The sequence below is a fragment of the Prionailurus viverrinus genome, chromosome C1 (assembly GCF_022837055.1).
Source record: "Prionailurus viverrinus isolate Anna chromosome C1, UM_Priviv_1.0, whole genome shotgun sequence".
Lineage (NCBI taxonomy): Eukaryota > Metazoa > Chordata > Mammalia > Carnivora > Felidae > Prionailurus > Prionailurus viverrinus.
The window spans coordinates 38093901-38165989 of record NC_062568.1 but is presented as its reverse complement, the minus strand read 5'-3'; the positions used below and the strand labels follow the sequence as shown (position 1 = coordinate 38165989).

At 41.9% G+C, this 72089-nt stretch overlaps 1 protein-coding gene and 1 long non-coding RNA gene across 2 annotated transcripts; one reads left to right on the top strand and one right to left on the bottom strand.

Moving 5' to 3' along the window:
* Positions 1–21889: 21889 nt before the first annotated feature.
* CAVIN2 (caveolae associated protein 2) lies at positions 21890–35409 on the bottom strand. The gene is made up of 2 exons (XM_047873369.1): positions 34582–35409; positions 21890–24316 (listed from the first exon to the last, which is right to left on the bottom strand). The coding sequence occupies exons 1-2, from the start codon at positions 35062–35064 to the stop codon at positions 23522–23524; spliced, it is 1278 nt and encodes a 425-aa protein (XP_047729325.1). The 5' UTR covers positions 35065–35409; the 3' UTR covers positions 21890–23521.
* Positions 35410–39779: 4370 nt separating this feature from the next.
* LOC125173548 (uncharacterized) lies at positions 39780–43165 on the top strand. The gene is made up of 4 exons (XR_007155077.1): positions 39780–39913; positions 40021–40082; positions 42244–42305; positions 42515–43165. It is a non-coding gene; the product is annotated as an uncharacterized LOC125173548 (long non-coding RNA).
* Positions 43166–72089: the final 28924 nt, after the last annotated feature.

The following is a 72089-nucleotide window of genomic DNA, read 5'->3' as shown; positions in this document are numbered from 1 at the left end:
ATCAGCTGCAGCCAGCAGATGGTGATAGCGTACCATGAAAAAGCAAAGAAATTGGGCTTGGTGATGCTGGGAGGTTCAGGTTTGTTTTGCTTTGTTATTTAAGCTTGACCATACCCATCTATATATTCTGTGGGCACAGAGTGTTTGAGCCCGGTCTAATCTTAAACTTGTTTTATGGTGATATCATTATTTTTTACTGCTACAAATTAACTGTCGGTTTCAATCTACCCCATGTTTCAGCTGCCTTCGGGGATCATCTTGTCAGTTATGCAGCTTTCCAATTTTATGGCTGAGATCAAGAATGATTCCTTAAAGGCACATGGGAAACAATATGTCTTTAGAATGAAATGTGGAAAAGTTGATGTGAGCTTTGCTACGTGGCCAGTACTGTAGGTATGCAGGAAAAATAGGTGAGGGCAAACCACTAAGGCCCCGATTCAGTTTGAAATGCGAGTGTCTTGACATTGACTCAGGTGCTATCATTCATGCAAGTATCGACAGTGACCTGTCAATGGAGTGAAATGGAGCTAGACTGAGTTCCAATATTATCATATGGAGTTACGTTCAAACACGTGAAAACGCAAAGAGGGACTTTTGGGCAACTCAAGCTCCAGGTCCATAGGAAATTCTTTCACTAGGACGTAAGGTATCACACAAAGTCATCTTTCTTTCTCCTTTGCATCTAAGGCTTATGGAGTGCCTACCAGATGCCTGCTCTTGTTCTAGGTGCTGTAAAGTTCTTGTGAACTTTCTGGGCAAAAACGTGATTGCTGCCTCATCTTTTCTTGAAGCGTAAGGGCAAAAAGGAATGAAGATCCTCTTTATAGGGCTGGCAGAGGACCATTGATTGATGTTAAACTTGAAGGAGAAAGGGGTCATATTCCATCTTGCCCCAGTCAAAGAATTCCATCAGCAGCACACTGTCATAAATCTGTCACTGGCTTCTGCTAGCAGCTAACACACTGTCCAAGGATGTACTAAGGGACAGGGAGAAACCCTAAAAGCCAACAAAAAAAGGCCAGTCTGTTTTTCACATGTTGGGTGGACAGAGTGAGCATGGGTGTAAGATCCCTGCCAAATTATCTGAGGTCTACTGAATGTTTGTTACTGTAGCTTCCTCAGTAATGTGATACCTGCTCCTAGAATTTGTTCCCTTTTATCAGAACTGGGTAACAATGACTCTGTCATAGTATACTCAGTATGAGCCAGGCTTTGGCCCGGTGTCCTTTCAACCTTTATAACATTTATTCAAGGTAGACATTTTGATACTCTTTCTACATATAAGATAACCGAGGCTTAAAGAGGTTGATTAACGTGCCTGGTAAATAGCCAAGCCTGGAGTCTAACAAAAGTCTGTCCGTGATCTTCCCACTTTGCTCTGCACCCTCTCTATTGAAGCATTGTTTGCTCTAACACTGTTCCACTGGCTAGAACAGAGATGGAAGAGAGAGAGAGGCAGCAATCCCACGATTTGTGCTAGGAGCATCACAGATGTAAAGGAGCCAGGCAGAAGGCATAATATATTAGGCCCTGAGGGGTCCCTCCCATCACACGGTCGGCAGAGCTTTGGAATGCTGGAAAACAAAATCAGCAGGCATGGCCTGAAGGTTTAGCCCACAGAAATGGGGTGGCTTGTTCTGAGCAAAGGCTTCAGGGCAGCAGACAGACCGTGGAGTTAAAGGCAGAGAAACAAAACGCAGTTAGTACTGCCATACTGGGAAGATCTTTGCTTGAATACAGGGTGTGGAGGATGGGTAGTGATGCATTGGTCTTTTCAGCTCCTCTCTCAGGCAAGGATAACAACACAACCCGCAGAAGCATCCTGAAACTCAGACAGCCACCGGCATTTATTTATAGAGAGAAAGTGCACAAGGTGGGATAAATGCACAGAAACACTTTGAACACTAAGCGTAGTACAAATGGGTTCACTATTGATTCTTAGTGGAAATGTGTATGTCTGCCTCATGAACAAATATCACTCCTGAGACCACCTTTAACAAAATATTTAGTCTGACCTCTCCAGGCTGCATTTACAAGCTCATTTCTCTTTTCATGTTTTAGGGTTTTGCGCTGAGATGTAAGTAGGCCCTGTGCAGCCGTCCCAGAAGACGTTCACGAGAAGAGTTTCAGACAATAGAAAATAATCTTAAGTGATTGTGCTGTGGGTTTCCATTGAAAGGTGTCATATAAAGGCTGTAGAAGAATGAGAAATTACAGAAAGTTAACATAAAGGGCCATAAAGGCGTATTAGGTATAACATCAGCTCATGGGGAATGCCAGGAAGCAAAATGATGGGGGCATTTCCACCCCCGACTTGACTCCTTTTCCATATGCACATGATTGAATCTGTTGTGACCGTAGAAATAGTCAAGTGTGGAGAACTACTTAGGGAAGTTTAAGAACCCATTAGAATCATTAGATCTCTTCTGAGCTAGCCAGAATAATCAAATTTATATCCAAGTGAAATCTAGTTTAACTGCAGCTCTTCCTTACCTTTCAGAAAAATTGAAAGGAAAATCTTATGCAAGATTCGCTCACAAATGTCTTCTAATGGTTCTTTAAAAACATTCTACTCATCTCCAGTCAAAAATGGCTTCATATTTACATTACTGAAGGCCGTTGTTCAAAATGGATTGTGACTTCATTTTAATAGTCTGAACTAAGGCTGCTCGTGGGGTGGTTGGGAATTGAGCAGTGTGCGACTACAACGTGATGTAAAAAATAAAAAACAAACAAACATCAAGCTGCATATTTATTTCATTGTTCCAAGTTCTCAGTGCATTATCTGGATTGCCTGTCCATTTTTGTCTGCATTAATGTCAGAAGTCTTGAATTGCAAGTCCCTCCAGGATAGGTCTGATGTCATCTCCATCACTTTGAGAGCCCCAGGCTCCTCATCCAAGAAGCCTTTCTTGAGTGCCCATTATGAGACGGGAGGTCTCAACTGGTACATGGCCCTCTTCCATCTAGAGATGGCAGCCAAGACATTTTCCTTCCTGCATAAATAAATGTGTGTGGACAATCAAAACTATTTTTTTTTTCTTTCTGCAATCTAGTCTTTCCCCTCTCCTGATCTTGAATGTTCGATTTGGAGCTAAGGCTGACGTCCGTACAGCTAGCTCTCTGCTAAGGTGATTGCTGTTGGGTGCTGTGCGGCAGACATTGGTTGTTTCATTTTTCTTCTCCTTTCTCTCTTCCTTTTTTTTTTTTTCTTTTCCTTTAATCTCTTCATAGCCAAGAGAAAAAGAATGCGTTGTTTCTATTACCACACCTCCTACAACCACCGTCACTCTTTTATGCCTCATGGCGTCCCACCAAGAGCTTACAGGCACTTTCGGTCACTAAGGTGTCTTGATCCTGTAAACCACATGATTTCTGTGGTTGCTCTAGGAGAACGAGAGCCCAGAGATATCAGTCAATAGCTTTAGTTAGATTCCAAAGATCTACCAATCTTAGGAGACTCATACGTTCAAACCTCTGTCTCCACGGAAATGTTTTTGGTATGGCTGTACAGACATCTGAAGTATTTGCCTTGTGATAAAAATCATTTATATCTGTAGAAACAATTGTATATTTAGATCCTTTGGTCACATATTTGGGACAGTGTTGCCAAAATAGGGAAGGGGTACAGCAAAAAGCCCAGAGGGCGAGGCCCTTGGCACCTCTTAAAAACTTTCTGAGTGGAGAGAGTTACTCTTTACAAGTCTTAGTATTTCAATCAGTAAAGTGGGTATAGTAATGCCTTCCCTAGCTCTACGTTTTACAAAAGAAGCACAAGTCTTTTAAAATTCCAAAGTGCTCTACAAGTATGTGGTTAGAAAGAAAAATAACATTTCTTAAGCCTTTTGGCTGTGGGACAAGCCATGCTGAGGCAACACTATTGTATAAGGAGAGACCCTCGTTTATAACACTCCTTACTTGCAACTTTTAGACACAAACAGATCATCACAGAACAAGCAACAAAGCAGTGTCTGTTTCATGGTTAAAACACTAGGTTCTGGAGACAGGGTTCCAAATTCTAGGGCTGCCATTTTGTGACCTTGTCATTTAACCTCTCTATTTTTTCATCCATAAAACAAAGCTTATAATTTCTAACTCATGAAGTTTTGGCGGAGACTGAGTGAGATACGTTACAAGAAAGCGTCTGGCACAGTATGAATATGCAACGCATTTCCTAGTTTGGAACTTGCGTACCTTTCTACCACAGAAGGTAATTTCTATTCACTTTGGGTGAAACATTATGCCCTCACTGAGGCTATTAATTCATGATATAGTTTACTTTCATGATAATGCTTGAATTTCATGAGAGAAATCTAGTTTCAGCCAACAAATTTTCCTGCATTGACCCTTCCTCCATTGAGGAATTAGCACTGCCTTCAAATTTGTGGTATTGTCCGCTTTGTAGTGACGAATAGCTCTATACTTAGACTCACGATCTGCCATAAGTTCTTGGCCAAAAGAATCCATCATCATCTTGTGGCTGTGTTGCTCTTGCCTTGTCGGAAAGGGCTGAGTTCAAATCACACTGGGTCCTGGGGAATATGCTTGTCAGGGAGGTGTGAAGGTTTATTATATAAACACGTGGACTTTGGGGATGGATCATCTGAATTCAAATCGGAGTTTTGCTCGTTATTCGCTGCGTGACCTTGAGACAGTTACTGAACCTTTAAACTTTCACTTTTTTTTGTCTTTAGTGATTGATCGTAATAGCCAACATTCATTTAAACTCTTTCCATGTGCCAGATTCTATGCCGAATGGTTTACATGTACTAACTCCTTTAACCTTATGACAACCTGTGACATGGGGATTATTTCCAACACCCATTTTACAAGTGAAAAACAAAACATGGAGAAAAACCCAAAAATACATTTTTCTGGGGGCCCACTGCTAGTATATGTTCCAGCTGGGCTTTAATTCCACTGACTAGTTGTTGTTCTGGAAGTGATAACACTTCATACTAGCACTGAACTCTGAACATTGCCTGACACCTTTAAAAACGAAATAAATGTCAGTTCATTCTATTAGCAAAGAGGCAGTTCCTCTGGCTGTAGCACTTGTGTCCACCTAACTTGCATTTTCCCCAGTTGAATTTCTGAAGAGGTAAAATTTTCTGTTGTGAGACTGAGCTCTGGCTCATTAAAGAGGTAAATTTGTCTTAGTGCTAATTCAGAAAACTGGTCTAATCTTAGCCTCCTGTAAACTCTGCAAAATTTTAATGAGAAGTTTTTACTCCTTTACTTCTTCTTCTCCATATTCCTCTCCTTGTTACTTATTTTATGACTACATTTCACAAATGTAGTCACTGATCCCCCACGAAATAACAAATATTAAAAATAAAATCTTATTCTTGTGGTCCAATAATAAAGCCAAAGGCTGCCATTTACTCGTCAAGTCAGGATTCGAATCCCCAAACATCACATAGCAACTGGATAGGAGTAGGAGAAAACTATGCTGATCCTCAGTATTCCCCATCTAGAGAAGGTCAGAAAACACGATTGTGGCCACAAGAATGGCCACTGAGCGCTGATAAAAATAGCAGCGACTTGGTCGTGCTGACTGACCGCGTTTGTTGCTCCCAGGCTAAAAGATGTTTGAAGAAGGGTCAATGAAAGCTAATTATAATTTGAGGGTCTTGTCTTGATGGTATGAGGCCAGGGTTAGAAGCCCTTGTAAAGCTGGAATTTCATTTTACTTTTGGGAAATTATTTCTTTATGGATATGGGTGGAGCCGAGGAATGAGGGAGGGATGCCAGAGAGAGCCTTGCAATAGCTTACAGCTGTCCTTTAACCGGAAGTCAATCTGCCATTTTCCTCTTATCCTCTGATTCTCGGTTTGTGATTTTTTTTTTCACCGCAGCAAGTATTCTGCCTCCTCCCTGCCACAGAAAATGTGACTTTCCTTATCTGTAAGGTGTCTTAATTTAGTGGAAAATAGAATTGAGTCCACTGCCCACTCCTTGTTCCAGGAATGTTTTTCTCAAAATAGGAAATATATAATGTGTAGGCTGGGTGGCTAGAATTAGGTTGGATCAGTATGAAACAGGGAGATTTGTTTGCTTCAGAAAAAAATTTCCCACTGACTTGGCTGGCTGCAGAATCCAGTACAAATATCCGGACTCAGAGGTACAGAAAGCAAACCATCCTGGATGGATTATTATACTGATGACCTTCCCCGTGAATTCCCACATGCCCTTTTAACAAAGACTTCTGTGGCCAAACCGGCATTTCTAGTTAAGATTTTGAAACTATTATATGTAATACCTTCTGTTATTGATTAGGTCAATAGAGAAAGAGATAGACTTTCCTATAGAGATAGGCAAATCTTTTCTTTCTTTCTCTCTTTTTATAATGGACTCAAATATAAAGCCGTCTGTTCTCTAGACATCCAGATGAAATTAATCACTTCAAAACGGAGTGGAAAAAAGTTGGAAGGACAAAATAATACATTTGAGAGTTTTTGTGTGTGTGTGTGTATGTGTGGTTTCAAAAACCCATCTGAGGAAAGATTGCCAAATGTGTTGCTATCCGGCCTTTGGATTCTTATTTCCTATCTGCTTGTTGGATAATAAAGACTTAGATTTGTTTTGACTGTTTCAATACACCGCAGAGCAACAATGAAAATGCAAGTCACTCCATCTCCAGCACAATGTCCAGGAAGAAAGAAGGTAAAAATGACTCACAGCATGTTTGGAATTTCTAGTGCCCGTAATTGAAAAATGGGGGGGGGGGGTCACAAACCACAGCAAAAGTGTACATTTCTTACTGGGTGAAGGAAGTCCATGTTAACAGGACTCATGGAATGCAAATAAAACTTATACCTGAGGGAAGGAAACATCTTTCTATTCCTCCCAAATCTCTCAATCGAAAACTTCATCCTTCCATTAAAAAAAGAATGGTGTTTTGTGATTTATAGAGTCTTATGGCTTTTTTCTTTGAGTCGAATGTTAACATTCTGCTTTGTGCCCTCAACTTAATGGATATTCTCAAAACTTGGCAGCTTTTCTTTCATGCGGGAAGAAGGAATAATTATGAATTAAGAGCACCAAAACCGGTTAAGGATACATTATGTCAGAGGCTGTAGATTGTTAACAAGCAAAGGAAGCACAAGTCATAGGGTCTAATACAATTAAAGGGGCTGGGTAAGATTGCCAGCTGTTCCATCCCGATGACTTCACCTGTTGATACCAGAGGTGACCCTTTCCAGTCTGAGTATAATTTGCCAGAGTCCTAGGTATTTTTCTAACCTCGGAGTGGATCACAGTCAGTGAGTGTAGTAGACGCCATGGGGGCCCCACCCGTATTCCTTTACCAGGCTCTTGCACCCTTCTCACTGTTGTGAGTTTTGGCGGCTAATGATCCATAGCTGTCACCCCCACCTCCTGAGAGTTGCTGTTAGCAGCTGCATCTCCCAAAGGGTTATGATCTTCCAACCAGGAGCAGCCAATAAATGACAGAGATGGGCTGCAAATGGTTGGCCCCCTTGCATCAAAGAGAGAGTGCTGATCCACTTTGTGGTGTGATCCCATAAATCAGGTCAAGACTAGCCTGTATATGGGACCTCACCCTTGCTCAGCCCTCTCATCTTTCCTCTCCTGCTCATCATACCCTCGCCTGAAGAGTTTTTCTTGAAGAGCACCCCTTCAATAAACATGCACCGGAACTGCTGTCTTAGGCTTTGATTGTAGGGCGTCCAGACCTACAACACGGAGTTTGCCCATATGATTTAACTTATTTTGTCATGATAAATTAGCCAATCCAATATCATTATTAACCAGAATTCCTCTGAAAACAAACTATTGTCTCCAGATTGTTGAAGCCTGTTCTATTGATCCCTTAATAAGCCTTTGCAGCAGCAGAAGAAAAATTCCTTCAGTTTGGCACTGTTTGCTGCACGACCTTTATCCATTAGCTTACACGAAAGAAGCATGGTTGGCAGACCGTCAAAGCCACAGAGGTTGGAAATTTGAACTCAGTGACTTATTCCTACTCCTTTCTTCCCATTTTGGTAGGTTCATCTAATATTAACTCTGTTTATAGTGCTCCTTCTAAAAGCATGGCTTTTCATGTTGGAATCATGTGCTGCCCCAACAGGAATAGCCATTAGGGCCTTCGTGAATGGGTGTCATCTGGGTGACACAAGAAAAGATTTTCACTTGGAATCAGGTAGTCCATCCATGTCTGAAATGACAGGCATTTTCAGAGTTCTTTGTCATTAGAAATGTGATTGTGTAAATGTCTGAAAATCTGTACTGGTTTTAAAGAAGTTGGCCTAGAACCCATTCCAGTCAAGACAAAAACCTTGTAAATTTGGAAGGTCTCCTTGTCATTTCTACCAGCCAGTGGTACCAGGACGGGCGGATTCAACAGCTGGAAGAATGGTGACTCTAGCTCACAGGCGCAGTCCTCCGGGAAATGCCAGGTTGACCCTGCTGCTTAGAAAAACAGAGCGTACATAGAGGTGATGAAAAAAGACCCAGGAACTGAAATATTTTCAAGGAATTATTTCTGTTGGGTGGGGCAAAGATAGGTGACTCCACAGGGGAAGTTTCAATCCTTCACAGACCCCAAACATATGTTTGCTTTGAACCAAACATAATATCTAAAAAGGCTGACCGATGTACCCAATTGAATATTATTGATTCTCAACACAATATTTTGGTCTAAAGAAATTGGCTCTTTGTTTCCATGATGTTATTGCTTATTTATAATCAATATCTTCTCATTAAATCTAAAACAGTCTTTTAAAGCAAGCAGGTGCTTGCTGTTTTCTATGTAGACATTATTTTGGTTCAACTTCCTCATGGTCACAGGGGATTTTTGCTGGATTTGGAGGATGGAAAGTCATTAGCATTTAATCTTTGGGATGCATCCCCTTGCAGGTCAGGACCGAAAAGTCAGGTAATTGGTTTTAATACAAGACGACTTATGGTTTATTTGTGAAGATCACGGACTTTCACATTTTAAGCTATTTCCCAGGGATTCCGTTCCCCGAAATCCACTGCTTTTTAAGAAAATATAAACACATTTTGTTGTTTTTGAATTTCCAAACAAAAAAGCTTGGAACTTGCTGTTCATTACAAAGAAAGTAGATGGAATTATTGTGGCCGCTAATGTCCTTATTAAAAATTCTTTCCTCACTCACCATATGATTGTCATGCCGCTTGAAATGGATAGATAGAGCTCCAAAAGTTAGGTATTTTGTATCCTGTCTGATAGAAGGAGGGAGGCAAGACTTGGTGAGTCAAAAGAAAAAGAATTACTCCAGAAAATCTGAATTCTGCCCTACTATTTTCTCCACGGCCCTCATGCATTTTATAACCATCTCTATCTAAATGAAAAACCTGTTTAATTTTTGAAAACAAGAATGGTGGCACCGATAAAATGTCTTTAAGTTTTATACCAGACACAACTTTGGAATGTAAAAATGAACTTCAAATTTTACATTTTAAGGTGCTGAGTTCTTAGAATGGTTTATTCTTTTTATATATTTGTAAGACTCACTGAAAGGAAATTCAATGGAATTTTAAATTTTAAAATTCCATAAGAATAAAATGTTGACTTTGACTAACTAAAGCATTTCTAGTAGCATTTTTCTAAGTCAGAATACGGTGGGGTAAAACATTAGTAAGAGAAAAGACACATGCTTATGGAATGACTATGTCATCTCTTGAGTTGGTTTAGTATATCGGTTTAAAATTTAATGTTGTCCTTTGATTTTCTCTTCCTAATTTTTTCTTGCCCATTTCTAGAAATGAACCATGATTTCTTCAACTCTAACTAGAAATTCCACTATCAACCTCTTTTAGTAGTTTGGCCAAATAATTGATCAGATTAACTGTTAATCACCTGTGAATATGTAATTTTTTTATAGGTACAAATACGAGGCATGTATGGGAAAACATACCATTGATATATAGTAAGCCTTAAAATGGTTAAACCTCAATTACAAATGTTCATTAAAAAGACAAAGATAATCCAAGTGATTGATATTTCAGAAATAATCTGATATGTTATCATGCATTTATCTGATTGTTTGAGCAAATTTCCTTCCATAGTTAAAATGTTTAATTTACGTTCTCTGGGTTTCTACCAACTAATGATATAGTGAAGGCATCTAAAAGTACTCAAGGTTGGAGATCAGATAATCTAGAAATAAAGCGTTTATTTGATGCAGTTAATTTACTAAGTGAATAAGCCCAAACTGGGTAATTGAGAATTACCTTCCAACAGGAAAAATACAAAAGTATGTAGCTACAAAAAATTGCAAAAATCCCCAAGTCTTTGTAGTGCTTAATGGCAATGATATCATTGTGTATATAAAATATTTGCTAAATTACAACATGCAGAATCCCAAACCATGTGATGTGAAACCTACTATATCCGTACTGAGAAAAAGATGAAATTGTATGTTGGTAAATTACCTCCTACCTTTCCTCAGGAATTTTCCTCAAGGCCATCTTTAGGATGTAAAAGGTCCCAGGCAAATCTTTTTTGTAGGGTCTCTGTCTATATAAAAAAAAACTTGATTTAAAAAAGTGTTATAAAATTCATGGGCCTATGTAAATGACAGTAATTTTCAATAAACCTTCAGAATAATGGATGAAGTGGAGTTATTTACACACTTGTTTTTCTGTCTAATCGTTGTCTATAAATATTCTTCATTGTAGCTATGTGCTGTATCTTGTTTTTTATTGTCGAATGAATGATTCCTGGCTAATTTCATATCTTTCACCATTTGAGAAAAAGGTAGTAAAGCTGTTATTCACAATGCCATGACTCTTCAGATCCTGTCTGAATTGAAGCAATATAGATCTTCTTGCCTTTGTACTTTCTAATATCGTTTATTTAATGCTGGTTACATCATTACTCATGATTCTATATCATTCATCATGATATGAACACTGGTTTCCCCTGACTGTCTCAAAGGTTGTTATTGTGCTTTGTTGATGATGACCACAAATTCAAGTTTTATCTGGTTACATGTAGGAAAATGTGAATGATAAGTTGTTTTTTATGGTTATGTCAAATTTAGTGTTCAAGGGATGCCTGGGTGGCTCAGCTGGTTAAGCATCTGACTCTTGGTTTCAGCTCAGGTCATGACCCCATGGCTTGTGGGTCCGAGTCGCACAGGGGGCTCTGTGCTGACAGTGCAAAGCCTGCTTGCGATTCTCTGTCTCCCTCTCTCTCTGCCCCTCCCCTGCACTCTCACTATCTCTCAAAAATAAATAATAATAAGTAAACTTAAAAAATTTAGTGTTCAAAATTTTATAGCATAAATGTAGAATGAAACATCTTCCAATTATGTCTTATCTTGAACTCTTAGGAGGTGACCACAGCTTTCCTAGAGTATGATATCTTTCAGTTTTGTCTGTATTCTTGCCTTCTGTCACTTCCACCTCGTGGAGAGGAGAAGTGAGATCCATAGGGACAAGGAGAGTGGTCCCATTTGAACAGGAAATGTCCATCCTTCATTTAGCATGCCTTAAGACCAGCCTGGCAGGGAACAACACCAACACATGATATAAGGCAAGAGAGAACATGGCTCAGGGGAATCACTGAACACAGGGGAACAAAGGTCTCCAAAGGTCTTGGAGGAGACAAGTGAGACAACCCTGGGCAAACAGCCTGACACATGATGTGGAACCTGAGGAGGAAGTGGAATGATGACTCTGGGTAAAGGACACCTGCTGCCATCTTGGTTTCTTGGTGCTACAGTCTGGAGGTGGCATCTCTGTTTGAAGAACTCTTGTATCAGGTCACGCAGGTGGCTCAGGCCTAGGGATTGGCGGTATCATCCGTATTCCAGAGCCCTGAACTTGTCTGTATCCCTTAGAAACGTGAATTTCCTTAAGTTAGCGTGTCAGCACTATTCCAGAGGACGAATCTCCAGAGGTCGCTCCTGCCTTCATAAAATAAATGCTCTGCCAATTTCCTTCCTGAAGGCCTTTGGGGCATCTGGTTTACCCTTTGTATGGGATAGAGGCTTAGTACTCTGAAAGGTAAAAATGGAGACTGGGGCCTACAAAGGCCCTGATCTTATCTGAGTTTTCTTGTCTGATGACCCCAGTCCTGGCTTGTCCCAAACACCAGAGGGGAACTTGGAAAGATTTTAGAAGTTACTTTAGGGCATGGGGCTCTCTGAGGAACAGGCAGAGGACAGGGTCCCTTCTTGCCTGGGTCTAAGGGCAGTATGGAATTTATTCATAGCTTCTCTGCTGTAATTCATCTCACTAGAAATTGCCTGAGACAATCTTGGGGCTTGTTCGAAAATTGCTGCCAAGTTACTATGAAAGTGCCCTCCTCCATGTCCTGGTCGGCAACCTTTAGTGATGTGCTTATAGGACATCTCTCTCGAGTGGAGATAAGGAATTCTGATTTTAAGAGCAAATCACACATTTTCCAAGTATTAGCACAAATTCACAAGGGTTCATACTATGTTTAGAGGTCCATCTTCATTTCAGAGCAGTGGGCCACGCCCTGAAGAGAAACTTTTAGCTCATGGATTCCCTCCACAGAGAAAATGCTCATGGAAATCGGGGCCATTATTATTGCTTACTGCGTTTTCAGTGAAATTGATGAAAGCAGAGCAACTTGTCACTTCAGTAGAAAAATTGAATATGTGAGTTTTGTGGGCATTTCAGGAGTTGCAAGTTATGACTAGTAATGTAAATCTCTTTTTTTAATGTCTAGTCCCATTCAAAGAACAATGAAAGGTAGTGGAAGTCTCTTTGTCTCTTTGTACTTAGAAGAAACAGATATGAACAATTGGTATTCTAAAGCCATAGATCAAACATTGTAGTTTAAGAACTTTAGCATGACAATAATTAGAAAGAAATACATCTTTTGCAGGCGAAAGAAATACAACAGTCTTTTCTTTCTTTGGTGTTGCTGTGGAGAAAAGAGCAGGTAATGGTCAGAGGGGGGAACTCTATTCCTGTCCTGAAGCATAGACGAACTCCCAACTTCAGTTTAAAATCAACTGATTTATTCTGCTTTTCTATTCCTTCTCTTCCTCTTTCTCCTCTCTCCCTCCCCCATTCTTCCTTCCCTCTTCCCTTCCTTTCCCTCCTCATCTTTGTTCTTCTTTTTTTGGGCCTTTCCTTTACCTTTGAGAACATTCCGTTAAAATTCTTTTGTGTCTTAACAGATCATTTCCTCCAGAAGTGATTATTTAAATTTACTTTGGAGAGAAATTAGTTGACTCTCTTCCAAAACAGGGACTCCGGGAGAACCCATCTGCTCTAAGAAAAGAAAGCGTTTCAGGCACAACAATGGATCTTACGCAAACTGTCTCTACGGTTTAAAAATCCTTGGGATAATAAATAATCTGTCTTGGCCTTAGGGATGATTCACTGCTGATCCCTTTGCTTATCTTATGTAATTACTAAAGAAAGAAAAATCTCCTATGTAGCTGAAAAAGAATAATGTAGATCCCCATTTACCACTAAGAAAGTAGTGCTGAGAGAGAGTACGTGAGAACAGCTAGGTGCAATAAGATCCTGGATACTTGAATATACAGAACAAATATAGAGATGCATATATATCTCTTATATTTTTTCCTAGAAGGATATGTAGGAAAACCACAGACCGTGGTTAGCAGCGGAGTATGATGTTGGAAGAAGTGGGAAAGGGCTAGCTTCAATTTCCGTGTAATATGGACCTTTTCACATCATTTGAATTTCCTCCCCATGTTTCATTATGTGGTAGGCAAAACCCTAAGAGAGATCCAAGACTTCCCACTTTCCTGGAATACATGCGATCTGCAGATCTGTGAGTGTGATGGTTTCCACCCTGGTGGTTTTATTTATGTTATATGATGTAACTTACTTTACGAGAGATTATCCAGGTGTTCCTGATCTAATCACAGGAGCCCTTTAAAGGCAGAGAGTTTTCTTTGGCTGGAGGAAGAAGAGAGAGAGGGAGAAGGAGAGGGGGACGGAGGAGAAAGAGGGGGAGGAGGGGGAGGAGAAGGGGAAGGAGAGGGGGAGAAGAAGAACAAAAGGATGAAGTCAGAGATTCAAAGGACATGAAGGACTGAATGTGCCATTGCTGGCTTGAAGATGGGGGACTACATGGTAAGGGATGTGGCCTCTAGGAGCTGAGAGCAGTCCCTGATTGATAGCCAGCAGATTTTCCCCAGAACCTCCAGACAGGGACTCAGTCCAGCTGATACCTTGATTTTAGCCTTGGATACACTAAGCATAGAACTCAGCCATACAGTGCTGGGTTTCCGACCTGCGGGACCGTGAGCTAATGAATGGGTGCTGTTAAATGCTGCTAATTTTGTGGTCATTTATTACATGGTGACAAAAACCTGTTAGTTTTCTGTAATATTTTTAAGAAAATGAACCGTTACCTCAGAGGTTATCTGGCCCCTAGGCTTGTGGGCCATTTTTCCCCTGCCTAATTATATTTTTAATTAAATAAAGAAACTTAATAAATGCTATTAAAAACCCCAACCCTTATTGTAAGGATAACATGTGCTTCTGAAGTTGCACGTTAAGTTACTGTACCTAAGTCAAAACTTCTCATTGATTTTTACCGTATTTTTTATTTATTCATCCCTGCTTCATCCTAGAAAAGATATTATGTAACATTATACATTAGTAATGTGTTTTCAGGAGGAAAAATTCCCTAAATTAAACAAACAAAACCAAAACCAATTTGGTTTTGGCCAGACAGTGGCTAAGCAAGCAGTTTATTGCGGGGCGCGCTGGGGCAGGAGGGGGAGAGCATGTCTGTTGGGTTTGTTCCCATCTATTTAGTGAGCCCAGGGCCTCTCACAGGGGTTAGCACAGTGTGTGTTCAATATTTACTTGTTAATCAAAACAAATGAATGTGCTTGCTGTCAATGTTGCATTTTAAAGACTATAGATTTTCTTCCACTCAGTTTCTCCTCTACCATTTTGTTTTGTACTTAGAGCAGAGAAATTCCCATTCCCGTGTATTCTTTCAGTCCATACCATTCACAGTTTAGCTTCCTTCCATCTCTATCCTGGACATTTATGATACATTAGCCAGCCAAGCTACCGTATCTGCATTTGCTATCTTGAGTGACCAATTCTCAAATAACAATTTCTTTGAGGCTGAAGATTTATTTTTCTCTCCAATTATTTGTTCCCTCTTGCTTTGCTCCTGTAAGTTCAAATTCTTTATCTCAGTGCTTTCCCCTTTCTCAATAGAAAGTTTCTAAATGACAAAGATTCTTCTCTTATTCTTTTCTCGTATCCATGGACCCAGCACGTGGCCTGGCATATATAGATGCCCAATAAATGCATTATGTTAATAAAACAAGATGATTATTTTTTCTCCAAATTTTTATTTAAATTCTAATTAGCTAACATAAGGTGCAATATTGCCTTTCAGGAGTAGAATTCAGTGATTCATTACTTATATGAAACACCCAGTGCTCATCATCACAAGTGCCCTCCTTAGTACCCATCACCCATCTAGCCCATCCCCCACCCAGTTTCCTCCATCAACTCTCAGTTTGTTCTCTATCTTTAAGAGTCTCTTATGGTTTGTTTCCTTCTCTCTTTTTGTTTTCCTTCTCCCATATGTTCATCTATTTTGTTTCTTAAATTCCACACATGAGTGAAATCATACGGTATTTATCTTCCTCAGACTGACTTATTTTGCTTAGCATAATACACTCTATTATATATATATTGTATATGTGTATATACATATTGTATATGTATATGTGTATATATACCCATTATATGTGTATATATGTGTGTGTGTGTAGTGTATATATATATGTGTATATATATATATACACGCAACACACACACACACACACACACGCGCACAAACACACACACACCATATCTTCTTTATCCTTTCATTAGTCGATGGACATTTGGGCTTTTTCCATAGTTTGGCTATTGTTGATAGTTCTGCTACAAACATTAGGGTAAATGTACACCTTCAAATCTGTATGTTTGTATCCTTTGGATAAAGACCTAGTAGCTCAATTGCTGGGTTGTAGGCTGGTTCTATTTTAACTTTTTGAGGAGCCTCCATACTGGTTTCCAGAATGGCTGCAGCAGTTTGTATTCCAAGCAAGAGTACAAGAGGGTTCCCCTTTCTCCATGCTCTCACCAACACCTGTTGTTTCTTGTGTTGTTAATTTTAGTCATTCTAACAAGTGTGAGGTAGTATCTCATTGTGGTTTTGATTTGTATTTCCCTGATGATGAGTGATATTGAGCATTTTTACATATTAGCTACCTGGATGTCTTCTTTGAAAAGTATTCAGGTCTTTTGCCCATTTCTTCACTTGATATTTTTGTTTTTTGGATGTTGAGTTTGATGAGTTCTTTATCGATTTTGGGTACTAAACCTTTATCAGATACAGCATTTACAAATATCTTCTATTCCATAGGCAGCCATTTAGTTTTGTTTATTGTTTCCTTTGCTTTTATCTTGATAAAGTCCCAATAGTTCACGTTTGCTTTTTGTTTCCCTGCCTCCAGAGATGTGTCTAGTAAGAAGTTGCTATGGCTGTGGTCAGAGTTGTTGCCTATGTTCTCCTCTAGGATTTTGTTGGTTTCCTGTTGGTTTAGGTCTTTCATCCATTTTGAGTTTATTCTTGTTTATGGTGTCAGAAACTGGTCCAGTTTCATTCTTCTGCATGTCGCTTTCCAGTTTTCCCAACACCATTTGTTGAAGAGACTGTCTTTTTTCCATTGGGTATTCTTTCCTGCTTTATCGAAGATTAGTTGACCACATAGCTGTGGGTCCATTTCTCAGTTCTCTGTTCTGTTCCATTGATCTATATGTCTGTTTCTGCGCCAATACCATACTGTCTTGGTGATTACAGCTTCGTAGTATAGCTTGAAGTCTGGAATTGTGACGCTTTCCTTTCATTTTCAAGATTGCTTTGGATACTTGGGGTCTTTTGTGGTTCCATACAAATTTTAGGATTTTTTTTTCTAGTTCTGGGAAAAATGCTGGTGGTATTTTGATAGGGATTGCATTAAATATGTAGACTGCTTTGGGTAGTATAGACACTTTAACAATGTTTGTTCTTCCAATCCAGGAGAATGGATTATTTTTCCATTTTTTTGTGTGTGTCCTCTTCAATTTCCTTCATAAGTTTTCAACGTTTATTTATTTTTGGGACAGAGAGAGACAGAGCATGAACGGGGGAGGGGCAGAGAGAGAGGGAGACACAGAATCGGAAACAGGCTCCAGGCTCCGAGCCATCAGCCCAGAGCCTGATGCGGGGCTCGAACTCACGGACTGCGAGATCGCGACCTGGCTGAAGTCGGTCGCTTAACCAACTGCGCCACCCAGGCGCCCCTCCTTCATAAGTTTTCTATAGTTTTCAGAGTACAGATAATTTACCCCTTTGGTTAGGTTTATTCCTAGGTATCTTATAGTTTTTGATGCAATTGTCAATGGGATCAGTTCCTTGATTTCTTTTTCTACTGCTTCATTATTGATGTATAGAAATGCAACAGATTTCTGTACATTGATTTTATATAATTAGTTTTAAATGTTTCTTTTAGAAAAAAAAAAACAACCAACCTCCCTGTGGTTATTGGATAATTCAGATCTAATGGTTTTTATTAAATTTCTGAAAATATAGCTACCTGGTAGCTGGGAAGGATCTTTCGATGTCTGACAATAAAAAGAGTGATGGTAGGAAAAAGGAGAACTGTAGATCATAGTGAAATTACACCCAATATACAGCAGTCTCCCTTTCTCTGGTTAATTTCAGGGGCAACCCCATAAACTAAGATATTGCTCTCCTCCATCCATCCTGGAAGGGGGCTTTTTTATGTAGCAATTTGAAATTATTGATATAAAGTCCTTAGGAAATTTTATTTTTCAAATAAGGGCACACTCACCAGAATACACTGTTTTTCTCTGCATGTCACTGAGGTTTCGGAGATAATTAGCATGCAGTGGACCTCAGGGAACACAGCTAATGCCTCTGCTTTCTTAGAGCTTCAAGTGGTTACAAGCAGGTTTCTCCTTAACAAAGGACGTCTTGCCCCTTGTGCTAAATCTGTTCCAGTTTTTACCCCCAGCCCTGAGCTCTGAAGGCTGAGTTTAGAATCCAAAAAGATCGAGCCCTGTTTTTTTTTCCCTTTAGTACCTCACTACTGGCAACAAAGCGTTGAAGAATTGGGGTGTGGGCTGGCAATTTTGCCATGATGTTTGGCATTGCAGGGTGCAAACTTGCCTTTTGTCATCTCCAGAAACTTCAGGTTATTGACAGGAGTAGGTATTCTTTAAATGGAACTTAGAAATGGAATACTCATACCCTATGCATAGTTTACCAAAAATACTAAAGCCGTTAGACACCCAAGCGCTCTGCATGTAGCCCACAGGTAGCTAGCAACTCGGAGAACAAGAAGCGGTGGTTTCCCATTAGAGAACGTATAGCCATCTTTCAGTGTGATTGGCGACTGTCTCCTTGTTACATTAACTATGCAGCATCGGGGCAATCTTTCCACACTCTCACTAGGAAGCCAGAAAACACTGCTTACCTGTTCTGGCGAGGCGATTTTTGTGTTTTGTATTTCCCTAAGAAGGTTTTCTTCTCGAGGCAAATCCGATCCAGTAACTACTAGCTTTCTATTCTGTGTGTGCCTCAGGACAGGGACAGAACTCGGGCACATGGAGTGCCTCTCTATGGGGCAGGAGTCAGAAACTGATGGTTTGTGTCTACACTGCATCCAGGCAGCGGACGGTCGTGACTGGCTCGCACGAGACTTAAAATGATTTGAGCTAGTTGCCAACAGTGAAGAGCCAGCAGGTTTTCGTGATAAAAGGATAGCAGAATTTGGGCCTTTCTTGACTGCCTCTGGACATACGATGATAAGGGTGCCCCATCATGCCCACAGGTGACAAGTTTGCCTCAACTGGTGCCACCACCTCGAACCATTTTACTCATGCGTGAGCCCCATGGGCATTTGAGTTTGTGCCCACTTTCAAAGCCTTTGGAAGAAGCTGCTGCCTGCAGCATACATCTTGGTGACTGAGAGCTGGCCTGGGGGGTTTTTCCTTGAGTGCTTGCCCACAGAAATGGAGACACCAACATTTGTGTGACCTAGCTCCTGTTTTCCTCAAGAAGATGATTTTGTAGGCGTTATATTCAGAGGCTAGGTTTCTATGTCCTCAAGATTCACCCTATTTCTTGAACCTCCACACTCCCCCAACGCCCCATGCTGATCGGATATTTGCTCATTTCTTCAGCCTATGAGAGGATGTGTCCAGGCAGGGACGATGCTAGCAATTTCTCTAGCAGGGCACAGGGATATGACTGCTTTTACTTAAAGATTTTGAGGCAGACTTGTGCCGTCTTTGAATAAGCTGATTCCAGTACCTATCTTTGTTGACAGCTTGCCCTTATTAAACCATGCCCAAAGTGAGCCCTGCAGCTACTGACAATGGTCGATACCAAGGAGCTTAGGAGCCCCTCTGTGGCCTCAGCAGACCTGAATAATAGTCTCTCCACGGCTCCCCGGGAACCGGGAGCTGTTTTTTCCTTAGCCTCGGAATGACAATCACCAAAATCATTTATAAAGTGCAGCTGTACCTGATGCCGTATAAGGGACGATAAATGAAGTTAATACTATACCATCTGAGAGCTTGTAAAGTGATTCATAATTAAGCACAGTTGGGTGATATCGTTAGGCATCTGTCTTGGCAGCAGCATAGATTTCAGACTGGGGTGAAGCACCGATTCTGACATTCAGAAGTTACATAAACTTGCACAAGTCTTTTAATTTTGTGAACTTCAAAGGAAAAATAAATTCTAACACGAGTGAGAACTTAGGGCTGTTACGGACTCTGGAGATCCCCCCCTCTCTCCATCTTACTCGTTGGAGTAAATTAAATTGAAGAGTTTCAGCTGCAAAAAAAAAAAAAAAAAAAAAGGTACCGTCCTAATAGGATTTGCATGATTAAATGAGAGAGTACTTGTGCTCAGCATGTGGTCGGGGCACAGCACTGCTGACCCCACAGGCACCTAGCCTGGCATTAAAGTGAGCTGGTAGAAATGTTGGCTTCCTCTCCCTGACGCTTGTGCCTTACTGCTTTGGACACTAAGAGTTGTAGCAAATAGTTGCATTGCCCAGTACGTATTTAATGAATCAACCTTACGGTGCAAAGTCTTGACAGGGATGAATGTCAAGTTGTTTTGCTAAAAGTGTGGCTTCTTAATTGGGGCAGTTTGTGTGAAGAATTAAAAATAATTGTAGTTTCGAATACTGCAGGATGATGCGGTGGTGAAAACAAAAATAAGAAGGATGCATCTTAAGGATGTAATAATGTAATAATGTGAGTTACTGCCTGTTCTCTTTAGGAATGAGTTCCTGGCTGCACAAGTCTTTATCTGGATGCCCTGATCGGGCAGAATACAAAGGTCACAATGCCAGTGTCTCCGGAAACTTGCTCTGCAGTGTCACAGCCTTGGTTTTTAGAAAAAGATTCGTGGTTGCTATGGAACTGTTAATAATGATTGCTACCTGTACCTCGATCCCTCAGACTCCCAGTCTCCAACACAAAATCATTTAGACCTGGGCTGTAGGGCAGTAAACAAACTTTCAAACAAGAATTAACTGGGCTTGGGCATTCGTGTCTTAATGCAGGAAATGACTTTCACTGTAACCTTTACTTACACTAGGAGCTTGGCTATATCGAGGGAGCCCCTAGTCTCTTGATAGTGGACTCAAACGCACGAGCAGTGCCAAACCAGGAGCATTTTGGGTTATCACACAATGCATGTGAAAAGTTTTTATTTTGTGCACAACTGGCCTCAGTGTGGGTCTTCTCACGTATAAGATGAAATTCAGCCATATACTAGATGCCTAAGTGGAAAGAGGAAAATATTCCTGTTGGAATATATATGTCTGTATATTTTAAAAATAAAATCTTGTAGTAAAGTGACATCTTTGCTGTATCTCTGTGAGATTTGTGATCCATGTAATAGACGCTTCTTACTCCTGAATTATATTTCTGAGATATGGATCTCAGTGCTTATTAATGCATAACCAATCTTTGGGGAAAAACTAATCCAGTTCTTGAGCTCCAGGCACATAAAGTCAGGGATGGGTTATTGGGTGGGTGGAAAGAAGACATATCGAATTTGGGGACTTTTTAGCCTCACCGGTATGCAAATAATTCAACAATAATTCAGAATAAATAGCTTCCATTTCCTCAACTGCTGCTTTCTCTAATCCCTATAGTATGTGTTTTCCAACAATGATCTGGCCTCATTCACTGCTTTATTGCTTAGAATCGTAGTGCTTTGAATTTGGAACACAGAATAAACGTTTGTCAGTAAAATCTAAAAAGATTTAAGGGTAGCTTTTCACTGACATGCAGATAGTTTATAGGAACAAACGGCAGCAGCATTTTTGGAAAGGAAATGTAAACATCACATTAGCCCTGGATCCCCCAACTCTGACCGCAAGAAGTGACAGTAACTTCATAAAGGTTAAACAGGCATGCTTAGGTCCCGGAGTGAAATGAAGTCTTCTACCCAGTCCACGGTTCTGCCGAAGACAAAGGTTTATCTGTGTGAATAAACTGAATGCACAGTTCAACACAGTCATGTTTGCAGGGCTACTTAAGGTATTATAAGATCTGGTACCAAACAATAAAAATGCAGATGGAACTATCAAATTTATCAAGCTGCTGCAATAAATTCAGATGCTCTCCAGAGCTGGCAAGGTGATGTCAAGAAAGTTAAACTTGAAGAACGAGACCTGGATTTCTAAATGAGATCAGGGGGACAAGAAAGCAGAGTTAATAGGGGACATCAAGACCGAGACAATCGACATCACAGCTACGTTTGGAGGAGAGTTTACAAATCAATTCTTTCTGCTTGTTCTAAAATTGCTCTGCCGAAAAAACTGACATCGTTACACACTTTTCATGCTTTGGTTTATTTAGTCTTCTTTAACACAGCCATCGTTAGTTCAACAATCTAATGTCTGAGGTACATTACGGCAAATAGGGACACAGCTGTATAGGTTAGGCTATCAATACCTTGAGCCTGTTTTTCCTTTTAGGAAACAAAGCATTGTTTGTTAATACCGCCTTGGGTTACTTATATTTGTCAGGTTACTTATAGTGAGTGGTACACACTAAAGGTAGAGAATTTGCTCCCCGGCACAATTGCCTCTACACTATAATTTAGTTGTGTTCTCAAAACATTAGCATTCTGTAATCAAAAATAGAGAAAGCAATGTTTTAGTATAACGTTAGACCGGAGTAAAAATTATCCCGGCCGAATAAGGGTGCACATACACATAAACACTAGCATGCTTTTGGAAGAATCCTATTAATACTCTGCGAAATTAATATATAAATAAAATATGACCTAGAATGAAATTACCATCATATACAAAAGGAAAAACAATCCTTCCCTTCTCAAACCTGTTGCTTTTAACATCTTACACACCTACATTACATCATTTGGAGTATAAAGGTCATTTTAAATTTGGAAAGCATGAAAGAGTCGTCTGATCGAACTTCCTACAAAAGCCAGTACATATTCATTTCAGAGATTTACGTTCGTTCCGGTGTTAAAGACACGGCATCCTTTTAAAGCTCCTTGGTGAAAGATCTGTAATGTCTTTTATTTATTAAGCAAAATGCAGCTTTAACACAGTAAACTATATTTTTATATTATTTGAAAATATTAGGAGATAAAAATATTGTGAAGATATAACGTGTTGTTCAAGGATATACGAAACTCTTTAGAATTGTTATTTAAGGAAAAGAATACTTGAGTTAATACAGTAAATATTTTACTTCTAAGCACATGGCTTTTCTAGGCCTTCATTTTCTTTGGCATTCCTTCTTTCCCGTTTCTCTTATTTTCCAACTTCTCCCTCTTAGTTGTCTTTTTCTGATAGTCCTGACTTTCCCAGATCTTACTTGATTAGCTGAATATTACAGTCTTTCAATGTTTTCTTCATTTGAAGTTAAAACATTGGTTTCTATTAAGTGAATAAGCGACCAGACTGTCTCTTCTACCTTTTTAAAAAAGTGTGTGTTTTTTTCTTATAATATAAAGTAGGTATGTCCTTAGCTTAAATACATATGTATATTATATATCGCACACTTGACATACAATAATTAGCTTCACAGAGTTCAGTGGAAATTCAATATAGCGCTGGTGCACTATTCGGCAAGCCTATGGAATGACAAGAAATGAATCCCATCTCATGACTAGTATCTCAAGTAGCCTCTGGTTTTTCTAACTAAGCCAAATTGGTCAGCGTTTTGCAGCTGCCCCTTCTCTTCTTCCATGCAATCTTGGAGAAATTCTACAAAAACAGAACCGAAGAACACGTTGGAAGCGACGCTCCTGACAGGTCGCCTTCACAGTAGATCTTGGTCCATCTGTGCGCTGCTCCTGTGGAGTGGGTGAGGGCTGCTTGGACAACAACACGGTAGCGAGTGGGTAGTGCGGACACGTGCAGGGCTTTGTTTCCAGACTCTGGTTACCCGCCGGAACGGAAGCACAGGCTGGGCCCGGCAGGCTGCGCGTTTAGGCGGTCTGGTCCACCTGGAGCACGGCAGGCTGACCCGGGCTTGCATCCGACTGCTCTGCATCCTCAGAGGTCAGCAGGTAGCCTCCCTCGTAGCGAACCTTCTGCGCTTGTTCCAGGGCCACCGACTCCTCCTCTTCATCTTCCACAATTGTCAAGTCGATGTTGCTATCCCTGCCCGAGTTACTCCCTCTGGAGGCCTCCCTCTCTGCATCCTCCTCCTTGCTCTTGCCTTCCACCAGGGCACCGGGGAGGGACGCTTCAGAAAGACCCTCTGCAAACGAGCTCTCCTCGTGGTCATCTGGCATCTGCTCGCTGCTAGGCGTGTCTTCTGACTTGGTCTCGTTTTCTGCAGGGCCTTCTCCCTCTCGGACTTTCTTCCGACCAAAAGTAAGGGGAGAAACCTTGAAGGGGGAGCTTTTCCCTGAGGATATTTTCTGGTGATTGGAAGTGAGAGATTTCTTAATCTTCTCTCTCCTCTCTACAGACACGATCTTTGTCCCCAGCTTGTTCATTTTTTTCTCGATGTTCTGGCGAGAAAACGCTTTCTTGAGGCTATCTACTTTCCGGAGGCTGGATCTTTTTATTTTCTCTGCCCTGCTTTCTTCCATCTTTTCCTCTGCACTGTCTTCCAGGGTCTCCTCATCGTGGGGCAATTCATCATCTGATGAGAGGTCCACCGTGTGCAAGGTTTCCTCCAGGGACTTGTTTTCATCAGCAAGCTCCTCCTTCTCTTCCGCTGGGCTGGAAACTGGCTCTTTCACAAACACACTGGCAGGGATCTCATTTTCTTCCTGAAAAGATGGACAATGTAGATAGATTTCATGTTAATAACAGATGTTACAAACGGTCCTGAGCTGCTGTCATTTGCAGTGTGTATCTTTCTGGCACATGGGGATGACAGAAACCACACGTTTGTGGCTTCAGTTTTCTAGAATATGAAGAGTGAATTCTAAACTGGTCAAGTCATTCCCCCGAGGCTGGATAAGGGCAGGGGATGCTTATTGGGAATATTATGAGGGCAGATGACAAGGGCTCTATCAGTGACGGGCAGGGGAGGAAGTGGGTTGTGGCTCTGACAGACCAGGAAGTTGCCTAGATAAAGGAGCTAAAGTAAGTTACTGTGAACCCAAGAGGCCTCTGTCTCCCATCTTCCTTCAAGGTCAGGTGGCTCTGCTCCTGCCAAAATCCCACTGGAGGTGGAGTTAGAAGATAAAAGATGGGGGCAAGGGAGAGAACTGGGAAGTCCTCAAGAGTCAGACACCATGTAAAGCCTTGATCAGGTTTCCTCCCCCGCTAGGAATCAGAAGGAAAAGTGTGGTCAATTGGTATCTATTCAGAAGTGCACACTAATTTTTCTGATGACATGATTTTAGAGTAAGAGAAGGCAGGGCCAGCCTCACTGGGGGCCCACCCATGAAGCCCTGCGGTTCAGGATATCCTATGTGGGCATTAATAAGGACAGGACGCATACCATGGCCATTCTTAGAGGAGCGAGGGAGGTCTCTGAAGCAGCTTATCAAGGCTCTCTTGTTAAACAGGGCTTCCTTGGACAAGAATACTTACTTAGATCCCCCACCTAGAGCTAAGAGTGAGGACAGAAGCTCAGGAATCTGTCCCTTTCCCTGCACTATTCCCAGCATACCTCTTCCCTCAGTTTCTGGACACAGAGGCAAAGGTCTGACCTTCTCTGTGTCTCAGGGAGCAGAGCCTGAGAACTTGCCTCCAGAGTTCAAGGGCAATGGTGTTCCACTTCTTCTAAGCGGGTGGATTTGCTTTCAGGTAGCTTGGGTCACACAGCACAGGAATCCCTTTCTTTTTAATTTTAATTTTTAATTTTTTTTACTGTGTATTTATTTTTGAGAGAGAGAAAGAGAGACAGAATGTGAGCAGGGGAGGGGCAGAGACAGAGGGAGACACAGAATCCGAAGCCGGCTCCAGGCTCTGAGCTGTCAGAACAGAGCCCCACGCGGGGCTCGAACTCATGAGCTGTGAGATCGTGACCTGAGCCAAAGTTGGACATTTAACCGACTGAGCCACCCAGGGGCCCAAGGGATCCCTTTCTTTTTTAAAATTTTTCTTTGAATATTGGAAAATGAGAGCTGGCCAGCAAGGTGTCTTCACATTTTCATGGAAAGAACCAGCACAGTGGAAAGAACGTGTAACAGAAGCCTGAGTCTCAGTCTTTACTGTACTGCTGAATGCCTGTGTGGCTTTCAGCAGATTATTTGATCTCCTTGGGTCTCAGTTTCTCCCAAATATGAACAAGAGGACTTGACCTCGATTAGCAACTTTCAAACCGCACTCCCAGGGACACTCGGGGTTCTGCAGGAATGCCAAGGTGGGCCAGGCTTCAGAGCCCCACTTCCTCCTTAGCTTCAACCTTACCAGATTATATGGTGGACTGCCCAGTAAATTCCCAGTTTGAAACATAACTGGATTTTGTGCATTTAACAAGTCTATCTGGGATCTAGACTTCAGGTGAGGTTCATGTTAACAGTAAGAATTTCCCTTCTTTTAATTGATCGAAAAGTCAATGACATTGGGGTTAGGGTCAAACACATATTCTAAGAGTGTACCTGCATATTTTTTAACTTTTTGCCTACAGAAACTAAATGAGCAAAGTTTTGATACAGAGAAACCTAGAAGTCCCTCTCCTTATTAACCACTGAACGGAATAGTTACGCTATTCTGGAAAAAACACAGCCCCGTGTCTCCCTCTTTTGCACATACACTCTTACCACAGTCCATTCCATAAATTGGTTAGAAACAAAGGATAAAATCTTGGATAGAGGTTAATAGAAAATCTGGTTATATAGAACCTTTGTTAGAGTAAAGAAATCACGGATTCTGTTTCCCAAAGCCCTCTCCACAACCACCCATTTTTAATGTCATAAAGACGGTCAGGAACACAGTACGACGGACCAAGTAAAAAAAATCGGAAAGAAACGTGGCATTCCCACGAGTCATTTATGACCTCGACTTTTCCAGAGAGCAACTTTCCCGTGTTTCAAGTCTCAACTTGCCTCTATCTTGCCGGCACGTACTCCCCATGAGGGTGGCAATTTGGGTCTCTTGTTCACTGTTGTGCCCCCGTCACAATAGTTCCTGGCAGCTCAACAGCTATTTATTGAATGAACACATGGTGGATAAGGTGGCTTTCTAAGAAAGCCTTGAGAGAGTGGCCGGAATAGAAATTGCCGCCCCGCTGGGTAGGCCTGAGGACTACAAAAGAACGGGTTTCGCTCTTCTAAGGAAGTTCGGTGACTGCTGCTGCCACTGGGAAATGAGAACCGAGGCCTAAGGGACGCTGCGGTTTCCGTTTCTAAGGAAGGAGGTTATTCTCAGTGGATGAGCATGACTGACAGGGAGGCCGACTACAGCAACAGCTAAGGCCCTGATGCTTGGTCCAGAAGCAAAATTACTCCTGGGGTTTGACAAAAGGCTTGGGAGGGTTTGACAGGAGCCGCCTGCAGGAAAGGAAGAAACTAAGAACTCAGTGAAAAGTTAAGTCCTCAGTGAAGGAAGCAGAAATTCAGGGGAAACTACAAAAATAAGCCTTGGTTCCCAGAGAAGAGGTACAACTCGTACGCCTTAATCTCTCCGGGTAATCAGAGGAATACCCTGCTAACGTCCCTTTCTTCAACCTTAACAAAAAGGTAGACATATTGACCGTGCTTCCAAAAGAATTCAGCAATCCTGCGTTTTTTTTCTTAAATGTAAATTCTGTTATTACAAAAGCACAGCCACTGTTGAGCGGGAGACTCCTGTCCCTCTCTCTCGGCACATGTCCGTCAAGGACAGGTTTGAGGAGAGCGCGCTGTCAGGGGAGGCAGCGGCCTTGTGTGGTAGATACCACACGCGTGAGGGCAGCTGAGGGACGGTGGGAAACCACCGAACTCTTCTATCCAACGCCTGGGACGTTTACACGAGGGCTCTCAACGCCGGCTATGAAAATAAACCCAGTGGGAACAGACACAATCCAGACGAGCTGGCTGTGTCTTTACAAAAGTGGGAACGAGTGAGATATCTCTTTTTTTGGCTAACTGCTTTATGCTTCTGCTGTCATTTTAATTGCTCAAGCAGTTCGTTGTGTTCTGTCTACTGGACAGCGTCTATTTTGTGGCTGCTCATGGCATCCAGTCTGAGGGCAAGCCCCTTCCTGTCACACAGGAATGGTGGATGTCCAAGCACACGGAGGCCTTACCTTTCCTCTCTGTTTTTTTTTTTTAGAAGCAACAAAATACTGACACCCCTCAAAAATCTCTATTTTTGTTTCAACTGAACGTACGCGTCGTGTCGGGCTACAACGTAAGCGCTTTGCTGGCGGATATTCAACGGGCATGTCATGGCGGTACATCCTCTACACCAACACGGTCCACAGGCACCCAATCTGACCTGTGCAAGTGCCCTGCTCAGTCCTCTCACACAGGCCTCATGGAAACACTTGAGACTTCACCTGTCTACGGGGAAAGGGACACTTCCGCCCGCTTCAGCCTCCTGTCATAATGGTTCTGATCTGCTTTCTCTTACAGATTCCAATCTTGACAGCTCTTTCAACGGGGAGGATCAACTCTACGTCCTCCATTCTATCACCGCTTACCTGGGCTAGTGACTCATAGATCTGCTTAGGGCCTGTGACTCCCTAACAGGGCACCAAGAATCCCTCGTGGGCTGGCGCTGACTTCTGGGGCCCTTCTACCCGGCAGAGGCCCCCCAGAAGCAGCTGACAGTTTGCTCTACAGATTTATTTTCCAAAAGGTACTCGGCTGCCACTGACACAGATGCTCTGGGTTCTGACCTTTCACAAGAACCCTTAGGAGTTTTTCAAAGGAAGGGAGAATTAAACGGCACACTTCAAACCTATATGAATGATGTGCTTGCAGCACTAAAGAGAAAAGGAAGGAAAGAACTCTCCAGAAGTGGCATTTTTCCTTACACTTCAGCTTGTTTGCTATTTCTATTGATTCTCGTGAACTGGCTGTCCCAGTCGCGCACGTAGATACCAACACAGAGAAGCCTGCCAACACGCTGAGCACTTCTTGTGTTGGAGTTCGCGGAAGCAAATCTTTGCACATATATAGATGCATACGCTTTAAAGGAGATTCTATGACTCGCGTTAGAAAAGGAAGCCGACCGTAAAAGCTTGACTAAGGGGAGAGAAGCCAGCAGTGTGTTCTTGGGTCACAGACTTATCATCCCTGTCGTTAGACGAAAAGAGCGAAGCCTGTCATAGACCCAGAGGGATGTGGTGGCATCCTGGAGGGATATGAGGACCATAAATTTGTGTCCACGGGATGCCTTATCCAATAATCTCTAAATACTAGTTATTAAAATGGAACTATGCCCACCTGACATTCTGATTTATAGGTCTCTTTTACACATTGATGGTTTTCTCCAATTTGTGTTTCTGAGGTATAGATTGCCAAGTGGATAAAGCCATTGATTAGAACTGCACCCCTAAGGCAGCTGTCGGTAGAATCAGCAAGTCATAAGAATAAAATGCATTAGTTATAATCCCTGAGCAGTCTTTCACATTGTGGAGGATTTAAAAGTTTCATTATTTTTCAGTGTTATCAAGGGTTCAATTCTTTTTTAAGATCACACCGGTTAGGTATTCTTTGCTACCCACAAAAAAAAAAAAAAAAAAAAAAAAAAAAAAGCAAAAAAACACAAAACAAAACAAATCATTCTGAATTATTTAAAAGCTGATGCAGAAAACCCAGTAAGCATGAACTTTGCCATAGTGGGAATACAGTGTTTGTTTTTACTCATTTTACAGTTCAACTCCGTAATTTCTATTATTAATAAAATGAAACCTTGCTAGTCACTTTCTCTGGGCGTCTGTTTCTTTGATATAAAATGAAGTTAAGCTAAATGGTTATTAAGGTACTTTCCAGCTCCAAGATATTTGATTTTGTGACATTAATGTAAGCCCCACGAACAATAACTAAAAAAATTGTAGACGCGATCTCCTAAAGTACTAACACCAAACATGCTTTGTTTCGTACAAGGATTCAAACCACAGGACCTGAGCTGCACCGGACAATGCTTTTCACTCAATTCCAACAGACACAGATGTGCAACACAAGGGAAGGGGCCACATTTACCTGGAAGGACTGCATCTGACAAACAGTCCAGTTTTTTAACAAATGAGACAAAGCAATGATTCTTTTGAAGAAACGATAATCAGTTATTCACTTAACAGGCCTGAGGCTGCGCTGACATTCAATAAGTGTAAATAATAACAATGAGAGCAAGTATTTGGTCTCAGAAACTAAAAGGGCACGGGATGAGGAGCGCATCAAAACCAATATCCCACTATGGGAACATTAATCAATGGGACATAAACATGGCGAGTTGTCATATTAAGGTGTCTTTGATTTCCTATATTGCCATTTCTTCTACGTCTGTAATAATTTAACAGTTTTCAGAGCAGTGGTTTTGGATAGAGAAAGTACAGTCTTTAAAAAAAAATCAACTTGAAAATAGTCTGAAGATGTTATACTTTTAGCACTGTTCTAAAATTCTGATCTCATTGAAGGAAGCCAAATGATGAATATTTGAACACATTTTTTTTTAATTTTTTTTTCAACGTTTATTTATTTTTGGGACAGAGAGAGACAGAGCATGAACGGGGGAGGGGCAGAGAGAGAGGGAGACACAGAATCTGAAACAGGCTCCAGGCTCTGAGCCATCAGCCCAGAGCCCGACGCGGGGCTCGAACTCACGGACCGCGAGATCGTGACCTGGCTGGGACGCTTAACCGACTGCGCCACCCAGGCACCCCTATTTGAACACATTTATAGGCCTGCTTCTCTACGAATGTATCCACGGCAAATACCCAACCTCTACTCTTTTCACCCAATTTCACAATTTTATGTGGACGAAAGTGTAAGCTGTCCAGGAGGAGTCTCATTTTGTTCCCTGGATTTGAAGCCATTCCCACACCGCTTTTTCGGGATAATCATTACTAGAACCTTAAGGCATAAGTGGGCGCCACACCCTCAGGGCCAGTTAGCTGTGAAATGCTAGGCTCATGAATCAACAGAGAAAATTTCCTTTTAATGGTAAATGCACTGATATTCTGCGTAAACTCTAGGTTTAGTTAAAGATAGCCATGCTTACGGGCAAAGCATGAGTCTTGTTAGTTTTTAGCATTTGCTTTTTGATCACCAACCCCTTTCAGTCTTATTTCATTTACACTGGATCCTGTCACAGTATTTTGAGTTCAAACATTGATCTTAGGCTATCCTAAAAACTATATATAAAAGAAAAGCTGCTAAGTTTAACAAGGATTTTACAATTTGCTTCATCACTCAAAGGGAGGTGACCATTCTCGAGTTTTAGGTGCCAGTGGCTATAATTTGAAGTAACTGCTAAAGGCAGGAGGGGGCTTTAAAGCCACAACGACCTTGTAAGTTCAGCACGCATGGAAATACATAAATAACACATTTTAAATAGGACAAATTAAGGACAAAAGTTGGAATTAAAAAAAAATGCGAACGTTGAAGCGTCTAGTAGACAAACCAACCGAGCAACCAACAACCAAAAAGCACCTGCAGATTCTGGAGGACACGACAGGACCTTACAAACTGGAAACCTCATCTTCTAAACATGACAGTGCTACATCTGCCCAGGTGACAGATTTGCTTTCCTCACTTCCTCGTCTTAAAATTTCTCACATAGGGGCGCCCGGGGGGCTCAGTTGGTTCAGCGTCTGACTTCGGCTCAGGTCACGATCTCACGGTTCATGGGTTCGAGCCCCGCATTTGGGGTCTCTGCTGTCAGCAGAGAGCCTGCTTCAGATCCTCTGTCCCCCTCTCTCTCTCTGTGCCCCTTCCCTATTTGCACTCTCGCTGTCTCTAAAAAATAAATACACATTAAAAACATAAAATTTTCACACCCGTTTTTTTGTCTTGAATTAGAAAACCCATGAATTGAGAAGAGAAAAGTCTGGCCAGAGGATTCAAGGGGATTGAAAACAACAAATGACCTATGGAGTGGCAACTCGTGTGTCCTCTGCCTTCTCACTCTCTCACCCACCTGCCCTCAGCCACACAGTAAAGCCTGCCACTAGAAGGGGCTATTTTGGGCAGAGTCCTTTGCTCTCCTGGTGTATCGGGGATATAATATTGATTTCGACATGGTAGTTGCCATACGACGCATGGCAGGGAATGGAAGAGAGTGTGTGTGCGCGAGCGCGGGTATGTAGCTTTCAATGAGTCCCATCTAAAAAGCATAGGCCTGGCTGTTGTCAGATCTCGAGTAGGGTGGGGTCAGTTTTCACTCAGCAGCCATGTTTCTAAATAAGCTAAAGTATAACCTTCCCTGTGTAAATGCATGTCAGATCCACCCAGGAATAGCTTCCATTCCTTGAGTTCTTACACCACGTAACTCACTAACCGTTTTAAAGAGGTTATTGCATTTATTCCTCACCCTGTGAGAGATACAAAGGGAAAAGCATCCATGTTTAAGAGCATGGAATCAATTATACGTGAGTTCAAATCCCCGCCTCACTGCTTGACGTTACTAAATAACTTCAAACAAGATATAGATACCTTCGAATTGCAGCCTCCTCATCTGTAAGTTGAGGGCAAATGCGAGAATGCACAGAAGGATACTTAGAGCATGCAGGGCTTACTAAAAGAGCTGACAAATGTTTTGCTCCTATTCATATCCTCAGTGGACAGATGAGAAAACAGAAGCTTGGAGAAGCTGCAAAATGTGCACAAGATCACATAGTTGGCAAGCGGTGAAACTCGCATTTGAACCAGTGTCTGTGTGACAAAATAGATCTTCTCAACCCCTCGACTGGAGCACTCTCCAGCACAAGTTAGTATTCCATCCAGTGGCATGACCGCTACCCTGCGAGCCCCTACTTTAAGAGAAAGAACAACTCTCCACGAAGAGACTGCACCCACATTTGTTTTTGCAAAATAACCACCTTACGATGTCTTGAGAGTTGAGATTTCTAATATCCTTCAGGCTACGAAAGGATCTTACATGGCTTAAGAAAGCTCCAGTTCCTTGCCTTTAGGTCCTTGCTTCCTAACCTGCTCTTTAAAAAAAAAAAAAAAAAAAAAAAAAAAAGGGTCCTTGGGGGCGGCTTGTTAAGAGGCGCAGAATGGAGCCTGAATACGTTGCTTTGGATTCTCTTAGCTTCCACCTTGGTCTTGCGCACCCCTGTTTCACCTTTTGCTCACTCTATGGAGAATTCCGACCACTTCTGGCTGCAATTTCACACCTGTCAATCCAATGTGACAAAAGAGGAGACCGGGGTATGGCTCAACAGCAGCCTGAGTCTTTTAAGTTCCCCACCTGTTGTTTTTTTTTAAATGTCAGATTTACAATTCTCTTGAGTTTTTACTCACCTATCTCTTCCGTCCCTGCCTCCAACAACTACAGAACATCCGCGGCAAAATGAAACATAAACCGATCCCGACAAATTATGATCTTCCTCTACTGGATACTTCTTCCTCCCTTAACTAAGGATAGAGGACAAGAGATAATCTCCCTGATTCATACTGGAGGGAGGAAAATTTCCTTTGATGACTCAGATTTAAACATGTCTGCACATGTTTGGTTTTGTTTGGAGATCAGTATTTAATTTAGAAATGCCTTGAGAGCTGAGATTTCTAATATCTTTTAGGCTAATAAAGTAAAGGATCTTATATGGCTTAAGAAAGGCGCAGTCACCGTATCTCTTTTCAGTTCATCTGGTGCATGAAAAGCTATTCCATTTGCATTAAAGGCTAAAAAATGTCTGGGCTGCAAAAGCCTGCAAGGTATAGGAGGACATCAGCTGCCTGAAGCTTTACATCAAGTGCAATTTGGGGAGGACAAAAAAACAGCCAGATGAGTCTTTCCTTTTAAGGAGGGAAAGAGGCTTAGGTTCTAACTTGGCGGAGCAGATTCATTTAGAAAAAAGAAGGCTCCCTCAGCTTAAATTCCAATTTCTAAATCTCCCTTGGGAGATGAAGGCTCTTCTTGTGTGCCTTTCACAATCAAACAGTTGGTTATAGCCTCTCCCCTCCATGGCTTTGAAATCCTCTCCTATTCACATGGTCACAAGGAGACAGCCCTGGGGCAGGCATGGCAATTGCTTCCTGGGCTCTGTGTTGGCTGCGTTCCATTGGGCGGAAGGACGTCCAGCCTGGGGCAGGGCTACCCTTGGATTCACAAATGCCCACCACTTGGCGGAACAACAGCCCCACGCAACCTCCCTGTCCCCAGATACCCTCTTGCTACATTAACTGCATCATTGATGCATTAAAAAAAATTAAGTGGCCTTTTTATTCTAAGGCAACCATCGGAAAGAGAAAATATTCGAGACTAGCCTTTGCAACTAAAACTGATAACACTGCTTTTATTTTACAGTTGTGGCTTCTCTGAGCAATAAGAAGCATACCTCGTGTATCTGTAAAGAGTTATGCTCTGTATTTTTAGTGCATTATTTGCCAGAAAATAACAAAGATTGCTTTGGTGACAAGAATCTTAAAGGAAGAGACTAGTTCAATTCTAATGCAATCAGTCTTCAGTACTTGGTTAGCTTCTCAAACATTGGTAGCCTTTAGACAAAGAGAGAAGCAGTCGTGAATTTGACTTCTTGATTAAACAAAAAATCAGATGATTATCTCATTTCCACAAAGAGTTAATCAACAGGCACTGAATTAATATGCCCTGTCCAGCTAACAGCTGCAGTCAGAGCCCCAAGTTCATAATGCAAGGAGACGCATGAATCTGACTCGGGTGCACGCACCTGCTCACCGTCCCAACCTGTATGGAGTGCGTCCAGGTGCTCCCTAACAAATGACCCTGGCGTACTGACCTCTGGGGCAACTGCCTTGGGTTTAGGCTGCCGTGACCCGAGAAATTCCCACCCCCCCGGGTGCGGAGGTCACACTCCTGCTGAAGGCGGATGGGGACAACGCCTGGTGTGTGTGGGATCCCTGACAGGCAGGACAGATGTAGAAGTGGCTGTGAGAGCCAGGCTGACTGAGACCACGAAGGCTGAGGAATCCCAGCTGGGCGGGAGGAGGAGGAGGGGGGCACTGACCTGGAAGATGAGCACTTTGAAATGGTTGCGCCTGAGGAGCTGGGCGTGGTTGTTCTCCAGCCGCTTCACCTGCGCGCTCTGCCTGTCCATGCGCTCCTTGACCGCGCGAGTGTGGGCGCTGACCTTGCGGGACTTCTCCAGCAGCTTGCTCACCGTGTTGCTGGTGGAGGCCTGGTATTTGGAGAGCTTGGTGAGGTCGTTCTGGATGCCCTTCACGGAGCCCTCTAGGCTGATCTGCCGCTGCTCCATATTGTGCTGGTTCTCCTGCACGGCATCCAGCATGTTCACCAGCTTGTCCAGGAGCGTGAGCACCGTGACGGCGTTCACCTGCGAGTTGTCCCGGATGGCCTCCTCCGTGCTCCCCAGGTTCAGGCTGGGGCTCGGCGTGGAAGAGGGCGCGAGGCTGGGGCTGGCTGGCTTCTCCTGCCACACGGCAGACCCCGGGTGCTGAAACTTCTCAGCTTGGGCGGCGTCCTCCCCCATGGCTGGACAGGTGGGAACGTTCTTCTCCGGCAAGAAGGACGGCAGCGAGCGGGCAGAAAGAGGCCTGCTGGCTTGAGCTCAGAGCACCGCTCTCCAGGACTGGCAGAGGTTCAGACAGGCAACAACTGGCTACACTGATCAGGGGAACTGCATTCCAGCTGCTCTTAAAAGCCCTACTCCACCCAGTGGGAGGCGAAGGTTACAGAACTGAGAACCACTCAGGGTTCAGAAGCAGGCGCACACTTCCTAACCGCGTTCTCCTCGGCACGGGGCACTTTCCTGCAGGTTTAGCTTTTCTTTCCTACTCTTCTATCCCTTTATGAAAGAAGTTCAAGGCCATGTTTCAATCATGACTTCATCTAGAGGCGGAGAAAAACATGGTAATTTGGCTCAGCTCCACAGCCTCCAATTGGCTAGAGCCAGTAAACTTTTCTCTGGCTGCTTTGCTACAGATGAAACCCTGCTTCGTGTGTGTGTGTGTGTGTGTGTGTGTGTGTGCGCGCGCGCGCGCGCGTGTGTGTTCCTGCATACAAGTTATTGTAACGGAAAGTATTGTTTGCACTTGCCCTAGAAGGACTGGTGGGCTGCAGAAGGAATGGTGTCCAACGGGGAGGGGCCAAGTTTAAAAGGTACTTGCAGACAAGCTTGCACTGTTAATTTTTAATTTTCAGGTGGACGGAAGTAACCCTGATAAGGGCAAGGAAGGTAGCCCAATTCTTATGACTCTTGCGGTTGGGGGTGCAAAATAAGTTGCAAGTGCCTGAACTTAAGGAATATTAAAATATGTCATGCTGTTACGGACGGTTATCGTGTAGTAGAAGGTGAGTTTTTGAATGACTAGGTTTTTTTTAATTTTTTTAACGTTTTTATTTATTTTTGAGACAGAGAGAGACAGAGCATGAATGGGGGAGGGGCAGAGAGAGAGACACACACAGAATCGGAAGCAGGCTCCAGGCTCTGAGCCATCAGCCCAGAGCCCGACGCGGGGCTCGAACTCACAGACTGTGAGATCGTGACCTGAGCCGAAGTCGGACGCTTCACCGACTGAGCCACCCAGGCGCCCCTTGAATGACTAGTTTTTAAAACACAGAGTTTCTTTGGAGAAGTAAAATTGCAAAAGGAAAAACAAACAAACAAGCCAAAGTATGGTCTCTTTAAGAACCTACCATGCCAATTTGGTTTAGCTAATTCTGGATCTGCACTGAGAGATTTTCTCAAATACCTATCTGTGCAAGTCACTTATTGACACGTGCCCAGAAGTGCAACGTCGGGCAGCTTGAGTTGGAGTTTCTGAAGTGCTTCTAATGTTTGACATTTCCAAATTCCTGTTCAGTCAAGTGGCACACCTGTTCTGAAACATGGCCCTCCTCAGCTGAGCCCTTGGGACGTGGGGCTTATTTCCTAAAACGACTTTACATGCTTGAATTGGTTTTAAATGTATCCAGCCTTTGAAAGTGCTTTCAGCAGGAAGTTTGTAATAGGCCTTCTATGAACAGTTTTGAGAGGAACAAATGCCAGCTCATACTGGGTCAGGGATTGATAATGGAAAAGTGCTGTTCTTTGGTGGCAAAATCTACAGGTCAGCCAATCAATCGGCAGGTCATTTGTCATCACATTTATTGAATTTTTGAGTCCCCGCTATCTGCTTAGTTCTAGGTTTGATGAACTATCCAGGGGACATTAGTAAAGCATTCTCTAAGACTACATCCGCTAGTTAGGGAGATGAAGATATTTACAGAGACCCCAATTTCCTCAGATAACCGGTACCCCAAATCCACTTTTAAAATTGGGACAATAAGAGGCACCTGCGTGGCTCAGTCGGTTAAGCGTCCGACTTTGGCTCAGGTCAAGATTTCAAGGTCCATGAGTTCGAGCCTCTCATCGGGCTCTGTGATGACAGCTCGGAGCCTGGAGCCTGCTTCCGATTCTGTGTCTCCCTCTCTCTCTGCTCCTCTCCCTCTCATGCCCTGTCCCTCTCTGTCTCGGAAATAAATAAACATTAAAAAAAATTTTTTTTAAAAGTTGACTTTGAGAAGCATGATTTTCTAACAAAATTATACAGTATCATGATACAATGTCCTTTCCCATTTGACTTCTGTGGACAAATATAAAAAGGGTCATTATTGCAAAAATATTTGAGGGCTTCATCAGTTTTCCGAGAGCCTCTCTTAAATTTTGACATTCAAAACATTCCCTTTTGAAGCACTTATTGTTTCATCATCTGCATGGATTTTTTTTTCTTCTTCTTTAAATGTGAACTATTTCCAGCTGCAGATTCTCGTTTGTCAGAGGAGTTGTCCATGATTCAGGGGTTTCTTTAACATTACCCTCATCAACTTCGTGATTTCTTACGTATTTTGAAAGATTTTCAGTTTCACATTATAATCACTTTGCCCTGATTTTGCATTGATTTGCATTGATTTTGCACTGCATTGTTAGACATGGTGTCATCAGTTAGATGAGTGGAGACACTAGGCACATGAAGTTGAGGTGGGGAGAGGAGAGAGGCTCCTTGTTAGATAAGAAGAAAGGTTTGCATGTGGGCTTATTTTTTTAAAAGTAATTTTGCATAACACAAGTAACATAACAGTTGTCTATTGCTATGTAACAAACCAGCCTGAAATTCAGTGGCTGAAAACGACAATTGACTTTTATGTCCTCGTGATTCTGTGATTGATGTGGCAGGGCACAGTTAGAATGGGTCATCTGGTTAGACATGCTCGTTCACCTGTAATGGATCCCAGGATGGTCTCAGTCACATGTCTGACTCCTTAGCTGGGTTGACTAGAATGCTGGGATTTCTCTCTCCTCCATCTTTCAGCCTCCAGGGACTCGCCTCTAGTCTCTCTAGTAGGGAAGCCAAACTTGTTTAGGATTCCCAGGGAGTGGAAGCAAAATCTTCAGGACCTCTTAAGGCTAGGTTGTGGAACTCTTCCCTTGTCATTTCTACCACATTCTATTGGTCCAAGTAGGTAGGTCACAGACCAAGCTCAGATTCAAGGAGATAGGAAATAGACTCCCCCTCTCTATGAGAGGAGCAGCAGAGGCCCAGGATAAAGGGTAAGCCTCATGGGACAGATTGTTGTAGCCATCTTTGGAAGCAATCCACCTCAACAAGAATACATTCTTCTTTCAAAATTCTATTATGAGTAAAGCTGAGGGCCCTTTCCATCACCATTTTCATCCCATTAGCTTTCACCTCTTATCAGAAGTAATCATCTTTATGGATTTGGAGTGTATCTTTTGGAAATTATATTTATATGTGATCACAAGTGAATAGTTTTATGTTGTGATGTAATTTGCTTTCTCGTACAATTTTATAAGCAATGGGGACTATGAGGAGCTGTGTAATGGGGACCTGTCCTGTGCAAAATGGCATGGAAGTATATAATGACTTTGACACAAATTCTCTCTTTTTTTTTTTTTTAATTTTTTTTTTCAACGTTTATTTATTTTTGGGACAGAGGGAGACAGAGCATGAACGGGGGAGGGGCAGAGAGAGAGGGAGACACAGAATCAGAAACAGGCTCCAGGCTCTGAGCCATCAGCCCAGAGCCCGACGCGGGGCTCGAACTCCCGGACCGCGAGATCGTGACCTGGCTGAAGTCGGACGCTTAACCGACTGCGCCACCCAGGCGCCCCAGACTTTGACACAAATTCTAAGGGCATCAAAAGTTTGTACAAGGGAAAAGCAAAGGCATTAAAAGAAAGCACTGGTGATAGGTTAGAATTTGAGGTAATCCTGAGTAGCCACACTCACCATTTAGTTGACCTAAATTAAGTCCTATTTCTGTCTGGGAGAAAATAGTGACATTTAGCAATCAACTCTTGGAAGACATTTTTGAAAAATTAAGTCTACTCATTACATACTAATGTGTTCCTTAGAAATTAGGTATGAGAGGTTAGCCTTGATAAAATGGAGGGTCGCGTGGATGGCTCAGTCAGTTAACCGTCAGACTCTTGATTTCTCCTCAGGTCGTGATCTCATGGTTCCATTGGTGAGATTGAGCCCGTGTTGGGCTCAGCTCTGACAGTGCAGAGCCTGCTTGGGATTCTCTCTCTCCGCCCCTCCCCGACATGAGTGCACACGCTCTCACTCTCAAAATAAATAAATAAATAAACTTAAAAAAATAGACGTGATACAATGGCATATAGAAGTCTCCTAGAGGTATCTGAACATGTGAAAGGGACCTGTTTAAGAAGAATTGGTGTGACAGTAAATTAGATAGGTAGACAAATATGGGGTATGGACATTAGGTTTGGTGCTGGAATGGGGTACTGTGAGTCACAACAGGGTATGATTAGGGATCTAAATCCTCCAACTGACTCAGTAAGGTTTGGTTAATCTTTTAGCATAATCTCTGTGCCAGAGGCAGCTCAATGGCCTTCTTGGTTGGCCTTTTCCATTTCAACTCATATGGCCTTTTCCATTTAAACTCTTAAGGCCAAGAATCCTTCATTCTTGGTCTTACTACTGTGACAACCATAAGAGTCCGAGAATGATGATCCCACAGAAAAGAAAGCCCTTCTCCTCAATGGCTAAAGAATCAGAGAAGCTAAGCTGGCCACTCCATATATCTTCTCCTTTGAACTCCATAGTGGTACTCAAAGCCCTTCAAAGGCTGAGTTGCCTCTTGAGCAGGAGGTCGTATGCTTCTATTAACATGATGAAAAGAAAGAACCTGATGACATGTTGGTTTTTTTCTCAAGGAAAGAAGAGGAGAGAAGGAAAAGAAAAGAAAAGGAAGGTGTCTTCTAGGAGGAAGAGGAATATTTTCACCTTTTTATTCTTCTTGATGAAAACTCTTTCTACCACCTACCGTATACTTGCGACGTCTCCTTTATGCGGGTAGCTCCTGGCTAAGAAGCCAGGAATTCTCCATTGATCTTTTATATTTATGAATGTCTTTTGAGCAGCTATACTGACAGTCTTTTGTTCTGGACTATATTTTCAAGAATGAAGAGTGAATAACCTTGGAAAACAGAGATAGTAGCAGAGGATGGAGAAGGAGCAGAGGGTAAGATTATTTAATGTCCAGTATAATAAAGCAAGGGGTGGGCAGATTCTTGGGCAAAGGTCAGGCAGATTGTAGCTTTTTTTTTTTAAGTTTATTTATTTTTGGGGGGGGGGGTAGGAAGAGACAGCGTGCGAGAGGGGGAGGGGCAGAGAGAGACACACACAGAATCCAAAGCAGGCTCCAGGCTCCGAGCTGTCAGCACAGAGCCTGATGTGGGCCTCGAACTCATGAGCAGTGAGATCATGACCTGAGCTGAAGTTGGATGCTCAACTGACTGAGCCAGCCGGGTGCCCCAGATTGTAGCTTTTTATAAAAGATTGGAGTTTCCTAAACTTGGGGTTCTTCACATGGGCTACCAATCCATGACATGTGCAGGATCTACCGATGTGCCTCTCTGCATCACCCCCGTGTGACTTGAGGAGGGGAGGGAAAGGGAACTGACGCGAACATGACATTTATTTGCGTCCTGGGCCCTGAATAATAAAGTCTTTGTCTCTGAGCCAGGAGTCATGTACCTTCTGCCATGAGACCGTGGCAGGTTAACTTTTTTGTTTGTGAAGGTGAATGATCATTTGACCATATCCGGCTTCCCTCTGCACTGCATCTTGTAGTGGGTGCAGATAAAAGCAAAGGTGTAGTTTGCAGAAGGCCTGCAGGTCCTTTTATCCTTTGCTGAGGCAATGGAGAGGAATTCAATGTTCGCTTTCACTGGAAATATTAATGATGAAAAGCATAATTTTACATAACCCTAATCTCTCCCAACCAAAGTCCCCGTATAACCTATCAGTGATGTCGCTGTGAAATACAGCAACATATAAGGGAATCCTGTATAAATGAGTGATGAAGCCTAAATAATATATAACGTTGACATAAAAGGTAGATTCTACTTCACTCCCCTGAGCTGCCATTTAGGGAATGCCGCAAGTTTTGGAAATCCTGGAGGTTTTGCATTCTCAAGGCCTTCTCTGCCTCTTGGACTCCCATTTCCCAATGTGCCATTTCTGTAGGACTCCATACCTGCCCGGTCATGAAACCTCAGCCCTTCCCTCAGCATCACAGAACTTGCTTACGCAAAGCATTCACGAGTGTAGTGAATGTTAATGCAACTTCAGGGTCCCTGTCAGGAGGATTCTGACATCTTATTGCTTCTTCTCTTCCCAGTTTTATGTCTTCCCGTCTTCTCCTTACCTCCACATTCTATTTCATGAAGGGAAATTTTACTGAAACACTGGCTCTTGGGTTTTACCCTTTACCTCAAAGAGGTATATTGTTATCGTAAAAAATAGTTTCCTACCTTCCTAAGAAGAATTCTGGTGCCAGTTAAGATAACCAAACTTTTCTTCCCATCTTGTTTTGTTGTCAAGATCAGAGGCAGGGGGATGCCTTAGCACATTGTTTATTCATCATTCATTCATCCAATCAACAAATATTACTGAGTAGCAGGTAGGTACGAGGAATATAAGAGCAAACAAGAGACAAGTCTCTGTTTATATGGTGCTTATGCTCTGAGGGGGGAGTGGCGACAGGTGATAAAAATACAGGGTAATGTCAGACAGTGGTAAGTACTATGATGAAAAATAAAACAGAATAAGGGACCAGAGGGTGACAAGGGCACTACCTTAGACAGCGTGGTCAAGAAAGTCTTTGTTACAGGGTCATTCGAGCAGAGATACGTTGCGGGAATCCAGGTGAGAGGAGAGAGCCTTCTTCTGTGTGATGTGCCATTACATCAGTGGATGTAAGCAGAAGTGATATGGGCCATTTCCAAATGCTGCCCTTCGGAGGATTGGATGTGTGCTTCACTGATCCTTACCCCTCTTCCCCCCCCCCCCCTTACTTTACTTAGGAGGTGACAACATTGACTTGGGGGCAGAAATGGAAATGAATGTATTGAGGATGGAAGATGGCTTCTCTTCTTTCTCTTTCTTGCTCTCGCATAGCTCTCCCCTTCCCTCTCTCCTTCTCTCTCTCTCTCTGCCCCTGCGCAGCTGATGAGCTTGCAAACAGAATAACGGTCAAGAGCGTGGACCCTCAGACCACACTTCCCAGGCTCAAATTCCACCAAGGTTCTGTGACTTTGGCCAAATCACGTTTCCTTCCTAGGCCTCAAGTTTTTATTATAAAATGCAAATAATAATAATTCTTATCTTAATTGTTGTAGGTTCTTATAAGGATTAAATAAGTTCACATTTGCGAACTGCTTGGACCAGTGCCTGTAATATGGTAAGCAACGTATGTGTGAAATATATGCATCGAATAAGTAAAAACTCTTAATGTAACAGTCTAGTTTCGCCTTGTGGCTTCGAAGATGTGATTTCATTTTTGTTTCCAAAAATATGTTCATGTTTTGTGTTGCAAATGCCATATTCAAAATTCAAAATATTCCAAATTAATACTTGCTCTGGGCCCCTTTCTGACTTGCTCATTCACAGAACGCTTTGTGGTACGTCCAAAGGAAGTACGTGCGGGTGCCCCAGCCTTCCCCACAGAACAATGGACTGACTACTTCAAGTGAGTTGCTACACGCTCAGCACAGACTCAGACAACACAAGAAAATATATATCAAGGTTTTTTATCATGGAGAAGTTCAGCGTTTGGGGAAAAGCAAGATTTACGTACAAGAAGCGAGTGGAAGACAATACAAGGCGAATGCCTGATGCAGCAATGAAGTTGTCCCTTCTCAATCTCAGGAAACCCCTTAACCTCACAAAACCTTAGCGTTTGCTTTTCTCATTACAGAGCCCTAAAGCAAACAGGAACTGAGGCAAAGAGATTTAAATTAGAAGAGCAACTTAGTAATAATAATGCTTGTAGTACAGAGCTTTTCATGTATGTTGTCTCAAGGTACTGTAAGACCTTGAAAAACAATGCTTAAAGGAAGTGGGCAGGGGTTCCACTATTTTTTTCTGACCTAACTGATATTTGGGGAGGCCCAGTGCTAGGGACAGAACTGTGAGGTGGACAGATTTATGTGACACTCTTCCTTCCTCAACTAGATAGAGCACCTCCTCCTCCTGCATTTCCCTCTCTTCCTTCCTGCTGCAGTTAGTGGAATCTTAATTTTCACCCCCACCCCTACCCCCGCCTCCCCGCCTGTGAAGGGAATCCTGGAGGTTCTGGTCCTCACCTGTTTCAGAGTTTCATAGGGCTTATTTTTCAGTGAGTTGAAGTCGATTTTGTGAATTTGTTTCTTGAAGCATTATGACGAAGAGACATTAAGAAGTCATACAATTTTGTTCTCTGTTCAGCAAACAAACAAAAACCGAGGACAACAACAAAAACTTCTCACCCTGCCGTAAAAGGAAGTTATATTAATTTGAGAGCTGTAAAGAAGGAAATTCCAAAACCATTTTGGTAACCAAGTCTGGTATTTGTCAGGAAACTCTTTTTCATAGATAACGTAAATCCCTGTCGTAGAAATATAAAACCATTTCCTCTCATTCCGTTCTATTTTTTGAGTTAATGAACGTCAACATAATGGATTTCTACAAATTACCTATTAATCATAGTTTTGTAATTTCTACACGTTCACGTTAAAATTTAGGCGCCCGGATTAAATTGAGGCTATTTCTATATAGCACCCATTGGTAAAAATGCTTTTTCTCAAAAATAGTTTGGCAATGCAACATGTCTTAGCACTAAAATATTTTTACAGATGAAAGGTGGTAGAAATAAGTACTTGCCTGGTGGTTCAACCCTCGGAAAGTGCTCGAACTATCTTGAATAATCTCTGAATGCTAAAAATGTGTGATTCCAAATTCCTATCTCTTTGGGCTCACATTTGTTGGCCTCAAAGAAGTGTTGTTTTAGTTGAAGCTATGACTCTGTTCCAACTGAAAAGAATAAATACCAAGTGACTCCCAAATCCAGGTAACAAAGGTAGGTGACAAGAGCAGAGACAGGAAGGGTTTGGCTGGTTGCTCCCATGAGCGTGACTGCTTTATTGAAACATATTTGGCAGTATCTCTTTCTAAAACATTTTAGGCTGTTGCATAGACAACAGCCATAATATCAGGCCTGATTAATGGCAAACCTGATGGAATGTATTACAATGCAAAAGGGACTTTGTGTCTTCAGGCCTGACTTTCCTCATTTGTAAAACTTGTCTACTTGATTTCTGAGGCCTTTTCTAGTGATAACACTTTGCAATTTAACGAACGCTTTAACATTTTTGCAGAGTAATTTTACCAGCATTGTCTCAGATTCTCAGCTTTAAAAACAATACAGACAAACAAACAAACTCATGGATCTGGGACATCCACAAGTGGGGGGCCTGTACCCTCCAACTGGTGGACATTGTTACCCCTTCCTTCTCCTGGGATGGGAAGGGGCCGGGGTCAGGACTGAGGTCTCACTTTGTGGCCTGGAGCCCAGGCCCTGGTTCCGCTACCCCCAGCCCTTGGCCCTTGGGATGAGCTACATTTGGGGTCCGGGAGCCTCCCTCCTTTCCCGCGAGTCTTCCTGGGTCGGGTACGGACCTCTGAGCTCTCCCAGCACTCCCAACTGCCTTCCCTGCCCAGTTTATACCTCAAGCTTAGCATGCAATGGAATTTGAACAGAGGGAGGGGAGGGCCATGGCTGTCCCTCATAGCCCAAGATACCATAGGCCCTCTTCTCCCTCTGTTCCTTGTATTTAATAAAAGCCAGTTAAGTAAAACAACAACAAAGAAGATACAAAAATAAAATATGATTAGAAATCAGAAACAACCCAGCATCCTTTAGTCACTGGATCTCACCTCTGCTCACAGCCAAGATTGTCTGACCAAATGTAGCATTTGAGTGGATTAAGTCAAAAGAACCGAACTTGATTTTCGGCTCGGACACTACGTTGAGCCCTCAACCTTGTGGGACTGAGTTTCCTCATGTGTAACGTGAAGGGTTTGACTGGATGATCTAATTCAATTCAGCAGACATTTATTAATGGTTTCCTACATTTGAGAGCTTTCAATAAGGCATGAGGATGAAGTTGGGAAAAGTCCAAAGATAGAGACATGGAGAAGCTCTCAACAGGAAGAAAGACAGAACTAAGCACTGTAACAGAAAAACAAAAAAGGAAAAAGAAATCACAAAGCTTTAGGAGCACAGAGGAGGCACGATGGGCTTTTGGGTTTTCGAGTATTATGAAAGCTGATGTTCACCTGTGGCGGAAGACCCTTTCAATGAAAGTTGTACTTGGTCTGCATTTTGGACACTGTAACTAGCGTATAGAGTTCACTGCAGCTGCTACCGGAACCACAATCTACGATGGTGATTAGGTATGTCCATCTTGCGCTGCTAATTGCACTCCTCTGCAGGGTGTAAGAGAAATGAAAACGTGGGAAGATGGAGTTTTTCCAGTTCATGGACTGACCTTTAAAAGAATCAGGGCAGAGAGAGGGTAATGAAGCCAGTAGAGGGAACTGGTGTAAATCTCCCTGACATAAGATTGAGTTAATTTAGTTTAAATGGAAGGAAGCCCCATCGAAATTAGAGAAAAATGTAATCTGAATTACAGGATTTTTTTTAAAAAAGACATGCAATTATATTATTGTCGAGTATGTGTGGTAAGTTGGACTAATTGCTAGAAAAGCGTTTCTAAGTGAAAGCGCTATTAGATTCTTCTTTTTAATGAATACGTAAATTTGGATTTGTCAGGACTGTATACATATAATTCGTGTGTTAACATGTTTAAAATACAATGACTCATCAAGCTTTTTAAATTTTATTCATGCTGCTCATTTGTTTAATGACCTCCCTCCACCCCCGCCGCCCCTGCCACCCGCCCTGCCTTTTCATGTAAATGGGTCAGAGGTAAACTTGAGTCCAATATACTTTTGGCTTTTAAAAGTTTATGAATTAGTAGAGTCTGAACAAATGCTGTCTCACTTTGGTTTCTGTTTACTAGACACTGTGCAATTTTATTACAATCAGATCTGAAACTGTTATCTCTAAAAAGTTGTTGCTAAAAGAGATATCACAGAGGGAGGCCAGCTGGCTGCTTCAAGCTGTCATATGCCATGGCATAGCGAAGGGCGTGACTGACGAGCTTCTGGAAACTCTTCTTGGGCACAAAAACATTGACAGACATTGGGAAGATGGAAGTAAAACAAAGTAGTAAGGCAAGTTCCTCGCAGAGTCTGCTCAGGCTTGGCTATTGGTCAGGAAAGAAGGAGGTCCTATGCAGGCAAGGGCTAAGGTGCTGAGATGGAAAGTTTGAACAGCATCCTGAAGGAGGATGTCTGGATGAAGGATCCGCCGGAGCGAAGAGCGACTGGGCAGTGTTCTCCAAGAGCATCTGAAGATGTGGGCCACACCGTAAACAGCTGGGGGCACCTTCGGAAACTTATCATGGTGCCATTAAAAAGGTAGGAATTGCCATGAGCTGAACTTCCACCCTGACACCAGAGTCATGCGGTCTACAACATTCAGGTCTCCAGTTTCTAGGTTCTGAGATTTATTTTTATCCACTCTTAGGTGATAAGTTTTGGGGGAAATTGACTCATGCCCTTCAAAGGCATGAGACAGTGATTTGGAAGGCATGTGTATTCATGAATGAGGAGAGAGCTACCCCACATAACAAACAGTGGTCATTCCCTTCATCCTGGCTCCCTGTCCTGGAGGTAGTACCTCCTCAGGTACAAAATCACGTAACAAACATGCGGTAGGTCAGGATGTGCCGCCACAGAGCAGAGGAAGACAGGCATCCCCCAAAAACGTTTTATTCAGGTGAGAATAACTGTAGGTACTGCCTTTTCATATTTTGAGCATGTCTCAGTCTATTGTCCAAGGTCAGCGATCATGAGGCTGTTTTCACAAATCTTCAGTAAGATGGAGACAAAAGAGGGAGTGAAACTGACATACCCAAACCCAAATGCATTTAACTTAAAGGAGTATACTGTATTCTGTGATTATGCCCTGGTTGTTTTTAATGGAAAGTATTTTGATTTTAGGGAATTATAATCCTATGTAAAATTTTTTTTTTAATTTGGCAGAATGAAAATATTGGCAACTCTCTGACAGTTCCCTATTTTTCCTTTCCTGGAGGCTGACTTATGGTTCCATGAAATCCCAAAGTTTGAGACTCACTGGTTTAGAAAGCTGAAATAAGACCTGTGTACCGGTGGCTTTTAGACTTTTGATCAAGATGCACAGAGAGAAACACATGCTTACATGCAACTCACACGCACATGAATATGTATATACAAATATTTACAATAGAAATAAAAGTTTCACAAAACAATAATTAACTTCACCTCATGCAATACACTCTGGTCTATTCTATCCTGTTTAAAATGTCAGTTGATACGCAACAATTCAATTTTACAGCCCACAATTTGAAAAACACTGCTCTAGACTCGGAGCCCTTTTGTCCGGGACATAGCGAATAAACACTGACAGGTGTTTCCTTTTTGGATCTCCTTTTCTAGATTCCACTCAGATCACATCCCTCCTGTTGCACATTTGTTGCCCAGGAAAGGTGACAATCCAACTGATTAAATAAGAGTTTTCTTCATGTTAGTTATATCCTTGTTCTTAGGATGGTCTCTTGCCACTTTGCTGAGATTGAGAAATAGCCTCTCTTTCTTTTGGATTTAGAGGTTACATTGGTCTTTTTTTTTTTCATAACACAGAAGTCCCCTGGTCTTATGAACCCCACATTTACAAAATACATCTTACACTAGGTTATTCTGCAGACTAACGATTCACATCTGTTGTCGCTGGCTCTATTCATCTCAACTGCACAGTACAGCATTTTTGTTGCTACTCAAATTCAAGATGTGGGGAGTGCAGGAAGGGGTACCTTGCTCCAGCCCTCAAACACTGACCAAGGAATGTAGGAGAGTCCAGAGGAAAGGAGAAAGGGCAACTCGGACTCACTACAGAAATGAATGATTAAGAATAAGTTAAAATTTCCAGATATAGTTGGTTCGGCTATGTCTGTCTGCCAGATGCGTTTTGTGGTTATTAGCTTGGTTTGGGTCGTAGGTTGGTGCTGGTGCGGCAGTGTTATGCGACGGATCACGTGTGGCTGTGATGCCAGACTGGCTGGGATCGGACCCGTCCTCTGCCGTTCACCGTAGGAACTATTGATGTTCCATTTCAGGATGAGGGGACAGAGCCCCGGAGAGGTTAAGTGACCTTGGACAAATTTCTTAGCCCTCTGAGACTCAGCTATGAAATGAGAAACGCTGAGGATATCTACTTTGTAATGTCGCTATGAGGATTGAATGAGTTTATACATGCAACGTGCTTAGCCTGGCATGTGGTAAACAATAAATTTTAGTCATTATTGCCAATTGCCATACAGCTAGTGACTCGCAGGCTGGATTCTCTCTTGCCGGTTGTGTAATACTGGGAAGATTACTTAATGGTTCTGGGCCTCAGTTTCTTCATTAAAAAATTGTCACGATGATGATACTACTGCTACGACTAATTACTATCGTATTGTTCAATGCTTCACAGATTCAATGACATCACATATATAACTACCTGCCAGATAGCCAAAATTATCCGTGTGTCCCCATTTTGTATGTGTCCACTGGGTACAGTCTCTCTAATGTATTAATTGAGATTTGTTGGTTCATCATCAAAGGTCTCGGGTAAATCACAATTTAATACCCTGTTATCCTTTTTCCCTAGAGGGAACAACGTTCTTCCCGCCCCCCCACCCCAAAGAATCAAACAAACACGAAACTTTAAATAAAGTTGAATTCGCTCCAATGACTGTCCTCTTGAATTTCATTATGCACGAAGTATACTGTGTCCTATAAAGCAAATTTCTGCCTGGCAAAGGTTGAGGAAGAGCCAAATTTAAAAGGCCACTAGTTGGCATAGTACTGTTTCTTTGTGAGCTTCTTACAGCTCACCTCCCCCCTTAGATCTAAAGCTCCGAGAGTGGGGACCTTGTCTATACCATTCACTGTCCGTATTACTTTTCTATTTAAATTGAGAAGCTTAAGATAACACACATTTATTATGTATCACTTTCTGGGGGTCCAGAGTCCATGCATGGACTAGCTGGGTCCTCTGCTCGGGGCTTGACCGGGCGGAAATCAAGGTGTTGGCCAAGCTGCAAGTTCATCTGGGATTCACGGTCCTCTTTCAGGCTTATTCAGGTTTTTTGCAGAATTTAGTTTCTTAGGGTCCTAGGACCTAAGTCCCCACCGCCCCCCCCCCCCTTTTTTCTGACTATCATCTGGTGAGGTGTTCTCAGCTTCCAGCGGCTGCCCAGGGTTCCAGTCATGAGACTTTCCCACAACATGGCAATTTATTTCTTCAAGGAAGAAAGTCCTTTTCTTTCTATTTCTATCTTAGCAGAAGAATATTTTTCTCAGCAGGAGACTCTCTGAACTCTAGACCTTCTTTTAAAAGCTCGCCTGATTAGATCAGGCCCACCTAGGACAATGTTTTGATTAACTCAGAGTCAACTGATCAGGGGACTCTAATTACATCCCCCAAATCTCTTCACCTTTGCCATATAATGTAAGTTAATCAGAGGAGTGAGATCTCATCATATTCCCATGGGCTGCCCATACTCAAGGGCAGGGGATTATACAGGGCAGGTACGCCAGGGATGGAGATACTAGAGGCCAGTTTATAATTCTGCCTACCACACTGTTATAGTCTCAAGGCTTAGAGGAGCATGTAATACTTAGTAGATATTTAATACATAGTTGTGGATGAATAAATGAATAAATGCCAGTAGAAGAAGTAAGTCAGTGAGAAGGTAAAATAAACTATTGGCTTTATGTTTAGTATCTTATATTGAGTTCAAAACAATCATGTGATTTGATTTTCCATTTAATTCACTTTCCTCACTGAGGGGCTTGGGACTATTGCACAATGTAAGGGGAAAGCAAATGTTGTTTATTGTATTCTATTATGTTAGCAAAGTGTCTGTAGTATAATCTTGATGAATTATTCTGCCCAGCAGTCCTATATAGATGAAATCATCAAACCTAACGATGCTAAAATGACTTGGACATTGAAGCCCAGCATGTCATGGGCAAATCAGGAATAACTGAGATTAGAACTTGGACTTTTGCTGTCTGCTGTCCCACGTTTAATACCGCACTGCTTCCCCAAAATCAGAGAAGAAGAAAGTATTTTCATTTCTAGGAGGAACGATTTAAAATCATGTTCAGAAAAATGTTGTTCTGGCTGCATCCAAGATATTATTTTGTGGAATGACCATTTTAAAGAAATGCCAGCAGTCCTGTTATACGAGACATAAAGCGCAAAGATGAGGCAGGCGTAGAATAGAGTATTAGGCTGCTCCGACTGCCATAACAAAACACCAGACTGGGCCGCTTAAACAACATTTATTTCCTCGCAGTTCTGGCCGCTGGAAGCCTGTGATCAAGGTGCCAGCAAATTCTGTTTCTCCCTGATTTGCAGACTGCCACCCTCTTGCTATGCCTTCACGTGGCCCTTCCTCGGAACACGCGCTTGGGGAGAGAGGGCCAGGAACTCCCTCTCTTCCACTTCTCATAGAGACACCAATCCAGCTGAATGAAGGCCCAGCCCTTAAGACCCCATTTAACCTAATTCCCTCCCTACCAGCCCCATCTCCACATACTGTCACACAGTGCGTGGGGAGCAATTAGGACTTCAACATATGAATTTTGGGAGGGGGCAGAATCCTGTTCATAACAGGTAGCCTAGGAAGTTATGGAGGAAAAGGGGGCCAGCTCAGAGTGAGTAGGATCTCAGGTTTCAGATTTGGATCACCTGCCTTTGAATTCCGACTCTACCTCTTGCTTGCATCAGGGGCAAATCCAATTTTTGTGGGGCCTGGAAATTATACATACAATTTTTGAAAATGTTATTTATTTTTGAGAGAGTACAAATGGGGGAGGGGCAGAGCGAGGGGGACAGAGGATCTGAGGCGGGTTCTGCACTGACAGCGGTGAGCCCCTATGTGGGGCTCGATGCGGGGCTCGAACTCACGAACCCGCAAGGTCATGACCTGAACCGAAGTCAGACAACCAACTGAGCCACCCAGGCTCCCTTGTCTCTTCAAGACAGAAAATGCAAAATTAGGTACAGAGTCTTGGAAGGAGCCTATGAGAATAAGGGGTTCTGAAGCTTCAACGTCATTACTTTCGCGGCAAATTCACTTCTGCTTGCCATATGGCTGAGCAAATTACTAAAGTTCTCTGAGCCTCGCTTTCCTCAAATGTAAAATGGAGATAATTATTACATTTAAATCAGAGGGATGTTGACGGGATTAAATTGTAACTAATAAGCTTTCCTTGTCAACTACTGTAACCTTGATCGTTATTGTCACCGTCATCATCGTGATTCAGCCACTTCATTTTACAGATGAGGAGATAGACAAAAACCGTTTCGGGACTTGCCCTGCATCACACAACCAGTTAGCCGGGAGGCAGGGCAGAGTAATTTCTCTTGACTCCCGGTCTGTGCCCTTCCCTCAACTCTATAGAGATGGTCTTTTGTACTGCTAAAGAGTATATTGGCATAGTCATAATCTTCACCTCCAATATCTACTCTGTGGCTACTACAGAACAAAAGAGGTCTAAATAGCAGATACTAATTTGGTTGAATTTAAGCCTTATTTTCACTTGTATGTACATCTAATGGGAGTAAAGTTCAGTGAAGTCGAACGCTACGTTCATTAAGTCCGATTTTTTTTTTTCTTTTATCGGACGCTGTTTCCATCTCCATGTGGGATGAAATAATGACTTAGAAACAAAGATGTTTCTGTGTAATCTCATCGGGGAGTGATTCCTAAGTTCCCACATGCGCAGATTTTGTCAGGGACATTCGATTTTCCTGGGAAAGGTCTGAGAAGTCAGTCCCGAGGGCTGTGACCTGCCCCTTGGAAACATGTACGGGAAGACAGGCGCTGGCTCTGCCCATTCCTCTCACAGCCCCACATACGTGAGAATCTTCCCACGTTATCCTGACTCTGCCAGCACTCTGGGCCTCCGAGCTGGTTTTGACACTTTTAAAACCCAGATAATGTTGACTCCAATGTACCTGACTTCCCCCTCCCGTTAACCCTCCACAGTAACCCTCCACGTATATTCTGGCTTGCTCCTCAGGGCTGGGCAGGCGAAGAATGATTGTTATTCACTCCAAAGATGTTGGTCCTTAAAGTTAGTGCATTTTAGTACTAATTAGTACTTCAAATTAGTACATAGGCAATATCTGACTCACAGCTCTAAATCTTTGGCCTCTGTGTCTGACTGGAATATATATATATATATATATATATATATATATACTACAATCCTGCAGTAAATATTTTTCTCACTTCTCTCATTTTCGAACATGGCACAATTGTAGAATTTTTGTAAAACCATCAAAACCAGCTATGTGAGAATTTAATAGAATCGACGAATGCTTAGGACATGGATTAGCATGGATTTTCTGGCCCTGGTACTGGCTGCAGTAAGCATAGGGGTTATTTAACCTGTCGTTCTTATTTATGTACAAGTAATAAAACAAGGTTTTGGAAGTTCCTAGGGGAAAGATGTCACGTATTCACAAGGAGGTTATAGATATCTAATGACTCTTAGTATTATTATTAATACATCTATTAGAAGTAACGTTGTTGGTGTTGACTGGCAAACCGATGCTAATTTGTTCTCGAAGGGTCTTCATAAAGACACCCGGCCCATCTACCTGATCTGCTGTTCATTAAACAGCTAAGAGTATACAGTAAACAAGGACAGCTAGGAGAAATACAGGGACACGCAGCACATCTGCTAAGGAAACTCTCCCCTCTTCCTCCTTCAAGGTAGGCAACGGAGAGGCTGCTGGGCATTGTGCCTTGTTCACTTACCACCTGCAGGCCCTCTGCTCCACTGCAGTCTGGCAGCCGCACCTGCATCCTTCAAAGTCAGTCTCACATCCCTGCCTGCACTTGGTCCTCGGCATCCTGGGTCCTTGTTTCCAGCCAAATTCTTTTTTGACCCCACCCTATTTAGCAGAGATTCTCACTCACCTCAGGGCTCAACTTATTGGCTCTGTTCTTTGTTTTAGCACCTTGTAATATCTGATGTAAAAAAATGTTTATTTTTGAGAGAGAGAGAGAGAGAGACAGCACGAGGAGGGGAAGGGCAGAGAGAGAGGGAGACACAGAATTGGAAGCAGGCTCCAGGCTCTGAGCTGTCAGCACAGAGCCCCATGTGGGACTTGAACTCACAAACCTGGAGATCATGACCTGAGCCAAAGTCAGACGCTTAACTGACTGAACCACCCAGGCGCCCCATCATCTTGTAACCTCTTGAGTCAAAAGAGTTATTAACATGTTAAATTCTTGTAGACATAAGAGATCACCTGATCATGAGGACTGCCAGTCTTTTCTTTATAAACTCTTTTTTTGTATAATATAGAAAGATGTGAAGAATGGTTTCTTGGTCACTAAAACATGAAAACAATTTTTATTCTTAAAATTAAAAAAAATATTTATTTTTGAGACAGAGAGAGATCATGCACAATCGCATGCGAGCGGGAGTGGGGGTGGGGGGGGGTGGGAGGTGGGTAAGGTGTGCAGAAAGAGAGGGGACAAGATCGTAAGCTGGCTCTGTGCTGACAGCAGAGAGCCCAATGCAGGGCTCGAACTCACAAACTGTGAGTTCATGACCTGAGCTGAAGTCAGGGGCTTAACTGACTGAGCCATCCAGGCACCCCATGAAAACAATTTTTAAAAATATCTACATGGATTCAGATATTATCTTCTACCAAGGCTGCTCCTCATGTGATGCCTATCATCACGTTAGTCCAAATGCTGATATTTGCCAGCATGAGAGTATTTACTTCTGAGTATTTATGAGCAGAGTACGGGGTCCAGGAAGAGTATGTTCTCACACTTGAACTTAGAATGGTCATTCTCACTCATATCACTTATTCAACAAATATGTGCCAGGCACTGTTCCAGGTGCTTGGGATAAATCAGTCAACAAGGCAGACTAAAAACAAACAAACAAACAAACAAACAAACAACACGGGGCTTATTTTCCATTTAGCACATTGACATAAAAATGCAGGTGGATTTCTGTGCCTGCCTGCATCCTACAGATACCTCTGCAGTTTGCCTTTGGGATACAGCAGTTTGTGTCAGATATGAAATTGCGCGCCTCCCAAAAAAGTGCCAGTCACGCCACAGGGTGACTTTTTAAACAGAACGGGCTTTGGCAGGCTCCTCTTGAAATGCGTGTGTAAGATAGCTTTCCACGCTCTTCCAGAAACCCAGTGTGACAAACCTTTCACCTTGAGCAGGGTTGTGCCATTGGTTGTGAGATGCTACAATCCCGACTCGCGTTTGTATAAGCAACGTGTCGTCAGCTTAGCCGGGGCCGCCGTGCAGAGTTTTCCTTTCTTTTTCTGTTGAGACTACAGAGTTCAAAGCAGCTAAATAAAACATAGGTCTCTGTAACATTTCCCAAATTTGTAACTACCATTTTACTATTTTCAGTGGTAAGAACAAGTTTAGGAGGAGGCTTTACAAAAAGCATAGAGAATTGAATTTGTTCAGTAGGAAATTTGAAAAGTAAATCACTACACTTGGATTAAAGGAAGACCATTGACACACACAGGACATTGATCAGCATGGACACACACAGCAGTGTGTATGTGTGCGTGTGTGTGTGTGTGTGTATGTGTGTGTGTGTGTGTGTGTGTGTGTGTGTCTTAGGGAACAGAACAAATGTGAGTCAACAGTTGGAAAAAATGTAAGGTATCTTCTGGCTCCAGAATGAGTAATTTGTCAGATGCTTCATAAATGTACAAAGATGCTCCCGGGACTGGATTTTAAAATCTCTTGAATTAGCTGAAGCAGTTGTAAAATCACACAGAAACAGTTTACAATTGTCTGCAAATCAAAGGAGGCTCCTCTATGTTGTTTGTTCTAGCAGGCATGGGGAATGTGTTGAACCTGTGAAATGTGCTTTTGATAACCCATTAACAAAATCTGCCTTCGGTGACAACCTCCTACCTCCCAAACTCCCCTTTTCCCTTCTTACCCCTGTATTAGCTATTGTCAAAATGCTCAGAGCCAGGAGCATCTGGGAGGTGGTTTTCGATATGGGCTGTGATGGCTCATCGAGTGCACCTGGGCTGTGTTCCTGGTTAGACCCCTACCCGTCCCTAGTCCTGACATCGGAACTGATTTCTGTCAGCTCTAATGTGCCTGAAAAATTTCTTTCAAGGCAGTTTCCTCTTCTAACACATCCCAGGGGAATTTCCCCTAGGGGGTGTGAGGCAACATTAGATTGTGACTGTGGTAAGATATTCCCATGTTGGAAGAGTTTTGTATGACAAGCAGCCCATTACATCTGTTGTTTTCCTTATATAGGGTATATTTCACACTGAATGATACTGGAACACAACCCAGGACTCTGTCTTAACTCCCCTGCAGTCTTGTGCTTCCTCCTCCTCAATGACAGCAGATCCCGAAACACTCGGTGACATATGGCAGCCTATCTGTGAAGTGTGCCGAACGGAGTACATTTGCTTTCTGACTCTGGAGTACTGTGTTGCGTTTTGGGCATCATATTTTTTAAAGGGGTACTGACACTGGAACTCAGCCACCAGAAATATTTCTTGGAACATGGTAGGAGAAAAAAATAATTACGTTCACGTGTGCGTCACCAGTCACTGCGCTGAAGAGGGCTCCTAGAATGGTGAGGTCAGCAAAGCGCTATGAGGAACTGTTTAGAGAACTGGAGGTGTTCGGCCTAGAGGGAACCACTATTTATCTATTTACTTCATGGGGGAGGGGGGTAGTGGCCGTGATTCAGATGCCTGAAAGGCAAATTATTTTTTCTTTTCACGTGTAGGTCCAGTCGGCAGAACGAGAGTCGGTACGTGGGATTCATGAGTAAATGGATTTTTATTCTATATAAGGAAGACCATTCTACTTTTTAGAGTTATGCAATGGTGGAATATATACGTGCACACAAAGGCTACAGAAGCTTGTAGAGAGTTTCTGCGCTGAGAGCGGTTAGGTCAGACCTATGAAGATTCCTTTTCTATGGCATTCCGAACTAGAAGCTTCTTGTTCAGTTTTCATTTTGACAGAGGATTGATAAAGGCTTGAAAGGTCTCTCTTTTTTTCTTCCTATATCCCTTAATAGGATAAGATAATTGAGCCAACTAAGCTATTCCATGGCTTTAATAAAGTTGGTTTTATATCCCCCCCTCCCCCCCTTTTTTGAGTTATTTTCTTTTTTTGGAGTACATAATCCTATATTAAGGAAAACTTATCACATCAGCTAAGTATCCGTGGGTCCTCATTCTAGCTTGAATAACCTTCTAAGATTTTTAAGTGAGCTTTGGTGTCTTGATACTCCCCTACGTGGAGCTGACCTGTGGATTTTGCCCACTCAGTATCCACTCCCATTTTCTCTGATTGTCCACCTTCCCACTGCATGCAGCTTTGGTGTTTCCCTCAATCACAGATCCTTTGCTTTTCCAGGCAAAGGGGCGGGGACTGACCCGCAGTTGGCCAATCAGACTCTGTCCTGGGAATTTGAGTGTTGAGTACAATGGTACAAGGATTGAGAACAGTTGGAGCTGATTGTTTCACTACAGGGCACCGTGAAGGAAAAGTCCTTTAGTTCCTGTTTCCTAGATCCACATGCAGATGGCAATTTGATCTCACAAGTTGTGTATGTTTGTTATGTAGCCATATTGCTTGATTGTGAAATGAGGAATTTAAATCAAGATTTGGAGTATGACCTTGCGTGTTTTCAATGAGAAGGGAAAATGATTTATACGCAGTGTGTACAATTAAGCATTTCTGGGGAGAGATTTCTGTGGGCTCATTTAACTAGAGGCCTTAGGGTGTGAGAATTCCTGCTTCCTGAAGTGCTGGAAAGTTAAGGTCAAATGCTGGATGTGTTTCAAGTTCTGAGACAATACCAGCCGATTTCAAAGCTGGTGTTTGTGTGTGCGTGCATATGTGTGTGTACAGAACTGGGGAGGAAAGGCAGCTTCTAAAACTTTGCTTTGAAAGATGCCAAAACACTGAGCCACATATTTGTATGGGAAAGATCTGTGTGTTTGGATGAAACCTGTCTCTTTCATAAACACAAGGCACAGAGAGGACTCACTCCTCTTGCCCTGCTTTTGAACTTTTGTTCACATTAAGCAATTTCCCTCACCTTGCCTGTTGAACTTCCTTTTGTAGTGAAATTCACAAGTACAGTGAGCTGGCAAGCAAATGATGGAAAGAACGGGCGTGCTGGACTAGATTGCATTTTTCCTGAACACTCTGAAATATCAGGATGTATGGAACATGAGTCATCACTTTCTGTTGGAAACTTTTATGACCTTTACTGAGTAGGTCAAATTCCTCCCAAGCTGTGCTTCTTCACACCCCAGTGCATGACAGTAAAAGGGCAAATCCGAGGGAGGCAAAAGCATATTCATATTTTTTCTTGCAATCTGTTACACATTATTGTTTTTTGACACACTTTGCTTCACATGACGGTACTAATGGTGGAAACTAAGGTCAAGAGTGATGAGACACTTGCCTGGCCTGCCTTGCATGACTGTTCAAACTCAGGTGGGGTAAACCCAGACTCCTGCTAGAATTAGGACGGTAGAGAAGGGGAAGAAAGTCTTGCTGAGGATTTGCAAAAACATGTGTGATAGGAGAGGCCCCCGGAGGGAAGAAGGCCGCAGTCTAAATTGTAAATCCCAGTCATTTAGCGAACTTGGACTTGATTGGACAAACCAGAACAAAACAGGCAAAGCTACTGCAAAAGTGCTCTGGCCTAGGGCCATTCTATAGAGAGCCACACAATTCTCCAACTCTGGCAGCCTGAGGGCATCGTGGTTTGACCAGTGATGTCAACAGAGAAGAATCTGAACTCTCGAGAGAAGTTTATGTTGCATATACTATGCTCTTAAGAATCTAGAAATTGGGGTGTGGGGGAAGAGAGCCAGCTGGGAAGATTCACTGAGAAATTAGGTTTGAATAAAAGAATTTGGCCATGGAAGAACCCAAAAGTGTTAGTCCTCTTGTTTCAATTCTACAGGAATACTTCATCTTTTAAAACATTTTTTAACGTTTATTTATTTTGAGAAAGAGAGAGTGTGTGTGTGTGTGTGAGCACAAGCAGAAGGGTGGCAGAGAGAGAAATAGAGATAGATAGAGATAGAGAATCCTAAGCAGGATCTGCTCTGTCATCGCAGAGTCCGATGCGGGGCTCAAACTCACAAACCATGAGATCGTGACCTGAGCCAAAAAGGACGCTCAACCAACTGAGCCACCCAGGTGCCCCAAAATACTTCCTCTTGTAAAAAGTCATTTAGAAATGCAGAGAACTATACAGAGAATTTTTCTTTCTTTTTTTTATTAAATTTTTTTTTTCATTGTTTTAATTTATTTTTGAAGGAGAGAAAGAGAGAGAGAGAGACAGAGCATGAACGGGGGAGGAGCAGAATTCCAAGCAGGCTCCAGACTCTGAGCTGTCAGCACAGAGCCTGATGCGGGGCTCGAACTCACAAACCGTGAGATCATGACCTGAGCCAAAGTCGGACGCTTAACCAACTGAGCCACCCAGGTGCCCCAAGAATTTTTCTTATTTAAAACTTACACCTTTAAGGCTTTTAATCATTTTTTATTTTAACACATTTTAATGCTAATCTTCCCAAAATGAATTACACACTTCTTTGCCTTCTTTAAAGATTCAGTTAAGATAATGTAATGTTTTCATTTTTTCTGTTTACTGTCAGATGCTTGGCTGTCACTTTTCATGCCTGCCATTCTGTTTCTAATAGACTTTCTCCAAATGTTTCATTTGCTGCTTTTAAATGGCAATGGCTACAAAGTCAACATGGATAAGCTTGGAAGTCTTGACGACACATGCACTCGAGTCAAGTGCATCAGTTTTAGTGAGATGAGTTTGGTGACATGCATTTTAGCTTCTTGAGCCCGTTAAAGACATTTCTCAGGGGACCTTTTTTCGTCCATCTTTGTTGCTCAGTTGTGTCTTAGACATTTGAAGTCACCAGATGAGTGAACTCAGGTAAACAAGGAGTCATAGGACTGACCGTTCTTCAAAGGTTAGAAAAACAATCAAATATATCTATTGCCCAATTGGGAGTTGGAGTGAGCTGCATAGTAGGTGGCAAAGCCATTTAAAGTCAACGGCATAATCGCTATTCCCATGCTGACTTGGTCTGAGTGAATACAGAGGAGTCTTTCACAGAGAAGGTGGTGTTTCAGCATCAAGAAGGACAGCGGACAGCTCCTAAAGATGCTACCTACTGGGGGGCAGGCTGGAAGCGAGGCGTTTGGATGTAATCGGCAAAATGGGTGAGAGCCTCCTGGTATGGTGGCTGAGGGGCACTGTGACCATGACAGGGAGGTGGCAATCTGGCGTTTTTAGTTGAGCCTTATATAAAACTGTGAGTGATCTGTTCTTTGGAGGTGTGTTTATCAGGAACTCAGATGCCCTGTAAGACTTTGAGCATTTTGAAGCTGGAAAGAAGTGTCTCCTGCCCCCCAACACCCTTGCCAACGTAATTTTAGAATAAGGAAACTAGGTTGAGGAGATCAGGTCTGTGCCTCAGGATGGGCTAACTAACACAAGAGCCCAGAGCCAGAGATACTATTTCTTCCGTGATAATTATCTTAAATGCAAAATGTTGTGAATGCAATCAAAGCTTTTTCCACTAGAAACAAACCTATTCTAGTTTCTGGATATAAAAATCCTGGTGTTGAGGTTAGGTGATTTTTCACATTCAAGCAAAACATGGCAATTGATCACCTATGGTGTGATGGCAAGATGATTCAGAAAAGTTGTTTTTATCTATTTTTATCTATCAGTAGATGGCAGGAGATTCCATCAAATCAAGATGAAAAAAAGGAAGCAAATGATAGAATTCAGTTATTGTTCCTTGTATTACCTGGGAAGATTGGTATCCAGGGTAGTGAGGGTGCTGTGACGCTGGTACCTGGGGAGAGAGTATTTTCAAATATGGATTTGAGTTCAATGATTAGTTTCCTGATTAATATGGCATGATTACAGTTGGTTTAAAACAATAGTCAAATGTTGGAACTAAATTTACTCTCTTTTGAAGAGACACCTGGAGAAATGATTCATCACTCATGTTGCTAAGATTAATTGGGCATTATAATTGTGTTAAGTGGATTCACACATCATGTAAGAAATCTAGGAGCTTTTCCTATTTTCTTTTACTTTTTTTTTTCCCCTTGAAGCAGAGATGAGAGAAAATAGAACTAGCTAGCTTCAGTGTGGGTTAGGGAAATCCAGCATCATAACTGGCTTTATCCAAGATTATGCAGATAGAGCACTACAGTTAGTACTAACTGAAGGATGTTTTCCACATGTTTTAATAGACTCCTCTGGTCCCATGAGCTAACATTTTTTTCTATCCAAACAGAGGTCATTTTCATCAAGATTAAATTTGATTTTACTTATTAGTTTTTCTGCAGTGCAGAATTCTCTTAGAAGCAGTGGTCCCAAGTTTCCCTTATCTGAAGACTACAGAAAGGTGAGAAGCCTGTGGAGTGTTGAAGAATTGAGATTTTCAGTCTTCAAGTGTCTTGCTACCTTTGTATCCACTTGTCACCACTTAACAATAATACGACTCCTCTATGATACAAGCATTTGAATGGGCTACTTTATTTCTTTTTAACTCTTTCATCATTTGAATCTTATTTCTTGGAGAGTTTTTAATAAAACCTCAATCCATTTATTGATTTTTTTTTCTTTCCTAGACAACAATTTAACTGAAAACAATTCATAGGTTAGGGAAGCAGACTGCAAGAGCATTTCATGGGAATCATGTCTACCATCAATCTTGGTTAAGGCTAAGCTGGAAATCGTCATAGGCGTGGTCCTAGGGCTCTCTAGGTGGGGCTGTGTGCTACAGAGAGCATTCAGTCTTGGAAAACAAAAGTGGAGCTGGATTTGCTTTCAAGTCGACCTTATTACTTTTTCTTGTAAATTTCTCCACTGGGAAAAACCTTCTACTCAAAAACATATTCTGTCCTCCTTGAAAAAAAAAAAAAATCCAAATTGTGACCAGTTCCAAACCATCCTGTCAAAGACTATAAAAAACAATCTTTCCAGTCTCTGTGGTAGGTTGCCCCAAAGTCCCACATTTGTCAATCAATCAGTGTTATTGAACTTGACATTGTGCTGTTGCACTGTTGAAAGCGCTCTAGGTGTGGGAAAGTAGGCATGGGGTACAGAGTAGCCTGAACACCCTTTTTAGTGATTTTGTAGTTTATTATAAGCTCTAAATCTAATACCCTTTTCTATTGTTCTGTAACACCCTTTTCATACTCCAAAGTGATGATAAATTACATGATCACCTTATTCCCTGGTTGTCTGCTTCTCCTTATTTCCCCTTCAAAAGAGTTCTCCTGTTTTGTGTGTACCATTATGTACTGAGCTCAACTATTAATGATGCATGATACGTTCTTATCATATCCTCCTCTCTGTGAATCTTGTTTATAACAAAGAATGTTATAAATTCTTTCATATTAATAGGTTATAAATGATGAAAAAAATTAAGTACTATCTTCATAAATGTATGATCATTTTAATAGAAAAAATTTAAAACCAAAGATATGCATCTTTAATCCGATAATTGTGAAGATCTGTGAAAAGTCTGAGACTTTACCCTACTTGCAAACTAACATGTTAGCCTGTCAGTTTCATGGATGCTGGCAGAAGATACGAAACACTAGGGTCAGTGACAAAGGGCTGTTTATTACTCACAGCAATATTACTAGCCAGATATGGGTCGTAATTCTCACAGAGTGGTGGGAAGGGGGTCAGGTGACACCGGCACATACGGTGGGTTGTGTTACAGGAGGGGAATCCAGAACGTAATGAACCCAAATCTTTTATAATGGGCAGTAGGTGTGTCTTCTGTTTCCTCTGGATGGAGACACTGTATATTCCAAGGCTTTTCACTAAGCAAACATAGTTAAGAAGATAGGCAAGAATAAAGACATGCTAAAACACGAGAGACCCATGGAGATTTGTCTCTCAACAATAACTGCAGATCAATAGGACTGGGAGACATCATTTCAGGAAATTGTTTCTGGAAAATTTTTAGTCTTACTAGAGGCAATCATGTACTTTATTTATGCTAGGGTCTGTCTTCAGTCTTCCAAATCATCCCAGAGAGCTAGTCTTCTTCCTTTAAGTATATTTCTATCAATAAATGTATACATAAGATCTTATTTTTTCCTCATAGTAAGTACAGAAAATTCAGGAAAGTATAAAGAAAAATATAAAAATTATTTACAATCTAATCACTAATGGGTAATCTCTATTAAAATACTGGCCATTTAAATGCCTTAATATGTGTTTATTTTTTATGTAAAATTGAGATCATTTTATTACAGTGTAATATCTTGCTAGTTTGGCTCATTCATATATTGAAAACATCACTTCAAGTTACGAAATATTCCTTTAAATTATAAATTTAAAAACAGTTGCATAGTACTTTATCATAGATATTCTAAAACTAGAATTCTAAATTCTAAAACTATTCCTTTGTTTTCAGAAAATTTGTTACAAAGTACTATTACACCAAACAATCTGGCATATCAGTGTCTTTTAATGCCTTTAGCTAGATTCTTATTGGGAGGATTACTGGGCTAAAATGTTTAATTGTTTTCAAAGTCCTTGATCTCTCTTGCCGAATTGCTTTCAAGAAAAGATTACATCAATTTATACACATGGCACAGTCTTTGAGATCGCTTTCTCCCCACATAGTCCTTACAATTGAGTTTTTTAATTTTTAAAATCCTTTAATAAGACAATTGGAAAACATATTTTACTAAGTATTTCTGATTATTAGTGAGAAGGAGATATTTCCTTTTGTGCCAATTGGTCACTTGTATTTATTCTTTTATGAATTATTTATTCATGTTCTTTGCTCATTGTCTTAGTAATATTTGATTATTTTTCTTACTAAAGAAAAGCTTTCTCAGTAGTCTCCATGTAACATTTTGTATACAAGAATTTTGTCAGATATATTATTATTTTTTCCAATATATTATTCTTAGGATGCTAATGGTAGTTTTAAACATTTGAAGATTAAAAGTAATTTATTAAAATGATTAACTACTATCCATGTTTGTTTCTGTTGCTATGAATTTCTTGCCTACTCAGGCGTTAAGTATTTATTATATTTTTGGGGGGTATTTTATATATTTTTAACATTCTTACATTTAATTTTTAAAATGTGTATTTCTAAATATAGATGGTCTCCAATCTACAATGGTTCAAGTTACAATTTTTGACTGTAGTGGCACAAAAGTCATATGCATTTAACAGAAACCATACATAGGATTTTGAATTTTGATCTTTACTTGGGCTAGTGCTATGCGGTAAGGTACTGTCTTGTGATGCTGGGCGAGTGGCAGTGAGCTTCAGCTCCCAGTCAACCACATGGTCATGAGGGTCACCAACGGATGCATTTATAATCATTCTGTATCTGTACGACAATTCTATTTTTCACTTCAGCACGGTGTTCAATAAATTACATGAGATGTTCAATAAATTACGTGAGATGTCCAACACTTTGTTATAAAAATAGGCTTTGTGTTAGATGATTTTGCCTAACTATAGGCAAATGGAGGTGTTATGAGCACACTTAAGATGGGTGAGGCTAAGCTGTCATATTCAGGAGGTTGGGGGTATTAAGTGCATTTTTTTTTCACCTAGGATGCGTTTATTGGAATATAACCCCTTTGTGCATTGGGAAATATGTGTACATTTTGATATGGGACATAGGCAGAGATATTTCCTCTCCCTGTGTAGCCAGTTTGTCCAACAGAGAGTGAGCCCTTTCTCGCACAATTATTTGTGGTTCTTTCTTGATCATGTACGAATGTACTTTACAGAGTCTATAAAATTAAGTGTTTGAGGTGTATCCTTTCCTTCCTTCGCGATTGCATTATTGAATGACAACCATACCTTGGATACAGGCTGCATCTTATCGATCTTATATCTCTTAAGGACTGGCATAAGATATATGAGAAGTATTTTATTTCATCTATTGATAAGAAGAAATTAAATGACACGACAACTGCTATAACTCCAACATATGCTCCAGCAGTTCAACAAAAAAATATTTTCCAACATTGAGGAAAATACTTAAATGATGAAGGTGAAATATATCATGTTTTGTTCACCAATCTTGCGTTTTTAACTTTTTGAGTCTCTGAGAGGTGAAAACTTAAGCTACATTTTTCGGGTGTGAAGTAACGTGCTTTAATATTCAGTTCCTACTCATTTGGAGAAAATTTGCTTCTTGAGTGGCACAATGTTTTTTTTTGTTTTGTTTTAAATTTTTTTTTCAATGTTTATTTATTTTTTGGGACAGAGAGAGACAGAGCATGAACGGGGGAGGGGCAGAGAGAGAGGGAGACACAGAATCAGAAACAGGCTCCAGGCTCTGAGCCATCAGCCCAGAGCCTGACGCGGGGCTCGAACTCATGGACCGCGAGATCGTGACCTGGCTGAAGTTGGACGCTTAACCGACTGCGCCACGCAGGCGCCCCTAGTTTTGTTTTGTTTTTTGCGACAGTGGTGAAGGTAAGGAGGATTTCCTTGAGAAACAGGCAGTGGTTGTTGGTGGGTGGAATAGAGACACTGGGGAAGATTAAAAATTTCTCCTTTTTTTTTTTTTTTCTTTCAGAGCCAGATAATAATAGGCAAGGCCTGGTTTCATGCAAAATCGATGGGGATGAGTTATTTTGACAGAAATTTGCCATCCTTTCCATGCTCCTGATTATAAATATTTTAGGCCAGTACATTGCTGGTAATTTATTAGGCAAGATGGAATACTAAAAACAATGCAAGAGTCTAGAGCTGAAAATACTTGGACTGGCAAAATAGAAGGTCTGTATAATTGTTGGGTGCTTTCTAGGGTTTTACTACCAGAGGTTAGTGTAAGAGAAGAATGTAGTTATGAGGTAGACGTGGACATTTTCATTTCTTGTAAAATTGTCTCCCTCTGTATTTTCCTACACGGGTTATGCTTCTTCCCCACAAGAAAAAGAAGTTACAAGTCTGGCTTGTAGTGTTATTTTGGTTTCTTCTTTATTTCCTTTCACATTGAAACAATGCATTCACATCTCTAAATTCAGATGCTGTTCAGGAGTATCGGTGTAAAAATTACATTCTTCACGGAATACAGCAATACTAGGGTCCATGAAACTCACTCTCAATAAATTCGAGTTATTAGTTATTTTCCCATGCGAGTGGGTCACCAGCTACCGAAGCCTGTGTTGGAGAAACACAACTGCTTCAGAGATGCTCGGGATGTAAGAGGAGCCGTGCTCCGACCTTGACGGAGCTTAAGTGAGCCTCAGGCAGATCAATACACATCACAGACAGACTCGTGGGGAGGCAGAGTCCAGTTAAGCACAGATTCTAGACCCAGTTGCCCACATCCCATCCTCTCTCTGCCACTCGGCTTGAAATTGTTATGTAAACCACTTAACTTCTCTTTTAGTTTTCTCATTTGTAAGCTGATAATAATTTTACCCATGAGTGTTGTTATGAGCATTAAATGGGCTAACCTGCCTAAGGCACTTCGAACAGGACCGACACAGATGAAGAACTTGATATAAATGTTTGTTAAGTAAATAAAATAAACTTCTTGGGAAAGATAAGAAGTCAGGGGAGGGAGAGCCAGGCGCATGGAATCTCCAGGGGCTTGTTTGTCTGAAATGGAGGATTCTGGGTGGGGGAGAGGGGAGAAAACGGGTCTTGAGAAGATTCTGTGGCCCACAGAGTTTGCATTCATTCACTGCACAGAGTGAGATGAAGACCATAATTATCGAAGTGAAGTGACTGATTTCCACACGTAGAATGTGAGTGAGAAGGATGACAAGAAGCTGGGAAGCAGCAAGAGTGAGACCTTGGCAGCCCATCTCTGCTGTTCCTTTTAACTCCCCAATCTCTCGTGTGTTTTGGAATCACCTTAGATGCCCCAGAAAAGTGGCTGAGCACTCATTTAATGAAGTCAAAGAGAAGTCCAAGTCGTAAATAATTAAGTAAGTCTTGGGCCGGAAGGTCATGGTCAGGAGTAACAGGACGTGCATTCAGGGATGTTGGGGGACCACTAATGTTTAGACGATGCAAACTAAGTGTGGCTAAGGCAGCATACACATTATCTTGAGGTACTGAGTGCGAGGAAAGATAGTAACAGACGGACCTGCTATAATGATAAGTGTGTAGAGATTTTGAGCGAGTGAAAACACAGAATATACTTTTAATGTAACCTGAGATGTTTTCAAAATAATAGGCAATATGGGATTGGGACAGAAGCAGGGCGAAGAGGAGAGGTGAGAACACCAAGAGCTATTTTAATGTTGGGGTGGCTTTGCCGTCTGCAGCCAACATCCAGAGATGAACTGTCTGTGGTCTATCACCCAAAAGGAACCATCGATGGAAATACTGTTTTCAATGAGAACTTCTGCTGGTAGAGAAAGTATGGTTTTAAATTAAGTTTGGAAATCTCCTCAAAGCTGCTTCTTCAAAGACAAATGACTTTCTTACAATATGTCTAGTTAAATAAAATACTGGATGTGAAAGGCTTTGCAAAACAGTAGCGTGCTATATAAATGGAAGGTGTTCTCATCATGTGCTGTGTGTTAGAAAACACGCAGGAAAAAGAGATTATTTTTTGTGAACTTGGGCTGCCTGACAGCACTGTGATGTGGAGTCGTAATTGATGAACAACTATGCCCAGAGAGGGTTGATTAATGCATGGTTGCTAACCTGGAAGAGTATCTCTAGTGTAACACCACAGGGTTTTTGCGTTGTTTTCTTTCCTTGGCTCTTTCTTGTTTACTGTTTTCCAGTGAGTTAAAGACGCACTTACCAAATCTGCTGACAAGATTGGTATGGGGGAGAGAACGGATATACATCAATCTTAGGGAATATACTGCTACAGGAATAAGCCAAGCTTCAGATAGGCTACGAACTTGCCCAAGACCACTCAAATAATGGGAGACTTGGGTATGAGTAACCTACCCTGCAGCTAGACTAATAACTTACCCAGTTGAGCGGCAGAGCTATTTGAAACTAGGCAATATGAATCTAGAGAACGTATGCCTAAACCACTTTGCTCTATTGCTCATTCATTTGTTTGACAAACGCAAAGTACTGACACTTACACCAGGGGTTGATCTGAGCATCATGCAAATATCACTCACTCAATCCTCATAGCAACCTTTTGAGGTAGATACTATTTTGATTTTCATTTTTATAGCTCAGAAACTGAGGCACTAGGAAGTTAAGTAACCTGCCCAAAGTCACACAGCTAGAAAGTGGATTCAGATGCGGGCAATCTGGTTGGGGAATCCATGCCTCTGACCACCATGTTATTCCCTCTCTGCTCTATGTTACACTGCTTTCAATTCTGCGTCCAACCTCACACAGCCAGATCTGAGGTGATCCTACCCTCTCCTTTCACCTGGGAGCCTGAAAGCCTTTGAGGTTACAAAGCAAGCAGCGGGCCTCTAAGATTCAGTTGATGCTCTTTTGACCTATCTTGGAGCATCTTTGCCCGAAGGCATCTTTTGCGATGCCACCAATTCATTCCTAGACTCTTAAATCCTTGTCTATCGTTCTCAGTGCCAGACAGCATTTCCTCCTGCATAAAATACATCCTTATTCTCATTACATCTTCCCATAAAACTTTCATCAATTTGAAAATTGTAAAATGCATTCCTTTTTATGCAGACATTTAATCTATGGTTAAATGACAATCGAGCAATATATCCTCCTGCATACTCAAATACCATCCCAACTCTGCAATTTGAAAATAAATTGACAATCTTAAAATTGGCATGGGTTTTAAGGAAATAAAATATTCTCAACCACAGACTTTAGAGGATGTTTGTATGCAAAACGAACTACAGGATACACTTTGGCTTGATCAACAGATTCTACTTAAGAGGGTTTCAGACAGAACTACCAGCTTAGCAAATCTAATTTGAATTTATCTGTGGGCCAAATGCTGTGTCCCTTTCCTCTGCGCATGGCTGAAGCCAGAACTTCCAACCTCTCAGCCTCTCAACCTCTCACTTTGAGAAACAGCGATGTTTAAAATATAAAGGTGTTGTTTTCCCTTCACACCCAAATGTCAGAGCAAGATATTCTGATTTCTCTTGATTGGCTCCAGGTGATGTTAAGTGGAATGCAGGAAATTATCAAAATCAATCTGTCTTCAAAGGCTTTCTTTGAAATTACAGGATCTGAATCAAAATGTAAAATAAAATTATTTTTATTCTCAGTTCCCTTCCATGATTTTTCACAGTTCTCGCTCTACCGAGGAACAAGTAAAATAGCATTTTTTTTTTTGCCTCCAGAAAGGTGATATGCTTTTAATATTTTCCAAGGAAATAGAGTATTTCTTAAACAAACAGATTCCTGCTTACTGGGTTTCTCAAGGATTTAGTCACTAGCTTTCTCAAAAGTTAAGAAAGAAAACTTCTGCACTTCAACTCATCAGCATAGTGACTACACATTAATAAAATGCAGAGCATGAATTGTAAAGACCGCAGATAACACTGGGAACAGTAATACATGACCAACCATAATTGTTAAAAAGTCAAGATATTCAAATGCTGCCATCAGAGAACTTGCTTGCCCTGGGAGAGCATGGGCCCTGATCAAAATCCAAATTTAGTAGGAAAATTGGCATCTTCTATAAAGCAGAACGAAAGAGAGTAATCAGAAATATAATTCTGAAGATACTGTTTAATGTCGTGCTACATGAAATGTGGTTGGCAGTCCAACAGACTTTTACCCAGGAGTAGTCAGTTATCAAAATTTAGGCCACACCCCAGGCCCCCTGAACCAGAATCTAATTTTTAGCAAGGTTCAGGTGATTTATATGTACCTTAAAGCTTGAAAATCCTATCAAGTGCTTTTTGAGAATGGAGTTATGTGAATAATTACTGTTTTTAAAAAACAATACCACATACCAGGAGAGACGATGGGGCCATCGTTTCATAATAGGAAAAATCTTCATATTCTGCTGCCCTGGAAAGATAATGACTGACACAGAGTTATTTTTCCTGGGGGAGCAAGAGCAGTTATAGGGGAAGGCATATGGCTCGTCACTTTCAGTAACAACAAACGCCAGCTTGACCTGCATTGTTATTTCTGACACATCACCTTGCATTTCTCGTCACATTAACGCTGGTGGATTCTTTTCCTGCCTCTTTCTATTCTTGGGTCAGAGACGGAAACTGACCTAAAGGTTGCTGCAGGCATCTGGAAAGGCGGTCTTTCTTGTCTGTTCAGTTCGATCCAAGGCTGTGCTGCAGCCGTTCTTACCTGTGTGATTCTAAGAGCTTATCAACTGAGAGACTGTTGAGATACCCAAGCCATCAAGAGAGCACCTCTCCCATGACATGATAACTTGTGTTAATACACTGAAGCCGTGATAGGTGATGTGGGAAAAATGGAAATCAGAGTGGTGCCTGAAGGGTGCAGGGAGAGGGTGAGGGTGCTAGGACTAACCGAGCAGGGCCAGGTCCCTAAGTCACAGGAAAGATGTGAGCAGCACTCGTTATGGGGAGGAAATGGCCATCAGTCACTCCCTGCTTCTTCCCGGCTGCCCAACAGCAGGAACAGCACCTGCTATCACACATTTCTTGATCTATCATCTCGGAGAAGGTTTATGCTGAATTTACTAGGAAAGAAGATGTGGCTGTTAGACACGAAGACCACATTATTACTTTTTATAGTTCACACCAGCCAGAGAAGTAGGGGAGTGCAGGTGGCTTTCTAACCTCCACACATTTTAGCTGTGAATAGGGAGAATCGGAGTCCCAAAGCCCCGGGTGAAGGAAGTCCACTTTGACAGCCTCGTCAATGCTCTCAGTCGAATTGGCTGGAACACGTTTGCAATTCACTCCTCGTCTGGCTTGGAGAGGTTGACATTCTAGCTGGGACTTCTCTTTTCCAAAGTAGACCCTTAATTTACCCTCCCCTGTAGGTTTCTGCCCAAGAGTTACCTTATGAGAAAAATTCTCCTGAACACCTTCTGTAACTCCTGGCTTTCCATCATCTCATAATGTGAAAACATACACGTAACTCACATAAGTGTAAAAAAACAAAACATCTGATACATTAGATAGTTGTACATATCTTCCCCAGCTAGGAAATAACCGTGGGGGCAGGGATTTGTTTGTTTCGTTCACTACTGTCCGCTCGGTGCCCTGAAGCGTGCCAGAAATAGACTAAGAGAGATGTTCAGTTAGTATTTATGAGCGAACAACTTTTCCGCGCTTGCTTCCGTGCTTGGTAGTTTGTTCATTTTCTGACTCTACTTGGCTCCAAAGTACTTTTCTACCTTCCCGCTTTTGCGTTTTCGTGTTTCTTCCTCTGTCTGGGGTGGCCTTCTACTTCCCCATGTCACCGTGTTGAAGTGGTCCCTTTCTTCAAGTACGATCTCCTCCAGGAAACCTCCCCTGGTTTGTTCTCTGAGCTGAGTGTCTCTCTCCTCTGATCCCCCGGCGCCGCCTGTGTCCCTCGTGAACAACTGAAGGCCTCTCTGCCCTCTAATTGAATGATCTGTCTTCACGGACTGGAAGCTCTAAAGAGCGGGCCATGTCTACTTTACTTTTATGCCGTTCTCCCCTCCCCCCGAAAAGACTCTACATCCTGCTGTGTACGTAGAATGTACTCAGTGCACATTTGGTCAATAAATATTACTGAATAGATTTACGTCACTGTAGCAATGTATCTGACGGTGTCCTACCTGGATAAGAAGAGGTAGCAAAGGGCTCTCATAACCCTGTGGTTTTGTTTTTCCAAAATCTGCCCTCAAGATCTATTTAGTTTGGTGTTTTGTGCGCGAGGAAGGTAGAAAGAATTTAGCTCTTGGGTACGGTCATTTTGCTTTATTTTAATGAGTGCTGAAAGGGGAACATTCATATAGAAGACAAAAGCCTAACGATCAGGAAATCAGTTGTTCTGCTCAGTGGTCTTATACCCAGGTCGGAATAGTTGGAGTGGGGGTGGGGGGCGGCGATCTATTACAGGGAACTCTGTTCGCACCTTTCACTGCCCGGAAAATCCTTTTGTCTGACATTCTGGTGAAATCCTGCCTGATACCTTACTACAGGGCTAAGAAGGGAGAATCAGAATCAAGGCAGGAAGTATCTGCTTAGAAAGACACCTGTTTAAAAATCTGCTTTTTCTTAGCATGGATTTTTCAACTCTAACTGTCAAGATTCTGCATTAGAAGTTCACAGTGTACTTTTTTTTTTGTGGAGCAGCTTGTCTAATTGGGCAAGTTTGGCTGTGGCGACATTAGGGCTCATTAGGCTTTCTCTTATCAGGGGTGTAAGCTGAGATTTCAACCGAGCAGAGGATTTAGGTTCTAAATGAGAAATATAGATTAGCATTTCACATAATGAAATAATGGACTTCCGTGTTACCTTTCTAGTGACCAAAGCAGGAGCTTCAATCCATTGTAGGGTTCCTTGTTTAATCAATAAATAAACGAGAGACACAGAAGATTTATTTCTTCTGTGGCAACAAACACCATCATTTTTCTTAATTATCCTTAGGTCTGCCTCTCCTGCCTTCAGATTCTTTGCAAGTAAAAAGCTTCTCCACATTAAGAAAGGGGCACGAGATCTCTTGTTGTGTTTCCTTTCTCATACACATGGAAAGGTTGGACTTTTCTGTGGCAATACCTGTATTTCTTAATTAAAACCTAATAAAGTCAGAGGTTTTGCAAGCTTGTCCAGGCTACCTTAAAGATCAGAGCTTCCAGCTGAGGTAGACAAAGATCAAGGCAGCTGAAGGAGAGAAAACAAATAGTTCGAACTTTGGATCCACAGATGGCTATGCCTGCCAACTGTTATGAGCCAATGAATATCTGGCCTATCATTTGTCATATTTATTGCAGTACATAATGCTGTAATTTCTCATGGCATGGTTATTTATCTTGCTGTGTTCTCTGAACAGCTAAAATTGCGGCCATGTTGGAGCATACATATACCTTTTGGGTTTCGTCTTG

Coding starts and splice junctions, on each gene's coding strand:
- CAVIN2 (XM_047873369.1), bottom strand. CDS start 35,064: ATGGGGGAGGACGCCGCCCAAGCTGAGAAGTTTCAGCACCCGGGGTCT. Junction 24,317..34,581: donor TCAAAGTGCTCATCTTCCAG/GTCAGTGCCCCC, acceptor CCATCTTTTCAG/GAAGAAAATGAGATCCCTGC.